This window comes from Eucalyptus grandis, chromosome 2, assembly GCF_016545825.1.
Source record: "Eucalyptus grandis isolate ANBG69807.140 chromosome 2, ASM1654582v1, whole genome shotgun sequence".
NCBI classification, from domain to species: Eukaryota; Viridiplantae; Streptophyta; class Magnoliopsida; order Myrtales; family Myrtaceae; genus Eucalyptus; species Eucalyptus grandis.
In genome coordinates, this window is record NC_052613.1 from 22,905,390 (window position 1) to 22,975,558 (window position 70,169).

A 70,169-nucleotide genomic window follows, 5' to 3' on the forward strand; every position below is an offset into this window, starting at 1 on the left:
GTTGATGGGCAATAGCCGAGCGATTGGCCAACGGTAGGCAACAATGGGGTGGTGGCCGACAAAGAGGAAGAAACTAAAAAAAAAGAGAAAATAACTTATTTCTAGAAATTGTTCTCAAAAAATAAAATATTACTTTTTTTAATTTATTGTTTCTATTTCAAATCTATTTTCTAACCACTTTTTTTTTTTTTTTTTTTTTAAATTCTGGAGAACAGAAAACTTAATTGATATTACCAAATTGATTTATGTTCTTTTTTTTATTTCGAAAAATAAAAAAATAGAAATTGGAAGAAACGTAAACGTTACCAACCGGAGTCTAATTCCCTGGGATATGTAGATCCCCCTCTATTATCATTACCATAAAGTGCTCAACACCCCGCATAAACTTCTTTGGCCACTCTCGTCGCTGCCAAGAAAGATATATAGGTAAAAGAACAATAATTTATTTAATTCTTTAATGCATTCTCCTTTTTACTTGCATTAGCTGGCGGCAAATAAATGGGGTTGCCCATGCAACATGGGTTTGGTCTAATTCTGGCAATAGAAACTTCCTGTCAGACAGGAGTTTCAACGATTAACTGCGGCCAATTTTAGAGGCCCCAAACCATCACCACTTACAACAAGCGCAACGAATCCATTGCCTAAATTAGCTCAAACTGCGTGGATTTGCAGGTAGATTTAACAGCGATTGAATCAGCTGGGCAACAAAATCTCAACTATATAGTAACAAGAAGACAAAGATTGCTTCTTCCTTCTCTTTATTGCCCCCATATACAAAAAAGGGGGCGTTCTTCCTCAAATTTAAGCACAACTCCATCAAAGGAAAAGCGAAGAAGCCCCTTCCGCTAGATCTTTCTTTTCTTGTTTAATTTCTTGAGATAGTGGCGATGACGGCCATTTCAAGAGGAGCGGCTCTAATTATTTCTCTAGCCGTGGTAATTAGTTCTTGCGAAGCCCGCGGCGGAGTCAACCCATTGGTGAGTCGAGCTCGTGGAGCTATCCGCGGCGTTGTTGATTCGAAAGAGAAAATCTTTAATGTCTTGCAATTTGGAGCCAAGCCAGATGGACGACATGAAAGCGCAATGGTGAAGCTCTTCCTCATGCCCCAACGAAAGATTATTTGATTTCCTTTTCTCTCTTTTTCTCATCAACCTTTCTAGACTCTTGTTTATTTCCTACGATATTGAACAATTCTCTGATAGGATAAGGATCCTGAGAAAAAGAAAGATTTGACGTTGGTGGAGCAACTAGGAAAGATGGATTTGGGTTTGCATGGGTCGAGAGACTCTTCGATTCCATTTCGATGTTTCGGATAACAAAGAATGCCCATTCACTTTATTCATTTACAAAAGCCATCAAAAAGCATCTGAACCTAGTCAAAGTTTCAGTCCTCTTTTATTCAAACTTTGTGTAGCAATGATGTGATATTCCTACTTGCATTATTGGATGCAGGAATCACTCCAATCCTCTTCGCCTTTCGCCTTTTTTTTTTTAATTTTTTTTATTTTATGGTGACACGAAATTCAGTTTCAGAAGTCGTTCGTCTTTGCCTCCAAAGGGTAGAGGCAACGGGAGCATATACTATGTTTGGATAAACTGCAATTACGAGCACTTTAAAAATAGACGATTTTGTTTTGCTATTTGTGACTTATGATTTACCGCGTTGACTTGGGTTGTTTTTGGGGGGTGGGCAGCAATTCCAGAGGACGTGGAAAGCGGTGTGCCAGTGGCCAGGGAAGGCGAAGATGGTGATCCCGCAGGGGAGATTCCTAGTGGGCCCACTCGTCTTCACAGGCCCATGTGTCAACAAGGAGCCCATAGTTGTCCAGATCCAGGGGACGCTGCTGTCCGCATCGCCGGACGAATTGGAGGACGCTCCCATGGACGTCGACACTTGGATCCAGTTCTACGAACTAAACGGGCTCATCGTGATCGGAGGAGGCACCCTCGACGGCCAAGGTGCTGCTTTCTGGTCGCACGATCTTGGTAGCCAAGGTCCAGGCCTCCCAGTTGTAAGTTTCCCCAGATTCTATCCGAAGCAAAGCCAACGAAGAACGCGGCAGGAAGGATTAGACATTGCCCGAAATTCCTAACGGCCTTGCCCCTTTTTTACCTCTCTCTTCTTGTAGAATTTGATGTTCCAGAAAGTCAACAACGCATTGGTTCGCAAGCTCTCTTCGGTCAACCCCAAAGGGTTTCATATCTCAGTCGTCCAGTGCAACAACATCAGGTTATACAACCTTCGCATCACGGCGCCTGCAGACAGCCCAAACACCGATGGGATCCATATCAGCAGGTCCAACCTGGTGAAGATAGCAAGGAGCGAGATTGCCACCGGTGACGATTGCATCGGCATGATTCAAGGTTCTACTGCCATTAGCATAAAGAATGTAAAATGTGGCCCAGGCCACGGTATAAGGTACGTGACCGGACTATAGTAGGTATGTTCAGTTCGAGTTCTTGAATCGGCATGAGAAAACTGCCACATGTCAAAATAAAAGTAATAACACATTGATTAGGAGAAATCTGTAGACCGCACAGCAGTTCCCGAATTACATGATTTTCGTGTCTTTCTGAAGGGCTGACGAAAGAGTTTATGTTTGCATTTTTCCAACAGCATTGGCAGCCTTGGCAAGTACGAGAATGAGGCAGATGTTAGAGGGGTCGTCGTGAAGAATTGCACGCTTTCAAACACGGATAATGGACTCAGAATCAAGACAATGCGAGGTCCAAAGGCAACAGCAAGCCGAGCTTCAAGCATAATTTTTCAGGACATTATCATGCGCGATGTGAAGAATCCTATCATCATAGACCAAGAGTACAATGCTCATGGCAAGAATCAGGTACTGTTGATTCGGATTTCTCAAAAGTCGAGCTGGTAATGATAACCTACATTGATTAATACCTGAGTTTTTACTATCGCATGGCCAGTGCCTAAATCGATGAGTCGGTCGAAATTCTATTCCTTTAACCTCTCTCGTTTTAAGTTTGTTCCTACCCTACTTGCTTCCTCAGATATCAGAAAATCTGACATTATCGTCATATCATTGTTTTCTTCTTCTCTTGAATTGTGTAGGCCAATCCATCGCCAGTTAAGATCAGTGATGTTCACTTCATCAACGTTAGGGGGACATCGACATCACCAGTTGCGGTTCAGGTGGCATGCAGCAGAATAGTGCCCTGTCAAAACCTCCAATTCTACAACATAAACTTGGACTACGTGGGAAAACCAAGGAAAGCTTTGCCTCCCACTTGCACTTCCACGTGTACTTTTGCAACTGGGCTGTCCTATGGAGGCATCCAAAAGCCCCCAGCTTGCCATTAGGGTTATCTTTGGATATCTCAAATTTCACTCCCATTCTTTTAATTTGTATAGATTGAGCAGGGAGACGGTGGCATTGTCTTGTGGGGTAAAGGAAACTTTTGATATTTGGGAGGATTGGTTGTTTAGAGCATTGAACTACTGTGTTTCACGCAAGGCCTTGAGAAAGATGTGGCGAAAAAAGAATGATTGTTGTGCTTCTGAGTAATTTAGTTCTCTCTACTGTGCGCAGAGCAACGGGTCTTTTGTTCAGATGAACGATGAACTATAGTCACGTGTGGTTAATATAATACTAAACTCATGTTTGATATGAAGAAGAATTGACATCCCAAAGGCCGGCTCAATGTCGTGGTCAAAGCCCTTGGTCGGTATGCAGTAGACGACAACAAGCTTGACTATTGGCAGCAACAAGAATTGCTGCTGATGGAGGATTTGCAGTCCTATCAAGAGGGCCTATAATATTTTCATCGACGATGATAATGTCGTGGCCGAGAATGGCTTTTTGAAAATTGCTGCTGATGGTTTTTAGTAGCAAGTTTTTGAATAATATTTGCTGCAAACACTATTAGCTGCAAAGAAAAGTTGCTGCATGAGAGACTATAATATTAGCAGACAAGAGATGCCGAGGAAAATAAATTACTTGATAACAGAAAAAATTAATTCTTCCCACAATCATAAGTATATATATTAATGGATTTTTATTTTTTTTTGCAATTTTTGAATAATTCCTGTAAGATATTATTTTGCTTGCATAATGTTTTTGGATTTTTTTGGAACACATATTCTTGTCCAGCAATTTCCATCGAATGATAAATGTGGGAAATTTGTTGCTCTATCCTCATTTTACACGCATTGTTATTTCTCCACTTATTTGTAGATAAAACCAGAAAGCATTAAGTAGCGAAAGAAAAATAACCACATATAAATTGATAAAAATGTGTGATAAATAAATAGAAAATGCTCCTTGGCTCCAGAGAGTTACTTAAATGGCTAGAAATTATGTCTAACAGGAAAATGCTACGAAATATTGTAGATGATTTTTCAAGAATCCTCTAAACTTTGTCACCGATGTATAATAGTCCCCAATTTGTGAGGGTTTAGAGATTACCCCCTTGAAATTTAGTTTTTACCGTAGCAGCTAGTTTTTCCTTCTGCATTGGACTAACTCATTTTCCTAGACCAAAATAACCTCAAAGTGTTAATTAGCCACGAGAGCGGGAGTGAGAGAGAGGGGAAGAGAGGGAGAGAGTAACAGTTAATTAGCCACAAGAGCTTTTATGTTTCAATTTAGAATAATACCATCGATGGTCAATGAACTTTTGATTCAATGGACAATATCATTCATGAACTTAAACTTTTAATTTGTTCAATGTAATCCATAAATTTTGATTTAATATACAATGTAATCCTTAAATTATATGAAAATATAAGGTTGAAAGATTACACATATTGAACATTAAACCAAACTTCGGGGTGCATTGTACAATTTAAAAATTCAGGTGACATTATATACTGAATCAAAGTTCAATGATAATTTATGATATTGTGATTTTTAACTTTTGAGTGAGGGTATATTATTTTTTTCAATACAAAAGGATTGGGACGTGGGCTGGCAAGGCCCACAGTAGCCTACTGCTCCATTTGGCATCATCAATTTAGCTATTTGATTTATTCACAAGAATGAGGTTGGAACGATGCTTTCTACATCATCAAAATTACCTTTTGATGTACAGATTACGAGATGTTTTGTCCAGTGATTGATAATTCTCCTTTAAAATAAATGCATTAAAAATTCTAAAATTTATCACAAAAATATAATTACATACTAAAACTTTCGAAAGATATAATTAAATTTCAAGACTTATTGCGAAAGTGCAATTAAATCATAAAATTTTCAAATAACTTGATTGCATCAATTTAACACGTTTTAAAATATAATTATACTTTTAAAAAAAATTAAAACTCAATTGCACTATCATGATAAGTTTTACAACTTGATTACATTCTTTTAAAAAAAATTATGATGCAACTATATTTTTGTCACAAATTTTAGAACTTTAAGTGAATTTCTCCATTTTCCTTTAACTGAAGTAGCTCCACGCACAAACTACACGTGCGAAATTGTTTTTAAGAAGTTTTGTAAAAATGTATTTTTTTAAATTAGATGTTTGCCTAAAACTACCGTAGGAAAATCGCACGTTGTATGTATCTACCGTGTAATTTGGAACGTGAAAGTTGTGGAGGGGAATAGTTTTTTTTCTGATGAAGTATGGGCACATTAAATAAGGAAAAGTTTAGACAGCGAGAGCAGTTGGGGAACGTGCTATTCGTGTCACCGCTTGTAGTGAGCTATTTTGTGGAGACGCTGTTACATCCCCCATGTAATTTTTACCATAAATCCCCTTTGATACTAATACCTTACGTCTTTGATATATTAGAGGATCATTATAGCCCTTTTGGTACTGGACACCAAATTTGAAAGTGGACCATTTCTAAAAAGAATAATATATATATATATATATATATATATATATATTTTTTACCATTTCTTTTTTTTTTCTTTAAGAGCGTATTTGGTAACGATTCTGCTCCCTGGAACAGATTCTGATCAAAAATGATTTTTTTTCTGTTATCGGAAACAATTTCTAAGCATTTTAAACCATTTGATAACCTGTCCAAAATTTCGATTTTGGAATAGAATGTGTTTGGTATCATACTTATTGATTACGTTCCAAATCAATTTATTTTAATTTTTAAATAATTTTTTTTACTTTTTTACCTTTTTATTTTATTATTATTCTTCTTCAAGTGGCCTGTCGCCGGTGACGAGAGCCGGCGACCTCACCGAAGCATCGCCAACCCTTGGCGAGGCTGACCTCGGCAGATTGTGAGGCAAGCTCGCTAGACCTCGCCCTAGCCTGGCGAGCTTGTCGGACTAGTTGTCGGCGATCAGCAAACGATAGCGACAAACGGCAATGGATGGTGGCAGGCGGCAACTGCGGGAAAGAGACTTGATATTTAAATTTGTTCCCGAAATAAGAATTAATCTTTTTATTGTTATTATTCTCGATTCTACTCCAAATCTATTTCCGAGAATAAAATTTTTACCAAACGCGATTCTCTTCCCAAACTACTTTCGAAAACAAAAAAATCAGAATCGGATATTATTTGGATGATTACCAATCACCCCCTAATTCTATCATCTTGAGATTTGCAGCACCAAAAAGAAAAAAAAAATGGAAAGAAAAAGGAATGAAAGAAGACTCTAGAAAACCAAATTGGAGGAGCACCATGAGCGCTGTCCAAAATTCCCATTTCAGCTCCAAAAACCAGACCCGCATCCATCCACCAGCCGAGACGAAGAAGAAGAAGAAGAGAACTAGAAAGCTGCGATCTCTCTCTCTCTCTCTCTCTCTCTCTCTCTCTCCTTGCTCCATCATCAGGTACGCCCGCGGGTTCACCTTAATTTCCTTCCGCAGATCTCATTTCCTGCTTCCGATCACGCGAATTCTCTCGATCGGATCCCGACGGTGTGATTGAGAAACTCCGGGAATTCGAATTCTTTGCGGATCTTGTCCGATCGGCCGATTCGATCTCTCGAGCCCCCCTCGAAGATGAATTCCAACTACGGCAAACCCAACAACCCGCAGCGCAGCTCCGGCTCTTTGGGCAGCTTCGATTTCGACATCGGGATCGGTTCGAACAAGCCTAGGTCCCTGAACGATCAGAAGAACAAGACGACCTCCTTCTCGTACGCCGCCGCCGCGCCGTCGCCCGCGCAGCCGTCGAGGCCCGCGTGGCAGCCCAACAAGCCCTCGTGGACCCACCAGCCTGCCGCCGGCGCCGGCGCCCCCGGCCCGGCGCAGTCGGCGGGGGCAGCGTCCCTGGGCGGGCCCACGTCGATGGTCGGGGACATCTTCGGCAAGAGCTGGTCGTCGTCATCGACGTCGACGGGTTCTTTGGGGTCGGGGTTGGGGATCGGGATCGCGAAGAAGGACACGAACTTGTTCGGGGATTTGGTTAGCTCGGCTTTAGGAGGAGGGCAGGGTAAGGGCGGCAGTGGCAATGTCCCGTTGAAGAACGCGACGCCGGCTGCATCGGCTAGCAAGACCGCATATTCGATGGGGAATTTAGCAGATTCGCTGCCGAAATCCGGTAATTCGATGCACAATAGTGGAAGTCGGGGATCTGGGGGTTATAGTACTGGTGGCGTTGGGGGTGTTAATTGGAATGGCGTTAACGCCGGCGGTAAGAGTGCGACTCTCGGAGGTCCTTCGATGCAAAATATGGCTGGTGGTGGTGGTGGTGGAGGTGGAATCAATACCAATAAGGATCCATTCAGTAATTTGGTTGGTTTTGGATCAAAACAGCAGTCGGGCAGTCTCAACTCAGCGAGCAAGGCCAGTGCTAAGACTGGCACCGGTAGTCATGAGTTTGGAGATTTTCAGAATGCTCCTTCATCCGGTACGACCACATTCTCGTCGAGCGGGTTTTCCGCAAATAAAACCAATTTTGCGGCATCAAACATGAGCTTTGGTTCGAAAATGGATGATTTCGGGGTGCCTGCCAAGAATTTCAGTCAGCAGAGTCAGACTCCTGTCCAGAGCTCAGGCGCAGACAGTTTCGATGTGTTGTTCTCTTCATCCTCTGGTTCGGCTTCTGCTGGTGTTGCCACAGGAGAACAGCAAGCTGTGGGAGTGGATGACTGGGGTTTGGATTCAGATTTTGGAGGAGGAAATGAGGGTGGCGGCACCACCACGGAACTTGAGGGGCTTCCACCGCCTCCTTCAGGCATATCAGCTTTAACTGCTAAGAACAAGGGCATGGATAATCAGAAGCAAGGGCAATATGCCGATGCCATTAAGTGGTTGTCGTGGGCTGTGATTCTCCTTGAAAAGGCTGGAGATAATTCTGCCACCACGGAAGTCTTGTCGTGCCGAGCCTCATGTTACAAAGAAGTCGGGGAGTATAAGAAGGCTGTGGCAGACTGTACAAAGGTAAAGTGCCAATAATTGCTCACAGATTGAAATCTTCTTTATTTTGATGAAGGCGGTGTATGGCAATTCCTTGGGGTTTATTAGTTGTATCCGTCAGATATTTTGGTACCTTAGGTAAGATTACTTCATTAATATGAGAATAATTCGTGTCATTTGGGCAGTGATGAGCTACATTTCAGAATACACAAACTTACAGATGTTTTTCTACTATTTCAAAGAAAGAAATATTGACCTCTGAAAACATTCTGCCCTGTCTGGGAGCTTAAGAATCAATCTTCTCACCGAGAGCTGCCTTATTTTTTAGGCATGTGAGGTTTGACTATGCTTAAGATTCCATATCTTGGAGATTAACAGTGACAGTTCCATGTCATGTGTCTACCTATGCTTAAAGAATTTAGGCAGTATCTTTTATTGTCTAGATTGGCAGCTATCAAAGATTGCTTATGAACTCTTGAACCAGGATTGATGAAATATCTCTTAAGACATTCTATTAATTATAATAGCAAGATTTTGTGATATTCCTCGTGAAAAGGATGAAATCAATAGAAGGCATGACAGGTTTTTGCTGAGCAGGTGCTAGAACATGACGATGCAAATGTAGCCGTTCTTGTACAGCGAGCTCTTTTGTATGAGAGTATGGAGAAGTACAGACTTGGCGCAGAAGACCTGAGGATGGTGCTGAAGATTGATCCTAGTAACAGAGTTGCTCGAAGCACTATTCATCGCTTGAACAAAATGGCAGACTAAGCAACCTTCTGAAACTTATTCATTTTTTCTCCTCAAGTGATGAGCCTTACTTCTTCCCCTTCTCCAATTTTGTTTGGGGAATAGTAAAAATCTTATCCTTTGTCCGAGATTGAGATTTACATTGGTTGTAAAACTTTTGAGTGTATAACGTATTGTATTTGCTTCAGTTTTCATCGGATGCTACCTGCAACTAATTCTTGATTGTCACTTCATAAAGGTATGAGATTTTTTAGGTTTTCTCCACTTTGTCCCATGCAATGTGCAGCAATTCACCTTAAGCTCAATAGGCGTAGCTCCTTTTGTTTCACTGTAATACACACATACTTTTGAATGATTTGGTTATGTGTAAGCTGATCCATTATCAGTTGTGAGGTAAATGAGATTGAAATTCCCTCTCTTTACCCTTCATTATCTTCTTGAGAAGGTTATACTATTGTCACTGTGAATACCTCGAGAAAGTAAATTAAATTCGGTTGGGAACTTCAGAGGATTTAGATTGCTGCATTGTGGATTGACTGCACTTCTTCATTAGTTGTGATCTTACAATGCCTTCCTAAAACAACTGCATGACTGTTTTACTGAAGTATTATCTTCCTGTCTGCAATATTGATGCCACAACTTGAATAGCTTCCTGAGCACTGGATTTTTCAGCTGGAAATGTACTTTGAAATCTGAATCACATTTCATCGTAGCAATGGTGGTTCTTTTTCTATCTAATCATACTGTATCAGTGCTTTCTCTGCCACAGAGGAAGAGATATCGTTCATTGAACTAAAAATCCGTATTTGGGAGATCAACATGTGAGCCAATTATGCAGCAAATTGGGTGGCCTCTGCTGTAAGCACGGGTTTAGCTCAAATCTCTGTTAAATTGTAGTTATACCGGTCCATTAGAATCGACTGGAATAATAATATCGTGCCTTGAATGTTAATGCAAGTAGATGGCTAGGCGGTCATTCGAGGAGTTTGGCAAGAATTGCATAGCCTACCAATTTTATCTGGGAATTTAAGTAAAAGCGCCTAGATCACAAGTTTACAACAGCTAATTTTTGACTTTCAAGCGGGGATTTCTCTCTTTATTTTTCAATGTGGAGGGGACTAGTGCCATCTTGCATCGTTTGCGGCGGTGAATCCCAAATGGGATGCTAAGAGATCTCCCTTTGTCCTTGCTCCAAGCGGAACCGAAGAGCAACGCCAATTGAGGGGATCTGAACTCGCGGCGCATGGTTGGAATCCGCGCTGCACTCTGTGGGGGCCTTTCAAGTGGGGTATTCATTCCGCACCCTCATGCATTGTTATGGGAAGATGTATTCTGGGATGTACAAGGAACGAGAAAAGATTACAGTAAGCAGTAAGATAAGATCTGCAATTAGCGAGACAGTCTTATATAAAAATATCCGCAGGAAATCGGACATTCTTCTTCGAGAAGCCTGCAACGCAGTTGCTTGAAGGTTTTCTTCAATGGTAGGGGTATCGTCCAAGGAAGTGTCTTGGTGGGGACTAGCTTTCAGCTTTCACCCCAACAATCCCTATCAATTGTTGTCGAATTCAGATTGTTGCACGGGCTGAGCCAGGACGTGTACATCATTGTTGTAGAACTCACCAAACAAGTTCCACGTCAATTGCACAGTGCAGGCCACGTTGATTCGGGATAATCAAATATGGTGGTGGTTGTTGTTGCCGTTTGTTGTTGTTGTTCTCAATTGCAATACTTAGAATGCAATTACATAATTATTATGAAATGAAAATAAATGAAATTGACAAATAATTTTAGAGAGCTAGAGTGATTGGAAGTGATATTTGAGCAAGAACAAAGAGATGTTGAAGAATGAGAGCAAGAGGGGACTGATAATAGAGGATCAAAAAAATTTCCCCTCGAGCACAAGCTCTTGTTGGGACGTTAATGTTCACTTATCACTATCTTTTCTTATGACCCAACGGCCAGGTGTTGCCCATTAGAGGTGATCGGTTCTCATATGGACAATTTCCACTCAGCTCATTAAGGGCCGATTCCATAAAATGGGAACCGTGAACTGCCCTTGGTTTTATAGGCACAATGGGGAATCGGTCTGGTTTAATTCGATTCGGTTCCTAAGTGGGCCATGGAACCCCACCTAGGAACTGGCCAAAACCCTTACCTTTGCAATCAATTTAAGGAGATAAATTAAATATGAAGTGGAACCACAAACTCTTCGGAAAAGGACAGAAGTTCGACATGTTATTTAGGAAGCCTTCAATTAGATTATTAGTTGCAACAGTAATAGGCACGAAAAATTTCTTAACCTCCATGCTTCAATTCTCGTAGTCCCACCGGGGGGAAGAACAGAGCTTGGAGCAGGAAAATGGAATGAGGCATTTAGCAATAGCTTCGATCGTTCCTTCCAAGATCCATCGGTTTCCTAGCTTTCAATAATGTCGAGTAACGAATAAGAAGCGGTGAATTTATCTCACAGCACACGAAATCCATCACAAGATGACATGTGGGGACTATCAGATAAAAATGCAGAGATACCAAATTCACATTCAAAGATGAGAGAGTCTAAGCAGATTCATCAACACCTGCTACATAAATCAAGCGATAACAACAAGAGAATGGCCATTACATTAAGGCCAAAGTGAGGGGAAAAGTACCAAAAAAATCATAAATCTATTGCATTGATATCAATTTAGTCATATTAATTTAGTTCTAAACCTTTTAATATTAGTAGCAATTCAGTCCATCCGACCAATTTTGGCTAGCCGGCACTGACATGAATGTCGATCGGTGGTTAGATGCTAATGTGGTAATTTTAAAGATTTTTTTAATTATTTTTTCAATTTTTTTATTAGGTTTTTTTTTTTTCCTTTTCTTTTCCAGCGGTGGCTGGCGAGGGCTTTGCGGCCACTGCTGGAAAAGAAAAGGAAAAAGAAAAAAAAAAAAAATTAATATTTTTTTTTTGAAAAATAATAAAAAAATCTTTAAAATTGTCACGTCAGCTCCGGTAGACCAAAATTGGCCGGATGAACTGAATTGGTACTAATATTAAAAGTTTTAGGACTAAATTGATCCAATTGAAAAGTTTAAAATTGAATTAGTACCAATGCAATGTGTTTAAGACTTTTTTGGTACTTTTCCTCCTCTAATGTGAAAAACTAGGAAATTGGATGCAGCTTCCCATTATTAAGATCAACTTTTGACCCTCCTTCGTTCCTTATCTGTCTCGACAGGTGAAATATCTCTAGCGCCCGATCTTTCCAACTTGTCTGTTTATATATCAACGTACTTATTTGTGTTGGTTGCGGTGAGTGACTCCCCACTAAAGTACACTATGGTTCTGATCGCTGCACTTAAGCTAAATCCAAGTTTTTGCTTGCAGAGAAATTCAAAATATGCTCCGGATTATAGGTGATCAACAGGCAGGCAGGTAGAGACTAAAGAAAAAAAAAAAAAAAAAAGGCGGGTCACACGAGATGCCAAATCCTGAGAGAATCAAAAGATAATTACACAAATTTGAGCAATGGCCTTACATGAAGAAAATGCGAGTCTAGGTAATTTTAACTTGGTCTGACCTCGAAAGTTTATATTTAGATTTTATGCATTCGACGGACTTAGGTGACACATTAGACCCGATCTTTGGGCACGACCACTAATCACCTCCATTCGCTAGTAATTACACATCCATGCGGGGCCACGCAAAGTAACCATTCGTGGGCTACAGTTGTTATGTGTCGATCTTCTAAACGATAATTTAATTATTGGTCGCACCAGTAATTTTGCATTCGACTCCAACATTCACCTATTTCTCGATTCTTCCATAAGCATTCATTTATGACGATTAATTAAAGTCGGCGTCCTCTTGGATGAGGGATAGCGGTTAGGGCACCAAGTAAAGGGATCTTTCACTTGTCAAGGTGATGCTTCGGCTTCCCCAATCATCATCATTTCATAGCAATGGGTCGTTGAAAAGATAAATAAGTAATTGTCTTTATGACCACGAAAGAGCTGGATAATTGATTCTCATGTTATTAATAGTCGAAATTCCCCCCTTTTTCATTCAAATTTTTGAGCGTTTTTTATATTACATTCGTATTTTTCAAGTACAGAAACACCATACCCAATATTTCAGGGTCGACCAAACTATTTATTGAACTTATTTCCTCGAAATTTTTAGTCAGCACCTGAAATATGTCTTTTGATTAATTTTGTTAGAACATACCCTGCAGGGAGGGCAAATCAATTAGTTCAAAAAGAATTATTGAAATAATTCCCCAACTCATTTTAGTTTATCGAGAATTCGGAAAAAAAAAATTGTATAAGCGAAATGTTTATCTTTTTTATAACTAGTAGCATCAATTAAGTTCCAATTCTTTTATTTCTTAAATCAATCAAAAGTATATTTTAAGTGATTTTATCTTCAATCTTTATTTCCGTAACTCAGTGCCAAGCATAAGTATGATAATGAGTTTAAAAGCATAGATGTCCTTCATAAATTTTCTAAAAGAAAATCTCATATATATTTTTTTGCCAAATAAATGGTCCCACATTTTTTTGTTAAATAGTGATCTTATGCAGCCTATCGAGTACTTTTTATTTTGGTCGAATGCTTATCAAGTATTCAAACATGGAAAATGAAGCAATCTTTTCAATACACTTTCACTGTATGATAAAATTTTTAAGTCTAAATAAATCCTTCTCAAAGCTTAGCCTTTATATAAAATTGAGTCGGGTCTGTACTTTGTAGAATTCATGACCAATTGGTTTTTCTACCTCAAAACCCGTATTATCTCAAACAAAAAAGTGGTAAATGAAAAATCACAATGTCACTATAATCAACATATTAACAAAAAAAAAAATAGTACAAATACCTTAATTTAAAAAATTCAGCAACACGAAATTCAAATAAAAAATTCTTCTAAAACCAACCAATAAAAAGAAAAGTATGCTTAGATATAAACAGGAAGTTGAAAAGACCGGGTACTGGAGACTCTGCTTAGCATTCAATAGATTATTACATTATTAAGTTCATAGTAAAAGAACAAGCCACAAAAATTAATTAGCTTCCTCTTTTCCCAAAAATGCTCTCTCTCTCTCTCTCTCTCTCTCTCTCTCTAGAACGAAGCCAAAACCCCAACTGCTATACAAGACTCGAGCAAAGCCAAAACCCCTCATCTCCCTCTCTCAACTCTCATGGCGCCGAAACGCAAACGCCCAACTCCTTCCCACGAATCGCCACCTACGGACGTTTCCTCCGGCGAGGAGTCGCGCACCGGCCCCCTGCCCCCGACAGCTGAAGAGCAACGGGAAGCGGACGAGGAAAGCGGAGAAGAGGAAAGCGGATCCTCCGGAGCACCATCCGGGTCCCAGTCCCGATCGGACGACGAAGCAGCGTATGAGCAGCAACCAGCAAGGCCCTCGCAACAGAAGAAGAAGAAGCCCTCTTTGGACTCGGACTCGGGCTCGAGTTATGAATCCGACCCCCGAAATGTGACCCGCGCTGTGGAGCCCGTTGCCGCGGCCAAGGAGGGCGCATCAAAGAAGCCGGCCAGACATCAACAGTCGGAAAGGCAGCCTGCGAAGAGGGACGGCAATGCCGAAGGAGGAGGAGAAGAATCGTCTGGACCGTCGGAATCCCATGATGAAGCAGCAAGGCACGAATTCCTAAAGCCCTCGCGTGCAAAGAAGCCCACTCCAGACTCGGAGTCTTCTGAATCGAAGTCTGAAGACGAGACCCGCGCTGTCAAGGCCGTCGCCGCCGGCAAGGAGGTCACGCCGGTAGAGGAGCCGGCCACGTCTCAAGAGTTAAAGAAGCGGCCCACAGAGAGGCGGAGGAAGGGCAGCGATGTTAACAATGGAGCCAGGGCTGGGGCCACGACGCAGCATGCCGGGGAGGGGTCGCCGTGGTTTCGACGCATCTGGAGTGAGAATGATGAGATCAAGCTCCTCAAGGGAATGATCAAATTCCACAAGAAGAAGAAGCTAGAGCCCTTGACCAACTTCAGCCTATTCAAACGTTTTCTCGACAAGAAATCAGTGAGGTTCGACTTCTCTCCCAATGAATCGCAAATCTTCAACAAGATTAGGTCAATGAAACGCAAGTTCAGTAACGGGTGTAAGGCAGGGCGTATTTGGAAGAAGCCCCATGATCAGAAGTTCTTTGAGCTTTCCCGTGTCCTCTGGGGTGGTGAGAATGGCGGCGAGAAAGTGCACTCGTCTTTAAAGAAGATTAAGACTTCTAAAAACGCCAGCAAGATTGTTGCTCCTCCGACAAAGTTGGAGGAGGAGGAGGAGTTCGAGGATGGCATTAGGGCCAGCGAACCTTCTCTATTGCGGCTGACCAGCATGGGGCTAGGAGAGGAAGTTGTGAAAATTGGAATAGGGATGATCGACTCATCAGAGATGGAGGAACTAAAAGAGAGGTGGCGGCAAATGCGCCTGTCCGAACTACAGGTTGCCAGTGATAGAGCGACGCTCATGAATCACCAGGCGAAGCTATTTATGGATGGCTATCGTCGAGCAAAGCAGCAGTTACAGGAAGCAGATTGTGATCCTTAGGTTTTTATAATTAGGCTTTCTTTTGTCTCGATCTTTTTACCTAGCAAGCCATTCGCATGTTGGTTTCTTGGCTGTTCAGTGCATGGGTTTTGATGCTCTTTGTGGGATGCTTTCATATGAATGTGAAAAATGGGAGTTCAATTTCTAAATGCGCAGAAAATCTTGGCTTTAGAGGGTGAATTAGCTCATCCTCGGGACTGATAATATAAAAATCTAAAATATACACACAATTGTCCGATTTGGTGTTTTGAAGTTCGAAGGCGATGGCGGAAGCTGCTTTGGCAAATGCTTTGACCGCTGCAATACGTTTGGAACTTACAAACAGCATTAAAATAACAAGACACACTCCTCAGGAGTTGCATGTCAAATCCTCGTGTGGTTTGGTTCCTTTTTTGCAAAAAAAATTAAAGCGAAGAACATATTTTTTGCTGAGGAAAAAACCAAAAAAAAATTGACCCTAAAGTTAGTAAATAATAATATAACCGCAAGTATATGTTCTCATTTGATAGAAATCATGACTAGGAGCTTCTTTTTAATTCAAGATTATCTTATCCTAAACAAATCGTGAAGCATTTTTCTATGTAATGCTACATATAAAGATGAAATTTAAAATCTTGTATAACATGGGCAATGAACATATAAACCAAAGGAAAAAAAGGTCACTTCACATAATCCAATACTTGCATCATACTGAGCTTTGTAAATATATATATATATATATATAAAGAACTGCTAAAAAACAACGATGATTACTGAATAAAATAAATACAAATAATAACAAAATATGGAGAGATCAACATAAGTCCACTCCACAATCTTTAGAACAGTGACAATTATGCAGTTATACACTTTAAATAACCTCTTTGATTCGAAACATTTTAATACAAGACTCTCAATTCTATTTTTATGATAAATTGTCGTAGTTTTTCTTAGTACTTAATTACATGAATCGACACTTGAGAACTGCTTTTGGGCTGATCATCTTTGAACTTCTTTAATAACATGTTATTGGTCATTCAATCCTATGAAGGTAAACTTTTGACGCTCTTTGGTCCCTTTTTGTGTCTTAACAGATGACCAAGGGAATGCAATTTGGTTTTTTTGAATTCCTTTGGACTTGCTTATGCTTACGCGTGTGCATATCTTTCATCGACATTGGTTTTAGACATATTTCGAATTTCATACCACTGAATTCTCAATATTAAGGTTTTTGCACGAAAATTTTTATTTAAGGATTATAACCCTTAAAACGCAGTGATTTTTGCAATCTCCCTTTAGTTCGTTTAAGATAAAATAGATTTTTTTGGTAAATAGATTAAATATATTTTGAGGTAAAAGGAGTATGCTGGTCATGGTTTTCGCAAAATATAGACCCCATCTCGTTTTATATAAAGAGCGAGTTTTGAGGGTGATTTATTTTCTTAAAAAATTAATCATACTGTGTAGAGTGAATTGAAAAAAAAAAAAAAAGCAATAATTTTCATGTTTTGTTTACTTGATAAGGGGCGAAAAGACGCTTTTCGACAACAAAAAATGGGTGGCAATGTTCTACGGAAAAGGAAAAGGAATTATGGAAAGAAAAATTACTATTTTCATTAAGTTCGTTGAGGGTAGTTCTAGATCTGGACCAAGACGAACTATTGTAGGGGATTTCTTGAAACCATTGAATTCAGAATATGGTAAAGTAGCTCCTGGATGGGGAACTACTCCTTTGATGGGTGTCGCAATGGCTCTATTTGCAGTATTCCTATCTATTATTTTAGAAATTTATAATTCTTCTGTTTTATTGGACGGAATTTCAATGAATTAGATTCACAAGAAACGTGAATTCTTAGCTTTTCAATACAAAACAAAGCATTTAGGTTTCAGACACATTTGGCATGGTGTTAGAATCTTGTTCAGAGACGTTTTTGCTGGTATTGACCCCGATTTGGATGCTCAAGTGGAATTTGGAGCACTCCAAAAACTTGGAGATCCAACTACAAGAAGACAAGTAGTCTGATACAAGATTTCTCTCTTAATAAAGAAAAAAGTGAAGGACAAGGAAAAGGAAATATGTAAAAATGACAAATTATGTAAAAAAGGCAAGACAAGGCGAAGAGGTTAGAAGAATAGTCGCGGGGGGAAGAAGGAGCATCATTGTCGTAGCCGTTGCGGATGTTCCATTTCCCCATACCTCGTATACACCGTAATGGGTAAGCATGACCCCCCTCACCCCTCTTTCTCTCTCTCTCCTTTATTATATTTAAAATTATGTCCAAATTATGCCCATTCAAGCTAAGAGAGAGAACCACTGGGATTCGCCCCAGTGGCCACCTTTCCAACATGGAAGGGGGAGGTGAGGAGTTCAAATCCCCATATTCTCAAGGGGATGAGGTGGGGACGAGTAAGTTTCAGGAGTGGGTTTCGACTCCCACACCCTGCAAGAGGCAGGGCAAAAGTCTGAGAGTGAGTGTAGAGTAGGCATAAGTAGGACTGACCAAAAAAAAAAAAAAAAAAAACTAAGAGAGAGGGTGGCCTCTCTTGCACAGGTGATTTTTTCATTCTTTCATTGTACATGTGACTCCCCATCCATCCACGTGTATATGTTCATGCAAGAAAAAGCAATTTATAATGCGCTGTATTTTTTCACAACCCTAATTAAATAATATTTCCTTCAATCATCCTTTAATATTTTTTATGAGTATTAATAATAACCATTATTGAATCTCTTATATTTATATTTAGTTCATTTTACACGTGAGCAATCTCCGCAATTCGCCAATCAGGAAGTGATTGGAAGATAATATGTTGCATTACAGTAATTAAGCAACAGTTTCAAAAATTGCATTCTATTTCAATGTTCATGTGCACGTTTCTGTTAAATTTTGAGGATCAATTTTCCAATATCTATTTAGTAACATGCCAAAACAATGTATAATTTATTTCTTTTTATTTCCTAGAACAAAAAAAAAAGAACAGAAATTCATGTAATAATATTTTTAATTTTGAGAATAAATTTGAAACATAATTAATAAGTAAAAAGTGTTGCTTCTTAGTTCCCGATAACAATTTTGGAATCAAGCTCAAACCATTTTTCTCTTTTCTTTTCTTCTTTTTCTCTTCATCTTCTTCTTCCCCATGTCAATCACCAGTGACCTTGCCATTAGTTGGGTGAGGCTTGCCGAGCCTCTCCTTAGCAAGGCTCGACCTTGCTAAGCCTTGCCGGTGATTGGCCGGGACTCCCTCGAGGCCAATGACCAGTTAGAAAAAGAAGAAAAAGAAAAAAAGAAAAAAAAAGAAAATTGTAATAAAACTATTAAAAGATTAAAAGAAATTCTAAGTAAGAAAAATTTAAGTATTGTATCATATGCTTTTCTATTTTTGGAATAAAAATTTTGAACAGTTATCAAACAACTCAAAAATTTGTCTAGGGAAAAAAAAAACTATTTCGAAGCACAAATTATTCTCGGGAATAAAATGGTTACCAAATGGATTCCTAGTGAACTTTTAAAACAGATAGTGAGGCTATAAACAAAAGAAAAAAATTAAAGAGCCTTCCATAGATTTATTGTCTCGTAACACAATCGCCTCTTGGATTTTCCCAAAAATGGCTGAAGAATATATTATACTAATCCTTGATCAGGATCGATTAAGTTTAGTAATTAAGGAACCTATTCGCCTTAGGCAATCTAGTTTATATACGCTAAATTTGCTGAGATACATCAAAGTAATGCGGTTTCCTAAAGTGCCACTTTTGTCACTTGCCCCATTAGACGAAAGCAAGGTAATTCGCAAGCATATGTAATAAAATTTTATTTTTTTATTGTTAGTGAAAAAAAAAAAGTCTCTTCACAAATGTTATCCCTCTAAACAGTACTACGAACCCAGAACATCCTTCAACCTCAAACTTTTAGGAAAAAAAAAGGAAGCAAAAATCTAACGTGTTCGTTAAGGTATTACATAATCGACGGCAACATTGAAAATGGACAAAAATGATAAATACATTTCCTAAAATAACTCAAGCCACTCTTTTTTTTGTTTTCTCCAATTCTTCAACTCACACGTAAATGCGTGCTTTTTTAGCTAGTACACTGGAATAAGAGCGCAATGAGATGTATTTCGATCAACTATTACTTTTTACTTAATGTAAATTTTGCGGTGTACGCACTTAATCCAAAATATTTGAAACTTTCAAGGTACATATATATAGATATATTTCTTCAAAAATATTTTAATTTTGGCGGAAAATTAAAGAAGTTCTTTTCACTTATGTTAAATAATAAATAAACAGCGCCTAAATTAGTTAGTAATAGTAAAACTGTAAAAATTTGTTCTTGTTTGGAACTATCAATTTCAATTTTTGTAAATTTGGAAAGATGGGATATTCCTGCGACACTTGATAATTGAAGTTGTTAAAAACTTGAATAATATCAGATGGTTTCAAGTGGAGAATATTAACACAACCCTCCCGGAGGTGGATTACTTGGGGCAAAGCTTATGGATTACAAAATAGGAACAAATGTTCCTCAAACGAGACCATCTTTCACGTCTCGCACGGATTCTTCTAAGTCTTACCAATGGCGACTTGGTACTCATTCAACATGTGATTAAACTTACGTATCGGAGCTGCCACTAATCGATTATGGGCTAATTAGACACCCAAATAAAATGCGGGAATACAATTTACTTCTACGAACCAGAGAGATTCATAAATACAGGGATTTGGTTATGCTAGATTAATTTAATGCCATTTCAGTACCTTTTCTGTTTGTTTTGAAAATGTTTTGCATGCAATTCTCATCTTTTTTACCCTATGTTGCTAACATATAAGGGGTGATCATATGAGTGTGCAATTAGTAAATGTAACACCCAATAATCAAAACAGTAAATAGACTACAGAAAATTTTAAGAACCTGGATGCATTAAGTAAAGCAAAGCGTATCGCCATCCGTCACCATGAGATATCTACAAACTATTACTTCAGAAAAATATACAAACCGAATACATGTATGAATAACCAATATGCGATCTATATGAGACTTTATAATTCTAATTTTTTATATTCTAAAGTTCTGCAAATTAAATGATTCCTAAACCCGCATCTACATGATTAGTGAAAATGCAATCTAAATGCTAGATAAGAGATGATATAGTTTTATTTCTAAAATTGTGCAAGCATGTAATTCTAGCTTATTTAACTTATGTATGACCTAAGGGAAACCGCGAATTTATTCTATAATGCGCTATATATGTTTTTTTTTATTTCTTATTTCATAAAAAGAGGAAGATTAAAACCTAAGACTCAAGTGTGGCTTAGTCAACTATAAACTATTTTTGAACTATTTGTAATGCGAATGATGCATGTGATGTAATAATTAAAACTATCTACATGATACAACTTTTGAAACTTAGTTCTAAATGACATGCACTATACGACATGAGTCTAATTAACCCTAAGTCTACATGCAATCTAATGAAAACTAAATAACATTTTTTATGTGATTTTATTTTATGAAAGTTATGCACTAACCTGAATCTACATGGATTCTAAAGCTAACATGTCCTAAACCTATATATGTTATGAGACTAAACATTTATGGCCCTAAAAATGAAAACCTTAAATTATAAATGTGCTCTAAACTCTAAACATGCAATGACAACGTACAAATTTTGATAGCGTACTCAACCAATCGACGCAACACAATATTGGGGTTAAACCTTAGCGTCTAAAGGTCCAAAAGCTGCATATGTCTATGTAGGGTAACAAACGGGACACCCAAAGGTTTTATCACTAAATATCACGCATTTGAAAAAAAAAAAAACAATCGCATGAATTTAGCCAAACCTTTACTACCAATGTAGGATTTCCTCAAGATGGGCTTCACGAGTCTCGAACATCAGCAATAGTGGGCTTGAGGAGACACCAGTAACAGGTCGTGGGCAAGATGGTCAGGATGGTGAGGAACCGCAATGATGACAAGAACAAGCGACGCTTCGCGGATGAACTGAAATGGAGCATCGAAATTTAAAAACTGCAGGGAAAGATCAAGGCCTGGCGTAGTCGTTAAATGGCTATGCAAGACCCGAGTATGGCAACGCCGGTATAGCTGACGGTGGGACTGAGAAACGCCAAATCCGCTGGGTATAGAATGGTGAAGAAACCGAGAACCGATGCGGGATGCCTGCGCTTAGTTGGAAGTGACGCCGGACTAGCTAATTCTGTTTTTCGATAATATAGGATTGGATTTGAGGTATCCGCCTTATTGGGTAGAATGTCTTCTGCTGTGGGTTATCAACCCTCCCTTAATACCGAAATGGATACTTTACAAGAAATGGACACTCTATGGATGATTTAACCGACCCTGCTCCTCCTGTCACGACATTTGCACAATCAGCTAGGTTGCAGGAGCAACAACGGTGGTGGCGGCTTGCATGATAACCCTGCCGGGGGGATACCAGAATCCGACTCAAGGAAGTCGTTGTGATGGCCACCTAGGAACGGCTTGCTAGCTAGTGGATGCGGAGAGTTAGACGTCCACAAATGGAAGCAGGATGGTGGTGACAGCGAGCAGTTTCCTTGGCTTCTTCGAGTGTTGCATGTCGAGCGTGGAGTCCCTCAAGGTGGACGTTCTTCTCTCTCCCTGTGGCGTCCCAAGTCTGGACTTTGTGTATGAATTCCCACAGAAAGAAAGAACATGACAGTGGGATGCTGATGAAGAATAGGCGTGAAAGTCCACAGTGACTGAGAAATTGATTTCTTTTTCTCTGCAGGGGCTTAACTTGGACAAGAAACGAAAATACAATCGCAGATAGATTGAATAGCAAAATGGAATCGCATGCGATCAAACTAAAGAAAAAGATGCTCGACGTAGCTGAACGATTTTAATGTTCGTGAAGCAAGATGAACGCAGGATGTCAGGACCAGGATGACTGCTGAGATTGCCGGCGTTCCTACAGCAATCTCTGGTTGTGAGACTAGACGGCGAATTACGGCAGCAGGGAAATGGACAACAATGAGGAGGTTGTCTGGAGTTCGTTGACGGTCGCTCAGAGAGGGCACGGCTATTTCTACTCTGTATTCCCTGTTTCTCGAAAGATGATATGAATGCTACCAAGAAAATATTGAGAACGTAAAAAGAGCATCGTCACTGCAGTAGCCGTTCGCGGTGGTTCCATTTCCCGTAGAGAGGGCGGTCTCTCTTTTTATTTTCTTTTTTCAAATCAAGGGTGGTCTCTCTTGCACAGCTGATTTTTTTCTTGCTTTCACTCGCTATCCACACATATACGTCAATGCAAGAAAAGTAATTTACGATGTAGTGTATTTTTCCTCAACCCCATTTAGATAAAATTTCCTTCTAAATTGATGGTTTTTAACCATAAACATCTCATATTTATATTTTGTTTCTTTTGCAAGTGAGCAATCTTTACAATTCATAATTAATCAATCCAAAAAAAAAAATGATAGGAAAATAGCATGGTCCGTTACGAAATAATAAATAATATTTTCAAGAATTGCAAGCTGTTCAGATGAACATCTTTCGAGAACCAATTTTTTCTTCTTATTAATGTATATGCTAAATATAAAGAAGGAATTCAAATGAAAATGTAAAACCAAAGAAAGCTCCACTTTACAATAGTCAATTCTTTCATCGTAAGGGCTCTCTTAAAAAATAAAAAACGTTGGAAGACTAGCTGCGATTGCTGGATAAAAGGAATTATAACGATGGGCTATTTTCTCAACGTCCTGTCCCTTATCTTCAGAAAAAGGTTTTTAACTAATAAATTTGGATCTATTTTGATGATTTTCCCTCTTTTTGTTCATTTTTTCGAAAGAGGATTTTTGGATTGGAAGTTGCAGAGACGGAGGCCGAGTTACCAGTTTTTGATTATCACTCTTAACGAGGAGCATACCCTAAGTCTAGTCTAGTCCAGCCTAGGTTCACCACCCCCTGCACTGCCAAAAGTGAAATGGCAAAAGCTGCGTTTTTTTTTTTGTTTTTTTTTTATTTTGTCCTCTGGGTTACGTCAACAAAACGCTTTTCCATGATCCCTAGTAAGTCTAGGGACTGAAGACCATATTAAAGAAACAAAGCCAGAAAGCCCTAAACCCTTACTCCGTCACTCCCTCCTTCTCTCTTGCATGCAACCCTTCCTCTTCCTCGTCTCTCTCCCTCACGCTCTCTCACCTCTCTCATGGCCTCGTCTGGAGAGTACGGGTCCGCGTCCGGGTCCGGGTCCGACTCCGACTCCAACTCCGATCTCGAAGTAGCAACGAGAAGGCCCTCTTCCGCCGCGAAAGCTGGGACCGGCACTGTGCGGCCCGTCGCCGTGCCGGGCAGTTCTCAACCCTCCTCCTCTAAGAGGGCAAGGAAGGGCGGTGATGCTGGGCACGGGGCCGGGCCGTCCATGGTTATGGATATTGCGGAGCGACTTATTAACAGGAGTGAATCGGAAGTGCGGGATAAGATGAGGGAGCTGAAGCGTAAGTTCGAGAAGGCGACTAGAACCGGGCGTATCGGGAAGACGCCTCATGATCGTAAGATCTTTGAGCTTTCCCGAGTCCTCTGGGGCAGCGGCGGCAGCGGAGTGCCCACCTCCCCAAAGAAGAAGGGCAGGCACGCTGCTGCCCCGTTGAAATTGCCAGAGGAAGAGTCGTCTGAGGAGAGAGACTTGGCTGGCGTGTCTTCGCTGTTGGAGCTAAATGGAGTCGGGCTTGACGAGGATATCTTGAGAGTTGGGATGAGGATGGTCGACCGCTCAAGAGTGGAGGAAATCAAGGAGAGGTTGCGGGAGCTCCGAATGGCGGAGGTGCAGATGGCGGGGGAGAGAGCGATCCTGCTGAATGACCTGGCCAAATTGCTAATGGACGGGTACCGCACGGCAAGAAAATAGTCAGCGATGATCAGGCCAAACTTAGTGTTTTGGTTTTTTGGGGCAAAATCTGAGATTAGAACGGTTTTGTGGGTTCTGCTCTTGTCTTTAACTTTTGCGTTCCATTTGCCAATGGATACTCTTCATCTCTCAGATGAGACATTTTCGTGGGTTTTTTTGGCTCCTAGTTTCGCCTGTAATGTGCTCTGACATCGCCGTCTGGATGTCTTTTTTGCCGATAGATAACCTTTGTGTTCCATTTGCCAAACTTATTTCGTCTTTTTTCCGCTCCTGGTTTCGACTGTGGACGCGTCTTATAAGGCGGCCACCAATCTTGCTGATTTCAAAACCAAGGCCAGTTCTCGCTACGTTTGTTCAAAAGGTGAGGAAAGGTTAAACCTTGATTTTGTTCCAAATTTATTTTCGGGAACAAAAATATAAAAATTTGTTCTCAAAAATAAAAATTTTACCAAATAAATTTCTATTTTAAATTTACTTTTGAGAATAAAAAAATAAAAATTATTATTATTTGACAAGTTACCAAATGTATTAGTAGAGAAAACCTTTTTCATACTTTTCCTGTAAGAAAAACTCTGAAACATCCCATCATCACTATCAACTCATCATTAATAAGCTCAAACCCCAGGTCCCCCATCCTCACCATCGTCCGTGTCTACAAAAGAACTCAACAAAACCAAAGCCAAATCGAATTATTCTTTTAGTCATCTGTTAAAACAGAAAAAGAGGGACAAGACAGCATCAAGAGTCGATCCTCAAGAAATTTAAATAAGAGTTTTTTTTGGGTAAAAAGTAAAAATAAATTTAAATAAGAGTTGATATCACAAAAGATCTTAAATATAAATTTATTATAAATATATTGAAATTTATTTTTTGATTATCAAAATCTCAAATTAATATATTTATAACAAATTTACTCTAAATAATCATAAAAAAAATTCTAAATTGGTACACTTTTAAAAATGTACTCAAAAACTAATTTTTTTACCAATAAAAATCTCAAATCAATACATTTATAACAAATATACATTCCATTAAATTAGATTAATACTAAAAAAACACAAAATCGGTATGACTATGACAATAGGAGAATAAAATCTCAAACTAATACACCAATCAATTATCGCATGTCATTCAACTTAGTAATTTAATTATAAAATTTAATGAAAAATAATAAGAGTAAATTTATTACAAGTGTACCAATCTTGAGTAAATTTATTAAAACTATATTAATTTGAGATTTTATCATAGGTGTATCAGTTTGAAGTTTTTCGTCATAGTAATCCTAAAATAATTCTCATTTTTTAGTTTATAAGTTGACTATTTTGTCTTTATCCTTTTTATTTGCGTTTATGGCGCCTTAGCAAAAAGTTGCCCGTCCGCAAGAACACAAGAACCTACGTCCGCTAATATGTAATTATATATAAATGCAACTGAGAGTCTCGTTCTCAAGGTTAAGAGAACAGTGGTCTTCATCAAAGACCAAAATTAAATCAACCAAATTGGACTTATTTGGAGCAGTAAATGTTCTCTAAACTTTTTCTCGCTATTAGTTTTCTTTAAGGTTTAAAGGGGTCTAAGCTTTGGCTCACTTATTTTTTGTTAAATCATTTTCAAATGGGGTTACCTTCGTTGGTGCATTGAAAGGGGAAGATTTATTATACATTTTTTTTAGTGATTTGGTGATTTAAAAATACTTTTTTTTTTAATGAGTTGATAGCAAAAATTGGGACAATTGGGCTGCTTTTCCGCGGTTCTTTCCAGAGGAAGTGAGAAAGGTGCTCTAGCAAATGGGTCTCTATATGCGCGTCCTAATCATCCATAAATAAAGAGTTAATACTATAAAAAAAATGCCAAATTTTATTAATTATCACTTGAATACACCGATTTTACGATGCTAAGAACCCTAAACTTGCCAATTATAATATAAATACCCAAAAAAAATTTGTCAAAGAAAATCCTTAACTTATACACAAATACACCAAAAATGGAACTGAAATATAGAATATATGCATCACATATATATTTGCGGGTGTTTCTGTCAAATTTTTGGTGACATAAAAAAGTTGGAAGTATTTGTTCAAAGTAAAAGTTTTTGAAATTTTTTGTGATATTTGCTAAATTTCAAGTCTCTTTTCATGGGAAGTTGAAAAGCCAGAGGCACATTTTGGTCTGCGTCGATTTTCATCACTCTTAACAATTACGCAAACTTCATTTATTTTCATCAGTCCGGTTTGCGTGTGTATGGTAAATGGAATCTACTTTTATATATGTGATTTCTTCGCAGTACGACATTGATAGTCAACGACTTGCTAACTTTCACTTCTAGTTCTAACCTATGCCCAATTTAATTAACAACATAACTTAAGGGTAATTTAGTGCAAAGCTGGAATTTAATCAACAGTAATTCCCCTAGATAAGAACACAACGCCGGAATTTAATCAATAACGCTGAGCTCATGGTTTAACACAAGAAATTAATCAATGACGTTGAACCAAAATGTAGACACTCGTTGGAATCTAATAAAAAACGGGAATTTGGAAGCTATAACTATGAAACTAAAATGTGATAAAGTAAAAATAAAGTAAAGGCATTTGATATGTTGTTGGGGGGTTCTTTGTTAGATGACTTGCGGTATTTATAGAGCAATTTGGCAACAATTGAACAATTATCTCTTTTTTGGTAATTGTCCCTGATCTCTTCACACGTTCCTTTGTCTTCCTAGTTCCTACTATCTTTCACAATTGACTTGATCATGCCATACTACTATTGATTAGTCGATAGCGGTTGTATGACTTGGTCATTGGGTAATAACTGCTCCTTGACTTTGCACAGTCCTTTGCACATTTGATGATTCACACTCAAATTTCAATGCCAATATTGCTTGAATTTGGTACTCATGACATTATTATGACATCTAGACACGTGGAAATTCCTTCCCTTATTGTCGAACCATATGCTTCCATTCATGGGCTCATCGACACTTGGTCAAACTTCCCCTGCGTGTCTTGACCCTTCCTTCGTCCTCATGACCAACGCGTGCCTTGATACTATTTTTATCTTCGTGAGCGGTATGTAATGGTACGAGCAATTTTGGGTGTCAATAGAAAGGTAGTGGGTTCTTTTAAGAAGCAGTATTCTATTTCATATAAAGGAGACCACGTAGTGAGGAGAAGGACAGTTATTTAAAGGATGCACATCATGTAAGCCTTAGTTCTCAAGTCATTTTATCCAAATAAACCCAGCCAAACACTTTTGCTGTGGAAACTGTTCCAACATATGAATCACGAAAAGATCTAACCAGCAATAGCAAATGACAACTTTCCTTGTGGATATTTGCTTGCGATAAATAACAAGTTCTTTAATTTGAGGTTCTCAATTAATAGCAATGCAGCGCATTAAAATACTTTAATAGAGCAGTAAAAGGAGAAATCTGAAAATCAAAATAGTCACCTTCTCGTTGTGCGTGAGAGGTTTATTTCACCAAATTATTCAATTGATCGGCGAAAAAGTAGGAGATAAATGTCAAATCTCAACGGGCTTTCACAATTGTCACGTGTATATATAAAAGATGAGTGAAGTGGCAGTTAAATGTGATGCGAAGGCTGTTGCGGTTTTTTTTTTGGTCTGTCATACTTTATTCCTATTCTAACTTTCACTCTCAGACTTTTGCCTTACTCTAATGGTTAAGGCTGTTGCAGTTCAGTGGTAGCTCTAGCGGGGGAGATGATTGCGCTCTTTACAGCGACGGCCCATTTGGTGAGGGGTTTGGATTCTACGGTGCCGGACCGGTGGTGGGGGTCAGGCTTGGATTTCGACGGTTTTGGGGGCCTAAGCTAGGACGACATCGCCGGGGCCGCACGAGGTTTCTGGTTTTGCATTCAATTTCGACTGTGAGTTATATTCATTGGATTGCTCTCTCAAATTGCATGCACTTGGCGCTCAAGAGGGCACCAGCAAACTGTGCTGCCAACTCAAGGGCCAGTCCATATAAGGGGTCGTCCTGTTCTTTATTAGTTTTAGAACTTATTTTAGAATTCAAAACCTTTGCCGACGTTTTCGAAAGTATTCAAATTTAGGAACATCAAATCGGGTACAGCTCCACAATTTTATGGATGTTTTTGTTTTGCTCCGTGTGTATATATATGAAAATTTCTTACGGGTCTGCACAAAATATATGTTTAAACTTCAATAAAATCTTGACCTCTTCTATTCTATTCTCCGTGACAATATCATGCACGCATACATTTGGGACAAATTGAGTAATTGGGTCTTCTATCATGGAATGGAGGACTCTTATACCACGAGAAAGCGATCTCATGTCCATAGTTTCGAGATTGACGATGATCTTGAGGACATGGCGATTGAAACTAAGAGGTCAATATATACTTTAGCTCTTTCTACGGCAAAAAAATAAAAGGACAAAGATCGTGCTTGCGAATATGAGAGATGAAGAGCGTTGTCTATTGGCAAATGGACTACATGAATGGCTTGCAAGGTATAAAGATTCACGACTAAAGTAGGAGGCCACAAAAAACAGTGAACTAACCAGAGCCACTCCGATTTTAGATTTTGCCCAAAAAATGGGTGTGACCGAAAAAAAGAGCAATGCCCAAAAACCTGAACAGACAACAATCACAATGAAATTCTGCAAAACCTAACAATCATGAGCAAAAATTTCGGTCGTTGCCTATTTTTGTGCTGCTTTGGCTTTGGCCCGATAACCATCCATTAACAATTTCGCCTGTTCATATAGTTTAACTCGGCCAAATACACACATGTATAGAAAGGAAATAGTTACAATCTATTCTAATTTAATCTACATAAAAGTTGTGAATGCAATAATTGGGTTCACATATCAATATCTATAGCTTTAAGCCAAAACTACAAAGTTGTCCCCCTTAGGATTTGACAATGGAAGGGATGATAATTTTCCTAGAAAATGAATTATAAATCAGACTTCATGAAAACAAAGGGGACGGATGGGAAAAATTATGATATGCCACGGCACTTGGGTATAAGTAGAGAAACAATACAAAATATAGGTGAACCCCAAAATGGTAGCTCCGCATACATGATATTGGGGAGTGTTTTAGCGTGACCCGATACAAGTCATGCCTTAGTGAAAGTAGGAAGTCGAGAAAATATAGTGCTCACGTTTTTTTTTCCTTTCATTTATGCATTTATCCACATCGTGACATTAAAAACATTTAGTTGTAGGCATCAAGCCACCATGCAAAGTATTTTTGCATCGAGTGAAACGGAGGACTTGATCACAAATTTGATCTAAATCAGCCCAATGGTTGGCCCGGTATGCGAGAGATGGGCTAGAACTCACAACTCCAAAATTGTGGGACTTAGCTTAACTGCAACATAGTAGGATTGGACATATAATTTGTGAGATTTAGATTTCATTCGTTTCGTAAAAATATACCGTAAGAAGCCATTTTCTAGGAAGAAAATCATATTTTTTTAATGTTTGGCTAAAATTTGAAAATAAACTAGAAAATATTTTCCACTCTCCAATAAGAAAAATCTTTTGCTGCATGTACCAATTTTCAATTTTTTTTTAAAATGGATTTTTCAATTTTTTATTTATTTCCTTTCCTTTATTTTTTTTTTTTCCTTAGCCTTTTCTTTTTTTTTTCTTCTTCTTCTTTGGCCTCGGCCAATCGTTGGCCATGGCAACGACCAGCAACTTGCCATTTCTGAGTTTCTTTGTAGGCTAATGAGGCTCGAGATCGCGATTCCGCAAGATCGAGCCTTGTTGGCCTATGGCAAGGCTAGAGCTCACCTAGACCTCTAGCAACCTTGGGTGAGGTTGGAGCTCACCAGATTTGGCGAGGCTCAAGCTCACCGGCCTTAGGTGAGCTCAAGTCTCATTGGCTTGAGTGAGGTTGGAGCTCACCAATGGCTGATTGCCAACCATCGCTGTAGCCGGCAACTAACCAAGGCCAAGGAAGAAGAAGAAAAAAAGAAAGAAAATAAGCAAAGAAAAAAAATAAAAAACTCGATTTAAGAAAAGTAAAAAGAAAAAAGTATTTGGTAAAAAAAAGTGAGGTAAAAGAAGTTATAGGGAATGTTTTTCACTTTTTGAAAAGTGGAAAACATTTTCCCCATTTTTGAAGGTCTTTTTTTCAATAGTAGAAAACGTTTTCCTCAACCAATTCATTTTCTGTGTAACAAATACTGGAAAATCTAAAAAACATTTTTCGAAAATTATTTTTCGTGAAATGAATGGAGTCTCCTAGTGGTCTTTAACTCTAAGATGATGGGATCCAATGTTCTGGGGCTTGGTCCTAACCCCAAGGATGTTGGAGTTGAAATGATTTGGATAAAATGGATCATGTTTCCAAGTATAGTGAAAGGTTTAGCTGAAATTTTGATATGCTGTGCGTGTGCCGTGCAATTGCGTGCATGTGCCGCGTTTGTATAGTGCATGTGGCATGCACTTTTTAAAAGGGTTGCTGGGTAAAGTTTAACGAGAATTTTCAACTAAATTTTCACTTTGGACTTCGATTAGAATTGGAATTTTCAAGACTTATATTTTACGGGAAACTTAAAGGCCTAGACAAGATATTTACGAGGGCGATTCGGCTAAGGGCTCAAGTACACTTACAAACACTCATATTCAGCCAAAGCGGGGTTTCAACGTGGAGCTTCACGAAGTCAACAACATCTTATGATTTATCATTGGATCATGCTAAAATTTTGTGGAGAGTATAGTAAGACGCCATTCTTAAGTTTGTCTGGTGGATATGGTGAGAAAAGTATCTAAAAGTAAGTCCCTTGAAAGCAAAATTGAACCCATCGGATTGCTCCATTTGAATAGGGGAGCCGAACATATAGTCATGCGAAAACGGTGAGAATACATTTGTTCTGGTTAGAATATACCGAAATTTTGATGAAATATCCGCTACACTTGGCTCTTATGCCTTGTCCCTCTTGATAGACACAATTCCATGCCATCCAAATTGAAGATAATCGATCACACTGGCTAATATTTTTTCATTTTGCAATTATTTTCTTGATTAGTAAGTGGAAGTAATGTACGTGTCATGCACATCGTGTCATGCACATGGGAAGCGAGATTGTTATATACGAGAAGATATTTATAATTACTAAAGAAAATGGATGGAGTTTGTGGTTTAATATGAAAATGAGATCATTTTTTTTTCTAATCTAATTGTTTCAAGGAAGTGGCTGAAATTGGATAGAGTTGTTAGTTACAATATGTAATGGATGAAGTTGTTTCACTTCTTATAATTTGTTAGTTCTAGAATCAGATTAAACTAGATTAACAGAGCACGTGCTAAGAAAAACAGTACACCTGAAGGTGCATGAACCAAGCATGGTCCCCCGAAAGACATACGAATCCACCTGAAGTTGTAAGTTTTATTACGGGTCAATCTATTAAAAAATTAGGGACTCAACTAACATATGGATGAGTGTAATCACTAGCCTTATTAAACATATTTAATAAACAAGTAATTTAATTTCCAAAATACGTACAATACATAATATGGGACAAACGATCTATAAGCTTTCTTTATTTAATTGTTTAACAAACACGAGGTTTTTTTTTTTTTTAACAAAAGAGTCAATACCAGGAAAAATCTTAAATTGGTACATACCACCAAATACCTTAAATTGGTACATTTGAGATAAATTTACCATCCTCTACTTTCTTTTAAATTTTAATCAAATTGTTGAGTTGGATAATACGACCAGTTTGGGGTTTTACCTTCCATTTATTATATGTGTACTAGTCTGTGATTTTTAATGATATTAATATAATTTAACGGAAGCTAATTGAAGGTAAATTTATCATAAATATATAAGTTTATAATTTTTATTGAGCAAAAAATTAATTATGATAAATTTATCATGGAATATGCTAATTTGAAATTTTTTGTGGTAAAAAAATTAATTTAAAGTAAATTTGTCGAAAATATACTAGTTTGAGATTTTTCATGAATTTTTTGATTTCACGTTAGTAGCTTTTCTTCTACGATGGAACCATAATACTTCTAAATTGGCCGGGTTAATCCCTTCTTAAAGAACATCTTCCAGCGGCGACATATTACCTTTCGGAATGCTTTTTCTTTTTGATTTTTCAAATTTTACACCGCCGTTTTCGTTCCTCCATTTTCTCCCACTTCTCAAACATAGCCTTGAAGAATGAATGACTTCTTAGCAGCAACATAATACCACCTGAAGTGTTATCTATTTTCATTATATTGAATTTTACATCACTCGCAAGATTGAAATATAATACGGTTTGGAATATGAATTACACCAATCAACATGTGAAGAGAACATGAGCCCGAATTTTAGCACTGGCATAAAACAAGAAAAATCCCAGTCCTAAAAGCAATTAAGTCTTCAAACCAATGTTCTCAGCATCGTAATTTTGGTCACCATCATCATCTATTCCATGATCCAGCAACGAGAGAGAAAGAAAGAAAAAGAGAGAAAAGAAAATTTAATTTGGCTGAAGTCGAGGCAAGAAAAATAAAATCAGCAATGCCTGTTTAATTTGGTCTGAAGTTGAGGCACCATCACTACCTTGTTTTACTACAGACCCTCTAGGGCTACAAAGTGAGTGAACATTCACTCTGCGCTCTTCCAACCAAAGTGCATCATGGTTTCCCTCAATTAGGAACCACCACAACGCGATACAAGTTTATATAAATTCTACTGTTCCCTCCATTGAACCCCGAGCAAATTCTTGTACTTTTGATTCAACACATAAAGAGTCTAGAATGGCAGGAAAACCACAAATAGGACACCCTATCCTTACTTGGTGCAAGCTTTGCAGGCAAGGCATCTAACGGAAAAACCATGTACATTGCAAGCATGCCTAATGCTTGAGCAATTCTTGTCCAGTCGAGGCATGTGCTCATCCATAGCCAAAAAAGACAATTTCCAAAAGTCTAGACACAATCACAAAGCAAACGTGTGGAAACTCCAAAAGGTCCAGCATATGGCCAATCACCAAGAAAAGACCTTTCATGCTTGTTTTCATATGACATCTAAAACTGGAGGCTGAATATCGAAAAGAATAGATGCAAAAGTTTTTCTCAAAAGAGCAAATGAGCACCATGGAACAGTCCAAACAAGCTAACTAAGCACGGTACTCCCCAAATAAAGCTAATCTAGCAACAAAACACAACACAAACGAGAATCTGTCAATTGACCAACCCCATAGACCGTTGGCTTCCAACGATAGCCCTGGCACAATAAGTGCACGCACCCTACCAATCAGAAACAAGAACTGGTTCTATACCATCATCAAACATCAATGTTGCCCTCCAAACTTAGACAAAAACATGCACCACAACAAGATTAACCAGATTTGAAGCCTGGATATTCTATGTTAAACCCTCCAAAGATCTCATGAACATCCATTTAATTTACCAAACCAGGTACTAAACTTCTCTTGTGATCGAGAATCATGACTGTTAACTTCTTCAGCATCAACAAAGTTAACCTGGATATCTGCAAAACTCAGAGAGAAGAATTTGCAAAATTTGCACAGTTTCCATGCCACAAAGTCACTTTATACCTCATAATTTCCGACCCATTATTGGGCACACACATAAACAAGCTGAACCTTCCAGTATACATCCGGTACAAATTGGGCAAATATCTTAAAACAAGAAGCTTTCCATTCTTTTAACCTATTTCCACTGAAGTCAATTCAAGCCATCATACTCAAGCTTCCAGAAACATGGTCCTAAGCTAGGAACAATCTTCTCAACATAAGAAGACCAAACATACGTATCAACAATCATGCATCTCCCACTAAAATATGGATTTTTCCCAGACCATGAACTGCAGCCACGAGTATCCGCTCACATCATCAACGCCAGTCGGAAAAGAATTTATGGTATACCTCGAATCAGAAAGAATTGACCTTCAATTGCTGTCTAATTGGATGTACTCCATATAAATTCAATTGCTGTCTACTATGTACACTATTTACAGAGGAATGGTGAAGAAAACGCCAGAACAATCAACTAGTCTTCCGCCAATTAGAACGAAGAACATTGTGTACTGCCGAGGTAGTGAATATTATCATCAATTCAGCACATGGCCGTCGTCAATCTCACCGGAACCTTCTCTGGCCGCACGTTGCCAATCATCGTCTCCGCCACGATCCTCGCCACCCTCTTGAACGCGAAGTGCGTGCACTTCGAGAGCGCGATCCAATAAATCACCTCATAGATGAAATCGAACGCAAAGCCGGAACCCCAGCACGGCCACCGCGACGAGTCGTCCCAGCTTTGCCCCCCGAACCCGTCGAAATTCCACCCCTGACCACCACCACCTCCGCCCCCGCCGCCGCCGAACGAACGGCCGTCCCCGACGCCGTCACCGTAAAGCGCGCCGTCATCTCCCTCTCCGGGGCCGCCGGCGGACCGCAGCAACCTCCGCTTCGTGCGGCGGCGGCTCCTGCGGAGGAGGGCGCGGGTGAGGGTCCTGTAACGATCGGACTTCACGGGCGGAGGCGCGACGGCGTCGACGGGGTTCATCGAGGCGGAGGAGCACGGGATGGACCCGCGCCGGCGGATCGGCGGCGGAGGAGGAGCTTCGCGAACCCTAGGGCGTCGGCGACGGCGACGGCCGAGACGTCCATGGCGGAGGCGAATTTGCGATCGAAGTGGCGAGGAATTCGAATTTGGGGTTGAATCGAAGCGAAGCAGAGAGTTACGTGTCGGTTTTGCTTTCCATCGCCATCGTCAAACCTGGTTTTAGGGATTTGTTGACCGACACGTAGGACTCCCGATCGATCCACATTGACGGCGTTATTGGAAGTTTCTCAGTTAGAATTCCTCGGGCATAGTTATCGACATAATTTCCCCCAAAAAGGCAAAGTTGCCTTTAATAATTTAATTGCGATTTAAATTGGTGCCCAAACTTATTCACTTTCCTTCTTTCTGTTTCATTTTTATTCTTATGTTAAATTTAATTACCATAATTAAGATTTCACATGGTTGGTCCTAGTTTATTTACCGTATATATCCCATATATATAAAGATACAATATTTTCATCATGTAGAAATTAGTGTTTTCAAAAAGAATATTTTCCAATAAATCTAATTCTTTTTTAATGTTGTCTAACAAATTTGTAGATTAATTGACAAGTAGAATCTAGAAAAATTTTAACATAGAAACTTTTTTAATGCAATCGCTTGTTTATAAAACTCTAACATTTGTTGTGCATATCACTTTCAAATGGTTTCTTATCAATCGTCTTTTATATTCATATCCATATAATGGGGTGTTCTATGAAACAAAAAGGAAAAAAGAACTTATGTAAATAATTTTCAAAATAAAATCATAGTTACATTCTCCAATGTGAAACTTCAAAGGATGAACACAAATCACAACATTCATAAAATAAGAAATGTCATTTTTAAAATGTCAATGAGGTCTCATCATTTTGGATTGATAAAAAATTAACATCTTCCATGAAGTGTTTTTGAAAAACTATCAAGATAAGAAAGGGTTTGATGATGATATGGACAATAAAAGTATGAATATGAGATTCTTTTGAAAATTTGCCTATGTTAATCTCTAGATTTTACTTGACAATGAATCCATAAATTTGCTCAATGACATAAAAAGGGTTAGGATTCTTGGAATTTTTCTTTTTGACATAACTTATTATGCAAAAGTAAAATCTAATAATAAAAAAGAAAACATAATGTCTTTAATATACATGAGATGACCACATTAATTAAATGAATTTAACATATTGAAAGGTTTAACTATGGTAACTAGATTATATATAAAAAAAATAGAAAAAAGAATAAAAAAGAAGCAAAGTGAATAAATTTGTGGCAATCACTTTAAATTGCAACTGAATGATTAAGGGTTGCCTTTTTAGTGAAAAATAGGATGGATTTAATTATGTAATGAGTGGAAATAACATGGTCATTTTCTTTTGCTAAAATTAAAAAGAACTGCCATAATTACATGGGGCATCGGCCCACATACACTGAGCATACCTAGAGATTACATTGCCCGAGCAAATTAGGATTCGGTAGAATTTACAAGACCGAATAAAGGATATGAAACTTGTACTTCACTACGGACCATAGAATATGCTAAAGAACATATTAGAATATCGAACCACCCATAGTGACAAACACACTTTTACATGGTCAAGTGAACGATTGAGACACTCAAGTGGTTGACATGGTTGATGAGGGACATTGTGCCGTTAGTAGATGTCAAGTCGACTAGGATAGACACAATCAATCCCAACAATTTGACTAACTTGTTAGCATGAGCGCCGATTAATCATTAGATTCAAAAGTAAGAGGAAGACGAGGTTAAGCTTGCATAGGATTTCACTTAAATGGTTGTAAAATGAGGTGTTAAGGGGACTGGCAACTGAATGGGGTCGTGGACGCACAAGTTTGCTGGATGTTGGACAATGGCTAGGGTGTTTGTGGGAGGAGACTAAGGTAGTGCGGGCCTCTAAGACCTTAGGCTCATCTCGAACCGGGTCAAATCATCCTATAATCGCACTCATTGGCATCAACTTGGTAGAGGCAAATGTCCGCCTTGATGAAACTAGTCGCTAAGAGGCTATATCCAAAAGATATCCCTTATGCTCTTTTACCTTCATGTTCGGTGAAGAAGACGATCAAAGATTGAAATATAGGATTCATGTTCGAATTTGGGAGCTTCGACAGTTATGGAAAGCTTATGAGTAGAGTATGAAAGGTTTAGGGTTTAAGGAAGAAGACAAAAGTGCCAAAGAGACGATAGGGCGTATGCTTCTATGGAGCAGGAGACGACGATTTAAAAATTAAGAATATCTACTAAAGGCCAAAGGGATGTGTCAAGATTGTAATGGAAGCCATTGATTCATATTAGCTATGTATATGTTAGAGAATAGAAAGGCATAATGATTATCTAAAGCAGACTGCACACAAAATAAGGTATTTCCTTTAAAAAATAATTTCTTATTTTTTTTTAAAATGGGGCATATGTTGACGCCTAAAAATACCCTTGCAAGCACCTCCTGGTCACGAGGGACAGAAAATTCTAAAATTGCTGTTGTGACCGTATATGGGCCATAATCTATATTAGCCCAACCCATAAGTGGTTATAAAAAGAAAGGATAATCAAGAACTTTGAGAAACTTTGGGCTGAATTTCGATAGACATACAAGTAAAGACATATAATTCCATGATGAAGTAGTTGGTTGCCATGTGTTGAAGCTAAGGGTCATTGATGAAGATACAATGTTGATGGTGGAAATAGGTGGGAATAGCTAAAAGGATGCCAAACTCAAGAGGAATAGTTAATATTTGCTAGACAAGTCGTGAGAATGTTGTCGAACAGGTTAGAAACCAAATATGAATAAGGCGGTTCAATATAGAACGTGGGCGACTCTTGAGGAGGAAGTAACCGACCATTTTGACGGTTACCAAATTGGCCTATTAATTTTGCAGGCAATCCAACAAATACTCTCTCGAACAACAAACAAAATTACTTTATCTTACTTTTATCCTTAGTTTAGCCTAGATGTAGCTCAAGATTCCCATTATAGATTCAATTTCGGCGAATGTATATATTTTGGGTAGTGCTGTTGATTAGATTCCAATGCTAACCCATTATCCAACATCATCAATTAGATTCCGACATTGCATTCTCATACGTATCTAGGAGTAGAGTGTACTAGGTATTGTTATCATTGTCCAGCATCATCGATCATATTCCGACGTTGTGTCCTCATACGTATCTAGGAGCAGTGTGTACTAAGTGTTATTATTAGTGTTTCCAACGTTATGTCCTCATATCCATCTAGAGCAATGTCTACTAGGTGTTGTCCTGATTGTCTAATGTTGTTGATTATATTTTGATATTGTATCCTCGAACTTAGTAAAAAGCAATCCTTTCTAGGTGTTATGTTAACATTTAGAGTTGTCAAAGTATCTTCAATATTATATAAACCACTTTAATTTTCACTATTTTGTTAGAATGAGTTGAACTGACAATATTGATTAAGCTCATGTTAAGACAATGACTTCTTTGAATTCAAAACTATAAAATGTATAAGTTTCATTCGCATTTGAGTCTCTTTGTTCAAAACTGAAACAGAACCTAAGTCCTTTTAATAAAAACCAAAATATAATACTTAGTATTAGATATTTCATTGCGATATTCAAAACCAACGAAATAGTTCCTGAAGGTATAAAATTACTGACTGCTCCATCGAGAGATTTTTAAAGAATGTGATAAGAAAATTCAGTAGAATTTCTTTTTCTATGAAAAATTAGATTTAAGAAGTATAATTGAAAAAGGAAATTATTTACGAGTCATTAATATTCAAAACATACTTTTTGTATATTCATAAAAAGACAAACAAATAAAATAAAAAAATCGAAACATCAATAAGGAAGGTAATTAAATATGGTCGGACCGGCTCGTGATCACGTGACATCTAAAATCGATGACCATTGACCTGTATTGCAACATGTTTGAACCACTCTTTTTGAGCCTTTTTTCTTTTTCTTCAAAAATTGGGGAGTTTAGTCAACAAAATTAGACTCAAATCTCAAGCCATTTTAAGATTGATTCTCCTTCAAGGTTGTAAAATGAGAAAAGTCAGCTTGTATGGAGCAAAATCAAATTTTAAAAATTTAAATTTTTAGACGTTAAAGAATTCACGCTTTCGACATTTATATTTTTTTGGTGAAAGGCTTTCGACATTTATTTAAGGTCAAATATTACAAAAATCCTAAATTATTATCATTGTGAGATAAATACCTTAAATTTTTGTTTATCTTACAAAACCCTAAATTAATCCATTGTGATACAAATATCCTCATTTTTTTTTGTGTCATTAAAAAATCCAAACTTATACACGTGTTACATATGTATACACGTTTAGATATATACCCACTGGTATAAATTTGTGATTTTTCATGATATTGAAAAAAAGATTTAGGATATTTGTGTCATAATGGGCACTTAGAGTTTTTAGTGACGTAAAAAAAGATTTTGGGTATATGGATAGTAATTGACATAGTTTTGTTTTTATTTTTTATGGCTTAACCTTTTATCTAGTTAGAAACATTTCAAAATATAACTATTAGCACATAAAATTGAATATAATTTTTGTAATTCTTTACAATCGTAATAACTTTTCTAGCTTTTGAAATTTTAAATGAAAGGTTCGAAATAAACCTATAAATGCTAGGGGTGATTGGCTATCGGTTTGGTTTGGTTCCAAAGTGGAATCAAGAATCGAACCAAGAGGATCGGATCCCAAAGAACAAGAATGGGGACTAGATCGATTGTTGCTAAGATTAGGAACTGGACCAAACCATCGATTCGGTCTGGCTCTGATTCAAGTCTAATCGAACTAGTCACTTATTTTTTTCATTACTTTTTTTTTCTCATTACTTTTTTTTTTTTCACACCACTTGAAACGGGACAAAGATATTATTCAGTTCACATTTTATTAATTTTCAAAGAAATAATAAAAAAAAAAGTTATATTTAGTCGGTTCGATTTGGGGAACAGAACCAGTCGAGGTGATTTTCGGTTGTAGGCAAAATTGGGAATAATGAAAAGGATCTTAAGAGGAAGGGCATAAATGTAATTTCACCGGGAATGAATGAAAAACGAAAAGCAGAGCATCAATCAAAACGACGTCGAAGAGCCATTTCCCCGGTCCTCCCGACGCACGGCTTTCCCCCATCCGTCCATCATCCCGAAAACACAAACCGCCTTTGCCCTGCCTCCGTTTCTCTCCGCAGCGGCGAAGCTCCGAGAGCAGAACCCTAAATCCATCTCTCTATCTATCTCTCTTACCTCTGCAGAATCCGCCTTCGATACTGCTCGTCGCCCGTCGTTCGCGCGTGCTCAGCGGCAGCTCGCGGGGAAAACCCTAGGCGCGCCGATCTCGTCGTCCGGGAAGAAGAGGGAGGGAGGGAGGGACAAGCAGAGGGAGGCAAGATGAGGATTATGATCAAGGGAGGTGTTTGGAAGAACACCGAGGATGAGATCCTTAAGGCCGCGGTCATGAAGTATGGCAAGAATCAGTGGGCCCGCATCTCTTCCCTCCTCGTCCGTAAGTCCGCCAAGCAGTGCAAAGCCCGGTGGTACGAGTGGCTCGATCCCTCCATCAAGAAGGTAAACGCGTGGAATTATCGGGTCTAGTCGGTTTGATAGTGCACCTTCAAGATTTGACATTTTTCCGTGTTATTGTCTGTAAAACAAGTGTGAGGAAAGGGTTTTGAGCGCTCTAGTTTTGATGGAACGGAATTATCTGCTCTAGGCTTTGGCAAGTATATGGGTCTACTTTGTGGGCTGTGTGGATGAGGATGCTGAATTTTTTTTTTATTTTCTCACTTTTAATTCCTTTAGACGGAATGGACACGAGAGGAGGACGAGAAGTTGCTGCATCTTGCCAAGCTCATGCCTACTCAGTGGAGGACCATTGCACCTATTGTTGGCCGTACGCCCTCCCAGTGCCTCGAGCGGTATGAGAAACTGCTTGATGCAGCCTGTGCTAAGGATGAAAATTACGAACCTGGAGATGACCCGAGGAAATTGCGGCCTGGGGAGATCGATCCGAACCCAGAGTCGAAGCCTGCGCGTCCGGATCCTGTTGATATGGATGAGGACGAAAAGGAAATGCTTTCGGAAGCAAGGGCTCGATTGGCCAACACTAGGGGCAAGAAGGCTAAGAGGAAAGCTAGGGAGAAGCAACTGGAAGAGGCCAGGAGGCTAGCTTCTTTGCAGAAAAGGAGAGAGCTGAAGGCTGCTGGTATTGATAATAGGCACAGGAAAAGGAAAAGAAAGGGGATAGACTACAATGCGGAAATTCCCTTCGAGAAAAGGCCTCCTCCAGGTTTTTTCGATGTTGCTGATGAAGATAGACCAGTTGAGCAGCCCAAGTTTCCGACCACGATAGAGGAACTTGAAGGAAAAAGAAGGGTGGATGTGGAAGCACAACTAAGGAAGCAAGACATGGCTAAGAATAAAATCGCGCAGCGGCAGGATGCACCTTCTGCTATACTTCAAGCCAACAGGCTAAATGACCCTGAAACTGTTAGGAAGAGGTCAAAATTGATGCTTCCAGCTCCCCAAATATCCGACCATGAACTTGAAGAGATTGCCAAGATGGGTTATGCTAGTGACCTGGTGGGTAATGAGGAACTGATGGGAGGGACCTCTGCAACTCATGCTCTTCTTGCAAATCATGCTCAAACACCACATCAGGGAATGACACCTTTACGGACACCACAAAGGACTCCTGCTGGTAAAGGTGATGCTATCATGATGGAAGCTGAAAATCTTGCACGTTTGAGAGAGTCACAAACGCCATTATTAGGTGGTGAAAATCCTGATTTGCATCCTTCGGATTTTTCGGGGGTCACGCCTAGGAAAAAGGAAATACAAACGCCAAATCCTATGATGACACCTTCAATGACTCCAGGAGGGGGCTCGACTCCAGGAGGGGGCTCGACTCCAGGAGGGGGCTCAACTCCCAGACTTGGCATGACTCCATCAAGGGAGAATCTTTCTTTTGGTATGACGCCAAAAGGAACTCCCATCAGGGATGAGCTCCATATAAATGAAGAGATGGATATGAATGAGGGTGCAAAGCAGGAGCTAAGGCGACAGGCTGATCTGAGAAAGAATTTGCGCTCAGGTTTAAGCAATCTTCCTCAACCAAAGAATGAGTATCAAATAGTTATGCAACCAGTTCCAGAAGATAATGAGGAACCTGAGGAGAAGATTGAGGAAGACATGTCTGATAGGATAGCTAGAGAAAAAGCTGAGGAAGAGGCACGGCAGCTGGCACTGCTTAGGAAGAGATCAAAAGTATTGCAAAGGGAGCTCCCTCGGCCTCCTGCTGCCTCTCTGCAATTGATAAAGGATTCCTTGTTGCGGACAGAGGGAGATAAGAGTTCATTTGTCCCACCAACCCTGATTGAATTGGCTGATGAAATGATAAGGAAGGAGCTTCTCTCGTTATTGGAGCACGATAATGCAAAGTATCCTCTCCAGGATAATACGACTAAGGGAAAAAAGAAAGCTAAGAACTCTGCAAATGGTAGTACTGTTCCTGTGATTGAAGATATTGAGGAGGATGATATGAAAGAGGTATTTCTCACTTTCGAAGCCCCTCCCTCTGTGAATATACAGCATGATGTTCTTTGCCATCTTTCTTTGTCTTTTATCTCCTTTAGACTGTTAACTAGACTCATTAGCATGTGCACGGGAGAAATGCCAAGTTTTCAATAAAGGTGCACATAACAAATATTAAATCATATAATCCAGTCAAAATGGAATTGTGAAATTATCTTTTATATCGTCATAGTTATCACCTTTTTCCCTCATATATTAGCTTCTAAAGAGCATAGATTGTAATTTAAGATACTCAAAAGGCACTATGGTTATCTTATTTCCCTCTTTTTTACATGTGTATGGGATACTATAATGGTATCAATGTGAGAGACTTAATAGCTATACTTATTTCTCAATAGTGCAACAAAAGATTAAGGACCGGTACTTTTTGCTTCATTTTTTATTTCTCTGTGATTGGTTTTTCCATACGATCAATATTTGAGTTTTGAGTAATGAGAGATTTGACAGTAATGATCAAAAAACCTTAAGACTAGGAAAGGAGGGTGATTGGCCCATGATTATAATTGGGGTAAATAAAATAAAATAGAAAAAAAGTTGGAGCTAGGAGATGTGCCACCAAAAGAGAGGACCACATGTTAGCTCCTCATCGACCTCTCATAAGTGCATCAAATAGATATATTTTATTAGGTTTTGATCTGAACCATCTGCACACTACAATTATGCTTTGGTAATGGTGTTTTTGGTTAGAGACTTACAAGTTGTAACTTCTTAGTCACTATTGAATCTCCTTTCTAAATAAAAGTAACAGTTTAGTTCGCAAAACATTGAGGAAATATATGGGGTGATTGTCCTTCTAAAGATTCTGGGAGTTTAATGCAAGAAAAGATAAAAAGAAACTTGTACATCCAACATTAATATTCTTGTCCTTCTAAAGATTCTGGGAGTTTGTATTCTTTTAACTCTTGCACTTCTTTGGCCGCCCTTCATGCCAGTTTCTTTTGTCCTGGATTACAAGGCAGTTTTTCATTTTATATTAGTTGTAACTTGTCTTCTACTTTGGTCTTTAGTGACAATACTGTTAATATATGACATTGAATACTTCTGACTGGCTTTTCACCTTTTATATATATCACTATATCTGTTATTGTACTCCCTCTGTTCTTTTCATTAAGTGATGGAGAACAATGGCAACAACCTTTGAAGACTTTCAAAAGGCATGCCAAATGAAGCTTTGCTGATTATTTTCTTTGATTGATTAAGACTCTTCTTAAGTGATTGGAGTCTATTAGGATGTTAATAAGTTTCCTTTTGCTAGTTGGAATTGGATTAAATGTTTTCTTTTCCTTGTTGGTAGTGGATATGTGTCTCCTAGTTTTATTAGGATATTTTGGGTTTCCTATTTTGACTTGGAGTAGTACCGTAGAGAGTCTGTATATATGATTGTAATTCTTTCTTCTGAATAGAGTCGATGATTAATTGAATTTGGCAAATCTTTGCTCTGGAACTGTGTGATACATTTCCTCTTAGGTGCGTGCTTAAGAAACCCTAGGCGTGAACCCTAGTTGTGAAACTTAGGAAGCTTTGGAGCCTAAAGATTTATCCTTTGTCATGGGACTTGTCGTCCTATGCCATTAATTCTGGAGCAGCTTATGAAACTTAGGATGTAATGATAAGATGGTCTACCTTGGCTTTCAGTCCATGGATAAGAGATATTAAGAAGTTTCTTTGGGTTGTTGGGAGAAGGCCAAATACATTTGACTCTCTTGGACACTCCATTGTGAGGCTCTGGCTCTGGCTGCAGCCTCAAAATATATTCTATACTCTTGAAAGATGAGTGCTTCTGACCAATCAAGTACCATTTATGGAAGTGGAGACAAAAAATGCACGTGAACTTGGTTCCATTTGGTGTAGTTTGGGGGAACCAATTTGTTCTCTATAAATTTGCACTATTATGGTTCAAGAAAGGTTTGGGTATCTCAGCAATCCCATCTATGTGCTAACATGTTTATGTGTCTCGCCTCCCTTAGTAACTAGTAGTTTGGAAATTTTTAAAGTTTTTGGAAGGCAAGAAGGGTAGTTTCAAAGCTATTCATGTGTGGGTTTCTATGTCCCATGTAAAGGACTTGTGACAAGTTGCTCGCAAGTTAAAATTTATCTGCAATTGGTATATAATTGGATAGAATCTTTGAAATGATGGATATATCTCCAATTTCACTAAAACTTATAGTTCAGCATTGTACATATTCGACAATTTAAAACTTTTGGTCAAAAGCATTAAGGAAGTGCAAAATGAATTCTCAAACGAGAATGCTATCCTAGGACTATTTGACCAGCAGATTCAAACGATTCTCTCAATTTGTCGGTTTTCAGCTTCTTCTTTATTTTAATTTTCCTTTTGATTTGCTAACTTAGTTTAATATTTATCCTTTATCTCTTTGGTGTTTGTCTACTATCTATAAGTCAAATGAGAACTAAAAAAAGACGAGCTAACACATTTATAATAGAGTGCCATTTCTCTTGGAATGATGAACGATGCCTCTTATGCAAAATGGTTTCAGAAGGGAAGCCTTTGTTATTTTATATACAACATCAACCACAAAAGACTTTGTAATTCTTGCGGCAAAGTAACATTTGAAAGTGAACATGCTAATATAATATTCCAAAAGTGAAGAGTGTATAGACAATTATTCGAAGAGGGTTTAACTCCCTGAAATGCCCTTTTACTTGTTTCTGTCCACATGAGCTAACAAGCAAGACATGGTTTGTCTCGTGTCTGCAGTTAGACTTGATTATCTTCACTTTGGTTGCAATGGCCAAAATATAAAAGGTATTTGGCTACAATAGGATAGAGGGAGAACAAATGTTGTCTTGCTTGATTTAGTAAATTGAATATTCATTAATTTGACTGGGTCTTGAAAAACTAATAATGAGGGAATAGAGTTAGAATATCCAATTTGTCCTATTGTCTCTATTTCTTCTCCTGCTGCCCTCTTGCAATATGGAGGGAACTAAGTGTGCATTTTTGTTAAGGAGGAAAAAGGGGTGAACCTGTTCTGATGATTTCTAGCTATGTTTATTTGTGTCAATGTATTATACCTTTGACCTAAAAAGGGGACTGTGCATTTTGATCATAAGTTATTTGAGTTGTTTTAAATGATCTTTCTGCCGAACATTCTATTGGTATTGTCAGTTGTGATTTTTTGAGGCTTATTGGGTTAACTTTAACTATAGAGATGAGGATGAACATTCATACTGCTTCAACAGAATGTGAAGTATCTTTTTGTCTTAGTTTAAGGGTACTCGCAATATTCCATGATTGTGCAGTGATGATGCTGAATTAGGATTGTGGCTGTTTGTCTAGTCCTGTATATGCTTTGTTGTCTTCTCACGATATTTTTTGGTCAAAAGTCTATTCATGATTTAATTTGTTATATTATTGGCAAATTGTTAACTTAATCATGTTTTCCAAGCAGGCTGATTCCATGATTAAGGAAGAGGCTCAGTACCTTCGTGTAGCCATGGGGCATGAAAGTGAAGCATTTGAAGAGTTTGTTGATGCGCACAAAACTTGCTTGAATGATCTCATGTTCTTCCCTACTCGTAATGCCTATGGACTCTCAAGTGTTGCTGCAAATGCAGAAAAGCTTGCTGCCTTGCAGAACGAATATCATTTTGCTAAAGCAAGGATTGATGAAGATCATGAGAAGGCGCAGCGACTGGAGAAGAAGGTCAAAACTCTCACATTCGGCTATCAGGTATGCCTAAGATGTCTTTTAAACTTTGGTTGCTCATTGCTTTCTCTTCCTTGAATCAAACTGTCCCAGGAATTTGAATCAAACTTTGATTGCTTGTTGCTTTCTCTTCATTCATAATAATGCAAGTAACTATCATTGTTCTCTTCAATATCGTCAAGATGTATCATGAAGAATATTCTTTCTTAGTACATTTCCCTTCCACCTTCGTAACCAATCTATCTCATTGTTGTAGTATTTACTGGTCGACTCTGGTCCTTATTTCTTTTGATTGTGTGGAGTTCATAGTTTATACTAGTATAAATAGTGAACTCATGATTTATCAATATGTTAAGGTTTACAAAAAGGAGCCTGAAACGAGTTCATCTGAATTGTTGTGCTTTGGTTTGTTCCTCCTGTCTTCGGAGTTTCTTCTTCCTTCCTTCCTCATTTATGCTGTAAAACTTGTATGTTAATTGTGATATTTGGAAACTGTTTATTTTGTTTCCCTACACATGATAGAGAAACTTGCTTTGTTAATACTTGAATGTTTTGTTGGTCATCTTGAGTGATTGATGGTGTGATTGAGCTGCTGTGAAATTGCCATGCATCTGTCCTATGATTCTAAAATATACTGCATTCATGTAATGAGGTCTACTAATTGCCTGGCGAACTGTTTTCTTGATCAGATGCGGGAGAAGACTCTTCGAGACCAAATTGAGTCAACCTTCAAGCAGCTGGACACTGCAGGGACAGAACTCGAGTGTTTCCGAGCTCTGCAGAAGCAAGAGCAATTAGCAGCTTCACACAGAATAAATAGTTTGTGGGAGGAAGTTCAGAAACAAAAGGAGCTTGAGCGAACTCTACAGATGCGCTATGGTGCCCTTGTTGCTGAGCTGGAGAGAGGAAGGCATCTCTTTGATTGTTACAGAGCAGAGGAACAAAAGCAAGAGGAAATCGCGGCAAGTAATCAAGCTTTAGAAGTAGACAATGCTGCAACAGATGAAGCAGTTTCGTCAAATCAAACAGAAGAAATTGAGCATCCTATGGACTCCCATCAATTGTTTGATGGAAATGTGGGCCAGGAAAGTCATGCTGCAGAGAATGCTCATGCAGACGACATAAATGTTTCGACTGCAGCTTCCTCTGTAGGTGCTGTCGATATGGAAGATGAAAAACCTCATGAAGTATCGGTGGGAACAGAACTGATTTTTGAATCTACTGAGCAGGTGGTTGTGGATAGCACAAAGAGCAGGGAGAAATTGGATGTTGAGGATCGAGATCCTGCTATGGAAATGAGAAACTCTGATGGACCATCAACTGAGCAGATTGAACATGGGAGTGCAACCCCTCCCCAGATTGAACATGGGAGTGCAACCCCTCCCCATGCTAGCGAATGAGAATTCAGTTCCTATTTGTAGCGACTCGGAGAGGTCAGTGGAGGAATGAGGTGTCCCAAGTCAATGGAAGATGGGGAGAATCTACCCTCAGCAGAAGCAGAACTTTGTTAGAAGTGACTTCAATCTGTATTCAAGCAGAGTTGTGTATTAGTTTGTGGCCAAGCTTATATATATTTGGGGGACTGAGTGGATTTGCATCCCGGGATTTAATTCCCACTATACTCAAAAGGAGCATGGAACTGTTACTGATGAGGAGTGCAATCACTCGGATGAAGATCCATCTTTGAGGTGGCTTCCAATGTTTTTGAGATTTGTGACAGTGGCCATCAGCAAGGCTGCGGAGGATAATCAAAATTCAATTGAAAAAGCGGTCGTGTTCTTTTTTTTTTACAAGGTTTGGCAGCTACTCCTGTCCCTTTATGTTGTCCGTGATGCCAAATGCGTTGCATTCTTGTTCATGCAATGTACCGTGGAGACGTTACCGAACTTTGATATTGCTTTTTGGACCGAATAAAATCTACAGAACTCTCCTTTTCTTGGGTTTCCGTTTTTTTTCCCCAATGCTGGGCTGAGTGTTGTGTGTTCTATTATTCCCATCTGTACTAGGATGCAGAAGTTGTGATGATAAACTCTGTAAGGAAAATGGCATTTTAGGTTAGTCTCAAGTCTCAAGCTGATCATTAGGTTCCCTAATATGGCGAATACAACTGGTACTTTACGACAAATGAGCTGAAAAAGCTAGGAAATGATCAAGATACTAGACCATCTCCAATCCCATCCCCTCTTCAACTGCATTTGATCTCTGAGAACCGTGTCGTTTATTTCTTGTGGACGGTGACTCGTTCTCATAGGCGGAAGAAGAGCATGACTCTTTGACTTGTGGTTTTGATGGCCTCGATGACGATCTCGTGGACGTGCCGGAGTCCTTAGGCTTCGTCCTCCTTGATTTCTTGGGCAGATCAGGCGGTTGCGGCGGGACAGCATCGGCAGGGGCAGGATCCACAGACCGTTGTTCGGTAGGCCTGCTCGCGTCTGATACCTCCCGTTCTTGGTGAGAGCCCTTGGAAGATTTTCTCGGCAGCCGGTGTTTCTCCGACTTGGCCTTGGTCGGTGATTCAGCATCGCCGGATGATAATGAACGGTTATGGCGTCTGGACGACTTCGCTATTTCTGACGATTCGGGCGCCGGAGAGCTTTTGTAACTCTGGGTCTCGGCAATTCCTCCGCTTGACTCTGAAGTTGGAGAATGAACAGAGGAGTTTGGTCATTTATTAACTTGGGCAAAATTAATTTACTAAACAATAATGTCAAGCGCTGTACACCTCAATTGCGCTTCCCAATCTTGGCGTCCTAATATATTGAATTCCATTGTATGTAATTTCGTTAGTTCCCGTAATTTGCAAATGTTCAGTTTCATTTTCGTATATTTGGAGTCAGTGTGATTCCAAGATTCAATGTATCTTGGTTAATCCTTTCTAAAAATGCAAACGGAGACACTAATGTGGATGACCACATAGGCCCTGATCGGATAAACCTAAAACGAGACAAGAATTTTGTACCAACTAAGATTAGATATTTTAATTGAAAAGAAAAAAACAAATCTCAAACCCTAAGAGAGAGAAGAACGAGCGGGCGAGGGGTGGCAAATGCTCCCCGGTCTCTGGCCGACCATGTTCGAGGTTGCTTTACCGGTAGACAGTGGTGGTTGGCCCTTGCAAGGGTTGAGTATTCTTTCTTAATTACAATTTTTTTTATTTTTAATTTCGTAATTTTTTAATATATTAGGTTTGTTTAATATATTTATAACTAAATTATAAGCGATGTAGATTGTGCCGGCACTACGTGGTGTAACTGCCACTTCATCATTTTCGTTTGTACTTTAAATAGGACTAATTTAATAGAAAAACACAGTTTAAGGACCAAATTAGCAACACAAAAAAAAAAAAAATCACAGGGAGCGAAATTGAATAATTACTGTCCCCTTCTATGTACACGAGCCCCCCAAAGATGAACATCGTTTGCACTAAATTGGGTAATTTTTCCAGCAAAGAGTCCGACATGATTTTAAATCAAGAGGAAACGGAGAGTAGACAACATGGTGATCGTACCTTTGCCAACCCCGTCAGAAGAACCGTCCTTCTCATCATCTCCGGTGGCCGAAGGGGCGGATGACGACCGCCTCGGCGATGATGGTTTGAAATCATTCATCTGCACATTTTTTCGATCTTCGCGGGCTTAAAATCGATCCGAGGTCGACCAGAAATTGGACGAGAGACTAGCAAGAATGGTTCGACATACCCAGCTCGGTGAATTCTTCTTCACGGAGGCACCATCGCAACCGATGTGAGCAACGTGCTTTACATCGGTGGGAAAACCGATCTTCATTTCCGGTTCCTTCCCATCATCGTCTGCATCTACACGTACGAGTTCATCAGCCAGAGTTGATACGCCAATATCACATCAAAGAAACGTAGGACGTACCGAATATCTGAGAAATGTATCTGAGGCCCTTGAGGAGGCCCTTCACCTTGGTCGTCATCCTTGTCCGTCCCCCCTAAATTCTCATACCAAGTCCCGTCACCGCCGGCGCGCGAATGGTAGCATGCGACGGCATTGATGCCCGAGAAGACGTCGTGAAAATCAGGCTATCGATGCTTTCGATTTCGAGATCACTAGGCACGGGCGACCCTCGGGGGATTCGGACGCAGACGCTATTGAATTAGATGGGGATGGAAAGAAGAAAAGAAGGGCAGCTGACAAAGTTGAGAAATTGAGAAGAATGCCTGTGGAAATCGAATTAATTTGCAGTGAGAAAGAGGGGAAAAAAGAAAGAAGGATAAAAACTAGAAGGGGGTCGCAATTTTAGGAAGATGCTAAAATTAGCAAACGATTCTCTTAACTGATTCTTCACAACAACGGTCGGAGTTCAAAAGGCTTACTTCCCTTTAGTTTGTTATTGTTACTCAACAGGATTTTCACAAGGTAAATTATTCTCTGTACAATAATTCTGGATTCTCTCTCTCTCTCTCTTCTTTTAATGTTCCAAAAGCCATCAACACAGTATAATTCACTGCGGAACTGGAGTTGTAGTGAAGACGGGGCGATAATTTGAAGGCTTAATTAGCATTTGTCTTTGTTATGTGGACAAAAAAATGTTACGGAATTGATCCATATGAGAAGTGATATAACTGGTATATTTCTACTACTTTATTGTGATAAAAGTAATAATAGTTGCATTTTATCGAAGCTCGTGAATCCTTTTCAAGAGACTTTTGTGTTATTAGAACTTTTGACCGTCTTTTTAAAGATTATGTTAAAAATTGACTCAAAGGGTACTTGTTAAGAAGCCAATTAATGCAATTGTCTATATTATTTTCGAGGTTTTGATATCTAATGCTTTGAAAATCAAAACGTTTCTCATCAGATATGCTTAAAACACTAAGTGCCCTAAGGGCACAAAGCTTAGCCTCTATGTAGGTGATATGCACGCACATGATTTATTTTCTACCACAATGTCGGATTTAATTCAATGCTTAGAACATTATCACGAAATTGAAGAGAGACATCTCAAAGATCTATAGATCTTAAATCTTGTCCAATGTAAGAGTGAAAAATCTTGCAAATTAAACATTTAAACTAAAATGGCTTTATACTACTTAAACATTATCTACCATAAAAAAATCCAAATTGAAGGCTTGGTGGAATCATTAAAAATCACAATCAGAATTAAAGACTTGATATAGTCAATAAAAAGTGAGTAAATCTTGCCAACATTCATAATGACTTTAGCTTAATTTGAAGTGATGTAGAAGCGAAATTGAGGACTTCAAGTAATTTATAGAGAAATATGTATATAAATATATAGAAAAGACACAGAAACGAACCTGCACTTATGAAGGAGGACAAACAAAAGAATCTTCATCACATTATAACCTGAATTACTAAACATTGTACTTGTGGCCCTACATATTAAATAATATTAATCTTGATCAAATATCATGTAGGACAATAGGTATACGATTTATTTTGCTATTGCAAATAGCAAAAACATAGCTGAAAAAGGTAAGATGACTCGTTTTATTTTATATTTTCCCATAACATGTGTAAATATGAATTTTTGCAAGAGGATGGAATAATCCATAAATGCAAAAAAGCGAAAAAAAAAAAAAAGAAAAAGCGCAACAACTCTTTTTATAAGCATCTGAATTGTAGTCCTAACATATCATAATGTCTGCACACACTATGCTTGAGCTATGAGGTATGGAACTTTCGAGTTTTATAATTTCTTTTAGCAACTTTTACTATAAAATTAGGGGTCAATTGCAAATGTAGTCCTGGCACCAAAATCTTTCCTTTCTCCATGGAAATCTTCTCAGTTTTCACCTTTCCGACTTCCAGAACCATGATCGAATTTGCTCCACCCTTGGAGGATTTAGGAAGTGACGTGACAGATTACTCAAGTGAAATACGAAAACTTTAATCTAATTAAAAAGAGAACTTTTCATTTCAAAGGAAGCGGGATTTCGATGAAGATCACGGACAGTTAAAAGTTGTCAAAAATTACCAATATTTGTGAAATGTGAGTGGCGTAGCCCAATCAACATTAAAGTAATAACAATAAACATAACATACGTCAGTATTTTGAAAATTGAAAAATAATATATTTGAAAAAAAGTCTCATACTTCAAATAGAAATGTTTATGTTTGCAAAGCACAATTAACGGCCCTTAACAAGCACCTTAGGGGCACAGTCAATATTTTCCATTTGCTTTTATGATTTACATTGTGATCACATTTTGGTGCATCTGCATAATCATTTGTCAATTCCCTTTTCGTCCTCTGTGTTTTTGGTAACTAAGCTGCAACACACCAATGTACAGAATACATTTTACTTCTTCATCCCTCTTTCCATTAATACTGCTACCATGGACCTGTGACATAAAGGCCTAGAGAGCCAGAAACACAACTCGTAGCTTTAGCTTGAGCGTTACTCTCAGTTTCTGCAGGCAAGAACATTGCGTACCAAGCAGATGCATCTTGCAAGGGCAATAATTCTATTCCGATGTGATTCCAACTCCAAATCCTCCTCAGTGACCAGGACCAGAAATGGCAAGAACATTGCTGTATCGTTCCGCAAGAGTTAATGCTCGGGATCTACCTTGGGCAACGCCACAACATATTTGGGGAAATGACTTGAATTACTGATACTTTGACTATGATTGCTTTGTCTGCAAGATAAAAGCAAATCCTTATATTCAACAGTGCTCTATGCATTCGGTTACGTGAGTGTGAGAGAGGATGACTACCTTAGTCAGGTACTTCTTTTGAATCTTTAATGCTGCTTTGCAGGCCTTTTTGGCATCTAATTTTCCAGTTGTCTCACCCAAAATCTACACAAGATCATAACAGATGATGAATAATAACCCATTTAGAGAGAGAGAGAGAGAGAGAGAGAGAGAGAGAGAGAGAGAGAGAGAGAGAGACCTTGACAACATCCTCTAGTCCCTTGGCCTCCTTCAGAAGGGTCTTATTCTTGGTCTCTAGCACGCTTGCAACAAGAAAAACAGCAAGAGCACTCTCATGGTCTACATGTCCAGTCTTTACCTTTTCCTTCTCAAATTTACCACATTGCTTGATTAGTAGCTTCTCATCCACCTTAAGTGCTGTCTCAGCTACAGCTGTATCCTCGTACATTGAATATATATTTGGGTTGTACTCCATGGCCCATATCAGCTGAAAATCGATTTCCAATCAAATTCTCAATGCGAAGACAAAAAGCATATATACTAATACAATCTCATTAAAACCCAAACTTTCATAAACTGTTTTAATAAAGTGTAATCTATTTATTTGAAAAGCCGACGAAGTTCAAATTTCAAGTAGCCTCCTCACCTCCCAAAGGTATAAAGCATCAATAAATGAGAATTCCCTTCTAAAAAGAACCATTAGCATACGAATCGCAAATAAATACTCCCCACCATCCAGATCCTCTGCAAAAAATATAGGAACATGTTAACTAACAATGTGGATCTTTTTTAATCTTTTCCCTCACCCTGTAACCTGGAGACCAAAGAAAGGGACATCAACGAAGGTAGCCGATATGTTGATAATAACACTGTCTTCCTTCTGAGACTTTCCTGGCTGCTCTAAAAGCTTTCAAACTCAAAATCTCCAAGAATGTAAAAGTTCACAAAGGAGATCTGAAAGCAACATATGTATCTGTATATGATTCTTAAATAAGAGACCTTAATTCAAACATTTTCAGCACTTAGAGGCTCATTTAAGAGTTTCACGTCATGTCTTCAATTGAGCATGATCTTTATAGTCACTTCTGTTCCTGTTACAGAGAGGAACTAGAGCTGCCAATAAGTGAATCAACTTGTTAACAAACACTCCTTGTTTACGACTCAAAGCTTGACTTGCTGACTGCTTAGCTGCCTGTGTATAACAAAACTCATTTTGAGTTAAAGCATTTAATATTGACTAGCTCAAGTGCCAAATCTATTTGAGCTTAAATTTGATAATGCTTGACTCTAGCAGTTTTGAGCCTAATTGAGTTGGTATACTTTGCTAATTCCATGTATGGTAAGAAACTATTAATATTAAGTATTCAATTTTCAGTTGCTATAAAATAATTTTTCATTTCCATCTATAGCTAACAAAGTTGATGTTGTTACAATTAAACTCTAGAATTTTAGTTTCCAGAAGAGTCAAGCTGAAACAATTTACAAGCAAATTAATGCTAAAAAGTTCATATATCTTATTGACTAATATATAGAAAGATTGTTATGATACTAATTGCAAAGTATTGGACTTGGATCCTATATCGATGGTACGGGACCTTGATTGTGGCTTATATGACCTTGGGTTCTCCCACTTTTGGGTGGGGTTCCCCTAAGCTTCATATCAAATTGGTATCAAGGCTGTCTACCATCTCAAACAGTTGCAATCTAGTGACATGGGTGGCGAAAATGATATTGCAGCGTTTGCTTGGGATTAGCAAATGGCTGCTGTAAAGCTAACCAGACATGGGCATTGGGACTGCAGAGTGTGGTAAATTGCTATATGATCCTAATTGCAAGGCATGGAGATCCCACAATGACTGTGGAATCTTGATGTGTGGTTAAAATGGCCTTGGGTCTCTCCCACCTCAATAGCTTTTAGGATCCTGAGATTCATATCAAAGACATAGGCCCGTTTCTTCTTATGATAATACATTCAGACACATCCTATTTAGCATGCATAAGGACAAGATGTACAAGTTTATATAGAAAGAGATGCATAAAAACAAAGATGAACAAGTTTAGCATCACATTTACCAAAAAAAAAAAAAAAAAAAAACAAGTTTGGCATCACTGGCTTATGGAATCTTGCAGCTACATTAGTACAAGCATTGAGGTCAATACACTTCATTCTATCATTCAGTTGCAGATGCAGGATCCAGCTTTTCCTGGAACTTAATTGGTACATATATAGAAAAGCTCACATCCATTTTACTTCAATAACGTCTCTTATGATGCCATCTTCTAGTAAAGCCCAAATAACAAATACTAATGTCCTCATGAAGAAATAAAAGAAAAGCTAATATACCGAGATGTTGATGCAGTTGAGGGTCTATAGTTTTGATAATTGTGGAGAGTGTACGAAGTTGAGATTGTACTCCTATTGAACTTGTAGTGCACCTAAAGTTTTCCCTCTTCCCAAGGAGAAAGAGAAGGAATTAGATGTACTCAAATTCCAAAGAAAAGATGCCACTTAATACTGAAAGAAAATGAGGCATAAACGACGAACATCATTCACACATCCACTATCCTTGAGACTCAATAGTACTTTAAGAATATAAACAAGCTAGAAACCACAGATGTATAAATCAACCTGTCAATCGTCTATGATTTTTTAAAAAAGTTGTACCAACTCTACATTCACAGCATGCATTTGCAGAAAAAGAGCTAGTAAACTAATAGCAAAATCTACATTTCATCATGTGTTCTCTTTCTCAATCTAGAATGAGGCATTTCCGAAAATATGTTCAGTAGATTTAATAGCAAAAGTGACTCAGCATATTAAATGCTTTGTTCAGAAAAGTGTTTGTTGTACTGGCAGGCGAGCTATTTTCATCTTTATAACTTGACAAATGATATTACATGCGCAACATACTTGGGACATCAAGACACCAAACGGAGATTGTCAAACTCACAAAGATGGAATGCTAAAAGCCAAATATTCGATCTACAACAAAGTCAACCAGCTTAGAGCGCATTAGTAAACTGACAATAGAAATTTCAAGCTAAAAATGCATACCAGTTTTCGCATTGCTCGCTCAAAGCACCAAAAAGCATCAGCTTCGTGTTCCAAAAGTATTACCATTGGAGAACATATGTCATTCATTCCTGCTCAGAAATCATTAAAGTAAAATGATGAAGTAAATTTGACTTCATAGCATAAAAATAAAGGAGCGTGTTTACCCACCTTGAACATATCCAATATCACTGTCGACCCAAGCATAAACAGCAAGAACATTCCAAAGTTTTGCCCGATTGATTTCACTTTCATAAAATGCAAGAGCTCGATCAGTTCGAACAACATCCAAACCTATCTCCAAATTTAATAGCATATGTCAAGTGCCATGGAAAGAAGAATGCCATTGGAATAATAAACATTATGTACTCACAATACTTTCTGGGAACAGCTTAGAAAAAGACAATTAGGACCTCTAAAAGTGTGAAAAAAAATGCCAACACTTCCAGCTTTAATTAAAGCAGCCTATCTTCTATGGTAATGCAAGGTTGAGCCCACATAACCACCAACATGAGAATACTTTATGTGAACAATTCTGAAGCTATTGCATTGATGCCCACAAAACCACAGCAATTGAGTACTCTACTGGGAATTCTCTGGGGCAGCAGATTCTGCTTTTAAAAAGTTGCAGTAGATCCAATGAAGCATGTGAAAAGTTTTAAGATGTGGAAGAATGAGGAAGAAGAAATATTTAAAAGCTAATTTGGAAGCAGCAGGTCAGAGGTGCATTTTTAGTCGTTCCAAATATTGAATTTGAAGTTTCCTTTATATTTCAATAGATTTCAATATCTATATTGTTCGTTCTGAATCTATTAATGACTATAGCATATTGGAATATCATTTAACAAACACTTTCTATAGCCATAGTTAGAACATAGCACGAGAAAATTAAAGCCAACATTACAGCACCAAAAGCTACAGAAACAACAGGAGGCAAACAGAGTAATATACCAAGGATGGACACCATGACAGTGGAACAACCGTAGCTCCCAAGGATCCTTAGTTTCTAATCCACTAATTGACACTAATAGATGACATCATGGAAGCACATACCAATTTGGTGCAAAATGAGTTTCCAGTTTGTCACTTTCTTTTCGTTTGTATTATGAACAAGCCCTCCATGACCGGTGGAGGGATCTAGAGATGATGATGACACAGCTCCATTGCAATCCTTATCAGCATTCAATTGTTGGCCATTATCATTTTTGATAGGTGAGGTGATGACCCTCCCGCAGCCAATCAGTGGAACCATTTTCTGACATTCTGCTTTCCATATCCCATACTGCTCTCTGAGATTGACATAAGGTGCATAACTCAACAAGCTAAATGAGATTAAATTATGAGTAAAGAAAGAATATAAGAACCAAGTCAAAGGGTGAATACCATCCTAGATTAGGGAAAAAATCTAAAAGAATGCACAAAAGCAAGAACTCTACTCCATATGCCAAAAAAAGAAAAAAAAGAAAAAAATAAAAGAAAAAAGAAAAAAGAAAAACACACACGTGTTAAATTAATGGACGAGATTTCACTAACCATGTGCAATTACACTGAGCCTTAGATAGATAAGTGAGCATGCGCTAGGTTATTATCCTTCATGTTAATATTAAGAATATAAGTCTAGTAGTTAAATGCATATGTTTTTCAAGCCAACTTAGGACCCACTTGTGAGAGGTTTCCTTGCCTGATTATAATGCAACGTCAGTCTAAAGTAATGACCATACAGGTATTGATTGTAAATGAAAGAGTATCAAAAGCTAATGGAAAATATTCTCCCCAGAAATAAGAGAGTTCAATACCAGAAGATATTTTGTTACTAAAAACCATAACCCACAACAACTTAAACATCACAACTTCCAAAAAAATTAAGCTACTTCAATCTCCCACATTATTATTGCTTCCAATCCTGACTTCCTAAATTTTACTTCTATTACCTTCCTGCATATGGAGGCCACAATGACAGACTCTTCTACCAAAAACTGACAATGAGAAGTGCCATGACATATCCTTAGGTTGGTTAGCTGCTGACATGGGGAGCCAATTAATGTCCAATAAGCTAACTAATAATACAGATTCACCCGCTTATCCATGGACATGATTCAAATAGAGCAACTTCTCTTATTAGGTTGATATGAACAAACAGAGGCTCTTTCATGAACACTGAATTTTAACTAATTCATGACTACTGCAGCACTTTGTGCCAGTGATAGCGAAAAATATATATCAAAAGAAATGGTCAGAAATTGTCAGCCGAACAATATTAACTTTGAGACTACCCAAAGTATCAGTTTACATATCTTGTGAAGCCACAGTTAGGACTAGAAGCAGAACATTACCTCCTTTGTTGCCTCAACTGATTTCTCTCATCAAAGGTGCTGTTGGGATCAAAGCATCCCAATAGGAACTCCCACACAACTCCTCTAATTGATGGATGGACCCCCTAACAAGGTTAAAGGATGAAAATAAATCTTTACTTGATTAGGCACAGAACAAGAACGAAGCTTGCTGACTCTAGGGCATGCACCTATATATACTTAAGTAGCGCCCTTACTAGCATTACAAGTATTCTTTTAAAATAATGCCAATCAAATTAAGAGAATTCCCTTAAAGGGATGGAAGGCAAAAGATAAGTAACAAAAGGTAAATTCTAGGATATACAAATATATACATATGCAAGACAGTTCATGATGACAGGCGCCGATTTGAATCTTATTCCATTTTTTCTCCACCTTTTACCGTCTTCTTGCATAATATCGGATGACAACCCCCAAAAGAAGGCTGAAGAATTGTCATTTCAGACTATTGATTACCATCAGAACCATAATGGAGCTCATTTCCTTTGAAACCAAATCTCTGAGAAAGTGGGATATACTTAAAGCTGCACTCCAATCATTATGATGGAACATTTTTAACTTGGCTCTGAACAGATCCAGCATCAAATGGTTTGGTTAACAGGGTAAGAAATGTCTAAGTCCTTCACTGAAAATCCTAGGTCCATTCTTGATGGACCTTGTCATTTAGTTGCATTAGCTTTGCTCGAATATAGATATACATAAATATACGTACACCATACTTAGATTGGTGATTCCAATTAACTGACTCTCTCCCGGACAAAGTTTGGCTGATCTCAATTTCCCTTTAGGTCATCCAATAGCTGCAAAGGCCATGACGGAAAGGAAGAAAGAAGACGAGAGGAAGAATTACCCCCCGTTGGATGCGATGGAGCACTTTGGCAACATCCAATTGACCATCCTCAGAAAACGCGGCATGCCACTTCCTCGCGCTCAGCGTCTTCCCAGGCTGCCAAAAACAAGAATTAGAATCAAGTACAGATCATAATCCCTCCTCAAAACAATTCACAGTCACAGTCTTCCATATGGAGAAACCCAAATCATGAAGAGCAAATAGATAGTCAAAATCTACCTTAACCTTAAAACGGGTCTTGCGAGAATCATCACTGCACTCCGGCCTGACCGGGTAGAATGCGTTCAAATCAACCCCATCAGATTTCTTCAGAATCATCCCGCAACCAAACATTGGAACCCCTCAATCCAACAACCCAATACCATCCGTCACCACCTGCGAATGCGCATCAACGAGAAGGGATAATAACAAAGGAAAAATACAAGAAATCAGACTGAATAAAATCTATCGACGCGTTCAACGAGCGAATCTAACCTGGGGAGTAAAGAATGGAATGATGCACGATGCGTTCAGCAATTCAAGAGCATTTGGAATTTCGTGATTTGCAGGGAACTTCACGCAGATGAAGGAATGAAGCATTCCTTACGTGAATACACGATTCATGTAGCTTTCGACGGAACAGAGGTCGCTGTCTAAAATTAATATACCATGCACATATTTATATTCGAGATTTGAGTGTTCTCCGACCTCTTGAGAGACAAAAAAAGGGGGATAAAAGTCCGACAGGATAGACATAAAGTTGGATAAGATATCACAGTTTTATTTGGCAATATAACTGGAAAATGAGGTAGATACTGCAATATTTGTCTAAACTGGGTTGGAATTGATAGGATCTAAAATCCTTTGGATATGAAGCTAGCCAAGATTACCTTAGGTAAAGTTAATATTTTGTACGGTAAAGGACTAATCTTATGACATAAACTTGACATTGATGGCAATAACGCACATGTTGGATTCAATTGACCTCTAGGGTTAGCCAATAACAACCCAACCTTAAGATTTTTCTAGCCATAATGTGTCCATTCATGTAAGGGTCATACTCTCCTTCATGTATCTCCTTTATCAATTGATTGGCTTCTTTAGCGTTTACATACTCCAGAAAAGATTGAATCAAAGGATCTTTTATAAAGAGTATCTTCACTAATAAATAACTTTGATTCTAATTGCATCAAATATTTTCTTCCTATTATAATTTGTTGATATGTTCATAATGGGGTGCGATTAAGATACCGGTTCATTTTGATGTGATGTGATTAATAATGCATTTTTTGAATGGGTATGATTGGTAGAAAGAATGCTCTTCCTTTCTATCTCTCTCACTTCATCAAAGATGAACAAACAAAAGGCTTCCATTTCTACTTTGAGAAGACAATCGGCGTTAATGTTATGGAATGTGAATACTTTTTTTGTGATTGTATTTGTATCGTCCGTTGTTTGCTCGTGATTTAACGTACGTTCCTAAGTAATTAATTTATTGTGCATTGAAAAGGTTAATCGTTTCTTTCACCGACTTTCTTCTTACATTGGTATTAGAGCATGTGTTATGATCTTTACCTTATTATTTTGTCGAATTTTGTTGCTTGCTATTTGATATAGAGATCGAGGATGAATTTCATATCGTTTGGATATTCATTGCTCGGAAATTGTAACATAAATTGTCGAAAAGAATTGAAGTGAAGAATGGGTTTGAAGGTCGTGGAAGACCGTATTGTTTTGGCCATTTTTTTGGAATATTTTTTGATCCAAAATCAATTTTCGAATATATAGGGTAAAAGTACTTGTTTAGATGATCAAGATGACAGGTGGCATGCTGTTGGATGACGCTAGATGCGCCCACACGCGTTGGGATGTTGGGATAGCCTAGCGTGTGAGTGCCATGCACATTTCGACGAATCAACGTGTGTTGACATCATTGATGATGTCAGCCAACGGTCGGTAACCGACCCACTGACGTCATCGATGATGTCACTCATTGGTCGTCTACTAGTCAGCAACTTGACTTGACCGATGACCTGACCCAGCCGAAGACCCATCCCGAAGACTCGACCCGGTTGATCAATCAACAGTTGGACCGGTCAAAGTGGTCGGACCAATTTGACCATTGGATTGATCGGACTGCCTAGGAGCTTTATTGGCTCGTTGGCATCGCATACTTAGGCAGCACATGTGGGCGTGTGCGGGCTCTGATGGGTGCGTAGTTGGTGGCATTTGGTTTACATTGTGGCATGCTTATTTTACACGTTTGAGACTTTTAAAGGTATACAAATGCGTATGAAACCCTAATTATACATATTGTTTTGGGTATAAATGTATTGTTTATTCCTTTTCACTTGTGAAGTTAACATACATGTAAATGACCACCTATATGTTGCGTAGAGCTTATTTTCATGATATCATGCATATGGTTTAACATGCTTGTAATTTCCTAGTTTCGAGCAAACTCGAACAATGGCCGGAGATCTTTGAATTTTGCTTTTAGTTATAGTTGCTGCATGATTTTTTGTATATTGATTCACATCATGCTATGCCTTTTAATATTAATAGAAAATGGTAGAGATTACATAAGGTCATGTAATTGTTTTTTTCTAGTGAGAGTTTGTAGGTTGGTAGAATTCGAATAAGTTCTTGTTGAGAACTTAAAATTTGCATAAATTAAACTAGTTAATGATAGTAGAACAATAATACATAAAAGCCGATTAGAAACATATTGAACTTTCGTTTCTATGTTTTTCATTGAATTATCATTAATTTAGTTTATTTTTATTGCAAATTAAATATATATGTTACTTTGCAAAATGTGTTAATATTCATTCCATGTTTATTATGTCAATATGCCGAAACCATAATCAATTGCTATGACACATTGACTAATAAATGTGGAATCAATATTAGTACGTTTTACAAAGTAACACACATTTAATTTGTAGTAAAAATAAACTAAATTAATGATAATTTAATGAAAGACACATAAATGAAAATTCAATATGTTCCCAATAAGCTTTTGTGTAATATTGTTCTACTATCATTAACTAGTTTAATTTGTGCAAATTTTAAGTTTCATGTAAGAATTGTTTCGAATTCTACCAATCTATGAATCCCACTAGAAAAAATAATTACATGATCTCATATAATCTCCACATTTTTCTATTTATATTAAAAAGCATAGCATGATGTAAACCAACGTACAAAATAATCATGTAGTAACTATAATCGAAAGTGGAATTCAAGACGTAATGAAAAGATCAAGGATTTCCAATCATTGTTCAAGTTTGCTCGGAACTAGGAAATTGCAAGCATGTTAAACTATATACATGCTATCTTTGAAACAAGCTCTATACAACACATATACGGTTAATTACATGTATGCTAGCTTTGTATTTTCAAAACCATAGTGAAATATAGGTTAGAGGGAATATATAATGCACTTATACCCCAAAAGATGTATATTTAAGGTTTCATATGTATTTTTATACATTTAAAAGCCTAATAACTACACCATAATGTAGAACACATCCATACGAACAAAACACCACCAACCATATGCCCATTGGAGCTCGCATGTGTCCATATGTGTCACCTGAGTACACAGCTGTGTGGCACACGCACCAGTAAGCCAATAAGGCTCTTGGCCAATTCAACCGGTTTGATCAATCAGACCGCTTTGACAGTTGATACAATTCAAAGGAGTTTCCACTGAAACTTAAAATTTGCACAAATTAAACTAGTTAATGATAGTACAATAATAGTGCATAGAAGCTAATTGGGAACATAGTAAACTTTTGTTTCTGTGTCGTTTGTTGAATTATAATTAATTTAGTTTGTTTTTGCTGCAAATTAAATATGTGTGTTACTTTGGAGAATGTGTTAATATTGATTCTACGTTTATTATGTTAATGTGCAATAGCAATTGATTATGATTTCGGTATCTAAAACTATTGTGGCCAATCTCAATAAGGGTGGGAAGCTTAACGGTGACAGTTATGATATTTGGCATCGAAAGGTTTAATATATATTTGAGGAGCAAGAGGTTTTATAAACCCTTCGATAAGACGAGATCCTGCCTCGGGCATGAATGAACGAGCCACGCTCTATATCGATCCACGACCTCAACAAGACATTGGTGTTCTCGCATCTAGCGGTGTGGATGCGACCTCGTTTGATGACTCCGTGTGTTCCTTGAGTTCTTGTGCTTGAGGAGTTATGGATGAGTCGGCTTGGTTTGTTTCTAGTGTATGTGATGGTGTGTGAGAGACGATAAGAATGTGTGCGTAGGCAGGCTTCGTGCTGGTGCATCAAACTGCTTCCTCATTTTCGATCAGTTGTTGCCCCACGAGCTAAATGTTGGATGCAAGACGTGGGTTCTCGTGTTGCACACCTATTGCGACAGAAATGTGTGCCTTCGATCGTCCCTTCCATCACGGCGTTCTCTCGGATGCTTGGTTGGACCGGATAGTGGGGCTCGTGTTCCATGAATGGCGTTTCGTTCGAATGGACTAGGAGTGCCTACTTGTTCTCTCATATGCGGAACTCTCATAATGGGTGTGGGATCATTGGCCCTTGTTCCCTAATCGTTAACATTTATCGCTTCATCGGAATGACGATCTTGCCTTGTCCTTGATCACATGAAGCCCTCGGGCATCACGATGGATCATGCTTGACGGATGTCGTGAATGAATGCTACCTGGTTGATCTTGCCAATAGTCATATGCTTGTCTCAAAGATTAAGCCATGCACGTGTAAGTATAAATTAATTCAGACCGTGAAACTGCGAATGGCTCATTAAATTAGTTATAGTTTGTTTGATGGTATTTGCTACTTGGATAACCGTAGTAATTTTAGAGCTAATATGTGCAACAAACCCCGACTTTTGGAAGGGATGCATTTATTAGATAAAAGGTCGACGCAGGCTTTGCCCATTACTTTGATGATTCATGATAATTTGACAGATCGCATGGCCATCGTGCCGACGACACATCATTCAAATTTCTGCCCTATCAACTTTCGATGGTAGGATAGTGACCTACTATGTTGGTGACGGGTGGCGGAGAATTAGGATTCGATTATGAAGAGGGAGCCTAAGAAACGGCTACCACATCCAAGAAAGGTAGTGGGCGCGCAAATTACCCAATCCTAGCATGGGGAGGTAGTGACAATAAATAACAATATTGGGCTCTTTGAGTTTGGTAATTGAAATGAGTACAATCTAAATCTTTTAACAATGATCCATTGGAGGGCAAGTTTGGTGCCAGCAACCGTGGTAATTCCAGCTCCAATAGCATATATTTAAGTTGTTGCAGTTAAAAAGCTTGTAATTAGACCTTGGATTGGGTTGATTGGTCCGCCTCACGATGTGCACCAATTGGCTCGTCCCTTCTACTGGCAATACGCTCCTAGCCTTAACTGGCCAGGTCATGCCTCCGGTGCTGTTACTTTGAAGAAATTAGAGTGCTCAAAGCAAGCCTATGCTCTGTATACATTAGCATGGGATAACATCATAGGATTCTGATCCTATTGTGTTGGCCTTCGGGATCGGAGTAATGATTAATAGAGACAGTTGGGGGCATTCGTATTTCATAATCAGAGGTGAAATTTTTGGATTTATGAAAGACGAACAACTGCGAAAGTGTACCCTGAAGAATATCGTGGATAACCCTAGGAATAGAAGACTCAGCGTAGCCGGGGCTTGAGTCCGTCTATTTTTCAGTAATAGAGGGTCGCTAGTTCTAGTTTAGTCTTTTGTTTCTTTGTCTTTGTGCTTTGTTTTAGCCGGTTTTTTTGGCGCCTGGCACCCATTCACTCTCCCGCGACTCCTGTCCTCCTGAGTGTTTGTTTTGTTGGTGCCAAGCTTCTTGTGTATTTTGTGCAAAATCAATACTAATCTTACCTTTACCAAAAAAAAAAAACAACTGCGAAAGTGTATGATTTTGCCATTTTCGGATTCGCGGGGTACTGTTCATGCACGCTCTCTACCGGGCGATTGCTTCACTGTAGCTCCGATTCTGTGTTGTGAGCTGCTGCGATCCATCCGGCCATCCGTTAGGCGCGATTTTCGGTGGGAAGACTCGCCTCTACCCTCCTCAAATCCTCACCGAAGCAATTCGTCTGGTTTGGCTCGAATCTGTGGATCTCATCGTTCGCGAGTAGGGTTCTGGTGCGAACCAGTTCTGCTTCTGGTGTACGAGCTGTTTTGATCCATCTGGCCATCGGTTAGCTGTGATTTTTGGAGGGAAGGCGCGCCTTTATCCTCCTCAAAGACTGACCGGAGCGATTCAGCTGGTATACTCTGGATCATTGAATCTCTTGTTCATGGGTAGGGTTCTGGTGCGATTTTGCTCTGGTTTGTGGGTAGGGTTCTAGTGCGATTCTACTTTGGTTCTGATGTTTGAGTTGAGTCGAATTCCTCGACCGTCGGGTAGTAGCGATTTCTGGAGGTAAGTGCTGTACATACCTCCTTCAATTAGCTAATCCTGTTATGGCCTGTTTGTGGTATAATCGGTGATCTGTATTCTGGTGCCTGTGCGAGTTATCTGTTTCGTATTGTCTTGAATTGATGGCATCATCCTCTGATCCAATGGGGTCGGGAAAGGGCAGGCCGCAGACTACCAATGGGCGTAGTCGTAGTCGTGCTAGGAATGCCTCTCGAGGCCGTGAAGGAAAGCGTCCTGATATGTTGAACAGAGGTTGATCTAAAGCCCCTCAGACCCGGTCATGGGCTAATGTTGCAAGTTTGTCTGCGAAGGGCTATGAACTAGACTTTGCGCCTCCTGTATCTGTTGGAAAGAAGTCTGTTGTGCAGCTATCGGATAATGCTAGGTGTGCAGGGGACCCAAAATGGAATAATTGTCTGGTTGGGTACTATGTAGGAAAGAATGTGCCGTTTAGAATCACGGAATCGGCTTTGAAACAGACTTGGGGCTCCCATTTATCAGAAGTCCTGGCTAATGATGATGGATTCTATTTCTTTATTATCCCGGACAATGAATTTAGGAGGAAGGTGTTAGATGAAGGTCACATAACGGTGGCTAGAGTTCCTCTAGTCCTGAAACAATGGCATAAGGATATGGAGTTGAAAAAAGAGCTCCAATCGACGGTCCCTGTTTGGATTCGTCTGAAAAATATACCATTCGCGTATTGGTTAGCCCCTGGCATTAGTGAGATTGCTAGTGCAGTAGGGAAGCTTCTGTATGTTGATCCTCTAACTGAGAAAATGAAGCGTCTATCATTTGCTCGAGTGTGTGTAGAAATCTCGGCAAAACTGGAAAGGTGTGAGGAGGTTGAGGTATGGGTGGATGAGAAGGTTTTCTCTGTTCAGGTCTTGTATGAACGGAGACCAAATTCGTGTATGAAGTGTTGTGCATTTGGCCATAATTGCTTGGCTAAAGAGATCCCCAAACAAACCCCTGTATCTGTGGAGCCCCCTTCTGGTGCTGCAAAATCGGCTGTTCCCCCCGGGAATGAGGAGCTGGATCAACTCATGGGTTGGAAGCAAGTATTGAATAGGAAGAAGAATCATCAACAGGGACAAAAGGTGGATTCCACTCCGCCTATCTCAGCATTGAAAGCTAATTTTGCTGCGGATCTAGTCCCGTCCTCTTCGGTAGTTGATGTTCGGAATGAGCAAATCATGATGGAAGCGGCAAATGCAGGTCCGTCAATGGCCCTAGTGGTGCAGAATACTGATTCCACTTTGATTCCATCCTCAGAGGAGGAGTCAGAGGAAGATGTGAGTGCGGTCAGTAGTAGCAAAGAAGAGGAAGAAGACCTAGTTTTACGCGGTGCAGAGCTGGACCTCATGATACTCCCTCTAGTCAACAAGAAGCTCATATATTTGCTGTGGCCACCCCCCGAAGGTTGGCCAAAAAGATAGCTCTATGGACACCCCTTCTATCGCCTCTCACAAAGGGACGAATAGGAGGAAGCCCCCTAGACGTCGGTAACTCTCCCGCTTGTCCCCTGTTTTTTGTTATGATTATCGGTATATGGAATATTAGGGGCCTTGGGGACCCCATTAGACAGGCTGAAATCAGGACTTTTGTTAGGACTAACAATCTTTGTTGTGTGGGAATTGTCGAGACGAAGATCTCCTACGCCGTTTTTAAAGCGGTTACCTCTGTTTTACTTCCGGGTTGGAGTTGGTCTAATAATTATAATCACTCTCATAAGGGGATAATTTGGGTGGGTTGGAACCCCCGGGAGGTTGCTTTTTTGGTTAATGCCTCCTCGGTGCAAGCTATTCATGGTAGCCTTATCTGGCTCGCTTCTGGTAGATCGCTATTTCTCTCGGTTATTTATGCGGAACACAGCTTTGTTTTGAGACGGCTGCTGTGGGAGGATCTCACTCAAACTAGTGGATTGCTTTCTTCTTCGCCGTGGATCATTGCTGGTGACTTTAATGCTATCCGTGATCCCTCCGATAGGATCGGTAGTTCTAATGCTTGGATCCCCGCTTTTGATGAGTTGAGAGATTGCCTTGTTCAGCCTGGTTTGGATGATCTTCGGTAATCGGCTATAGATATACTTGGGCTACTTCTTCTGGGTCCAATTGTAAGCAAAGGAAAATTGACAGGGTCCTTGTTAATGCCCAGTGGAACTCTGAGTTTTCCTTCTCGGAAGCCTCTTTTTTAGCTCTTGGCATATCGGACCACACTCCGATGGTGGTTAAGATCATGCCTGTCTCCAGGTCTTCCAAACCGTTTAAATTCTTCAACTACTGGATGTCTCACCCAGACTTTACCAGTCTGGTTTCGGAAGTGTGGGCTTCCTCCATTTATGGTTCGCCTATGTTTATTTTATGTGCCAAGCTTCGCCTCCTCAAATGCAGACTCAAACAGCTTAATAAGGATTCATTCTCGGAATTATCGGTCAGAACTGCGGAAGCTAGACGGGTCCTTCGGGTTACTCAAGATGCTATTCAAGCTGATCCTATGAATCCTTCCCTTGCTGAGACTGAAAAGCTGCAGATTCAAGCCTTTTCAGTGTTAAGGCTTCAAGAGGAATCATTCTATCGTCAAAAGTCTAGAGTTCGGTGGTTGAAAGATGGGGACCTAAATACTAAGTTCTTTCACCAAGTAGTGAACAGAGGCAGCTTCAAAATAGAATTATCTCATTGACTAATGGAGATGTCACGACCTCCGTGCCGACGTAAGTTCAAAAGTTATTTGTCGATCACTTCTGCGATCTTTTGGCTGCTTCCCGTCCCACGGCTTGTCCAACGAGGGAAGAGATTCGGGCGGTCCTTAAGCATTCGCTCAATGCAGAACATGTATGTTATTTATCTACACCTATTTTGGATATAGAAATCAAGGATACTGCTCTCTCTCTTGCGGTAGGCAAAGCCCCAGGCCGATGGATTTAACGTTGAATTTTTCAAGCATTCTTGGGATATTGTTGGTGCTTCGGTATTGTTGGCAGTGCGAGATTTCTTTGAAACGGGCGAGTTATTGAAACAGATTAATGCCACCATTCTTGCTTTAGTGCCCAAAATCCCTAATGCTTCTACTGTCCATGATTTTTGGCAAATTGCTTGCTGCAACACCATATATAAATGCATTACTAAACTCATTGCAAACCGGATGTCTCATGTGCTGCCTAGTATCATTAGTCCTCCCCAAAGTGCTTTTGTCAAAGGGAGGCATATCAGTGACAATATTTTGCTCGCCCAAGAGCTTTTTAGTGGTTTCCATCATGACCCATACCGGGCCAAATGTGCTATCAAAGTGGACTTTCGGAAGGCATATGACACGGTGTGTTGGGAATTCATTGAAATGTGTATGCAAGCGTTCGGATTCCCCCAGATTTTCATAGATCGAACTATGATATGCATTAAATCTCCGAAATTTTCCATATCCTTGAATGGTGAGCTCCATGGATTTTTCGGAAGTGGGAGAGGTATACGTCAAGGAGATCCAATGTCACCCTATATTTTCACCTTAGTAATGGAAGTATTTACCGGTTTGCTGGATATCCAAACAAGCCATCCCTTGTTTCGGTTCTTTTGGAGATGTAAATCCACCAAGCTTTCCCACTTATTCTTTGCCGATGATGTGCTATTATTTTTCTGAAGCAAGCATTGCCTCGGTAGACCTATTGAAAGCTAGCATTAACTCCTTCTCTAGTTGGAGCGGTTTGGAGCCGAATCTGACTAAAAGTGAGGTATATCTATCCGGTGGATCGCCTACTTTGCGCAATGACATTGTCAACAAGCTGGGATTCCAGGTTGGTACTCTCCCCTTTCGGTATCTTGGAGTCCCTGTGATTTCCTCAAGATTAGCAAAGGCGGATTGTGTGGCTTTGGTAAATGCAATTACAGCGCGTGTCCAATCTTGGACGCACAGATTTTTGTCGTTTGCCGGTAGAATCTAGCTTATAAAGTCGGTTCTCCACTCTATTCAAGTGTATTGGGCAAGTGTATTTTTCTTGCCTTGTGCTGTGCTAGATCGTATTGAAAGAATTTTTCGTCAATTTCTGTGGAAAGGACCTATGATGGGTACCGGGGGAGCTAGAGTCTCTTGGAGTGATGTATGCTTACCGAGGGAGGAAGGTGGGCTTGGGATCAGGTCTTTAAAGGAGAATAACATTGCCTCGATGCTCAAACATATTTGGATTCTCTTCTCGGATAAAGAATCCTTGTGGTGCAAGTGGATTCACTCCACTTTTTTAAATCGCAAGAACTTCTGGTGGTCCCTAGTCCGACTTTTTGTTCCTGGGCCTGGAAAAAACTTCTCCGGCTTCGGGACTTCTATCAGCCGCATTTTAGATGGGATATCGGTAATGGTCAAATTGTTTCTTTTTGGTTTGATCCGTGGCATTCTAATGGTCCGCTCTATAAGGTTTTTTCTAACCCGGAGACATATATCGTTACGGTATTTCCTGACTTCTTTCTATAGCCGAAGCCTTCGTCTCTCGTTGGGCTGGTATGTCATTAATATTACCGCTAGTTGGT

At 39.0% G+C, this 70,169-nt stretch overlaps 8 protein-coding genes across 10 annotated transcripts; 5 read left to right on the top strand and 3 right to left on the bottom strand.

The window, feature by feature from the left end:
- The first annotated feature begins 1,855 nt into the window (after positions 1 to 1,855).
- On the top strand, positions 1,856 to 3,493 carry LOC104434846 (exopolygalacturonase). Its single transcript, XM_010047704.3, has 4 exons — positions 1,856 to 2,012; positions 2,130 to 2,419; positions 2,618 to 2,843; positions 3,077 to 3,493. The coding sequence occupies exons 1-4, from the start codon at positions 1,881 to 1,883 to the stop codon at positions 3,323 to 3,325; spliced, it is 897 nt and encodes a 298-aa protein (XP_010046006.2). The 5' UTR covers positions 1,856 to 1,880; the 3' UTR covers positions 3,326 to 3,493.
- Positions 3,494 to 6,605: 3,112 nt separating this feature from the next.
- Positions 6,606 to 9,469, top strand: LOC104428242 (uncharacterized transmembrane protein DDB_G0289901). Its single transcript, XM_010041239.3, has 2 exons — positions 6,606 to 8,319; positions 8,893 to 9,469. The coding sequence occupies exons 1-2, from the start codon at positions 6,937 to 6,939 to the stop codon at positions 9,064 to 9,066; spliced, it is 1,557 nt and encodes a 518-aa protein (XP_010039541.2). The 5' UTR covers positions 6,606 to 6,936; the 3' UTR covers positions 9,067 to 9,469.
- Positions 9,470 to 14,232: 4,763 nt separating this feature from the next.
- Positions 14,233 to 15,597, top strand: LOC104434845 (probable transcription factor At1g11510). The gene has a single exon (XM_010047703.2). It carries the CDS (start codon positions 14,233 to 14,235, stop codon positions 15,595 to 15,597), a length of 1,365 nt encoding a protein of 454 aa, XP_010046005.2.
- An 8,175-nt stretch (positions 15,598 to 23,772) lies between these two features.
- On the top strand, positions 23,773 to 24,471 carry LOC104430786 (probable transcription factor At4g00390). Its single transcript, XM_010043516.2, has one exon. The coding sequence runs from the start codon at positions 23,773 to 23,775 to the stop codon at positions 24,469 to 24,471; it is 699 nt and encodes a 232-aa protein (XP_010041818.2).
- A 10,085-nt stretch (positions 24,472 to 34,556) lies between these two features.
- Positions 34,557 to 35,006, bottom strand: LOC104428230 (heterogeneous nuclear ribonucleoprotein L). Its single transcript, XM_018863087.2, has one exon. The coding sequence runs from the start codon at positions 35,004 to 35,006 to the stop codon at positions 34,557 to 34,559; it is 450 nt and encodes a 149-aa protein (XP_018718632.2).
- Positions 35,007 to 40,176: 5,170 nt separating this feature from the next.
- LOC104428216 (cell division cycle 5-like protein) lies at positions 40,177 to 48,273 on the top strand. Of its 2 annotated transcripts, XM_010041218.3 has the most exons (5): positions 40,177 to 40,632; positions 40,867 to 42,612; positions 46,071 to 46,352; positions 47,018 to 47,663; positions 47,694 to 48,273. In XM_010041218.3, exons 1-5 carry the CDS (start codon positions 40,456 to 40,458, stop codon positions 47,726 to 47,728), a joined length of 2,886 nt encoding a protein of 961 aa, XP_010039520.1. In that variant the 5' UTR covers positions 40,177 to 40,455; the 3' UTR covers positions 47,729 to 48,273. The 2 variants fall into 2 exon arrangements, with proteins under 2 accessions (XP_010039520.1, XP_010039513.1); XM_010041211.3 differs by having other exon boundaries at positions 47,018 to 48,273.
- A 130-nt stretch (positions 48,274 to 48,403) lies between these two features.
- Positions 48,404 to 50,426, bottom strand: LOC104434842 (CRIB domain-containing protein RIC7). Its single transcript, XM_039307444.1, has 4 exons — positions 50,210 to 50,426; positions 50,027 to 50,136; positions 49,837 to 49,936; positions 48,404 to 48,961 (listed from the first exon to the last, which is right to left on the bottom strand). Exons 1-4 carry the CDS (start codon positions 50,265 to 50,267, stop codon positions 48,486 to 48,488), a joined length of 744 nt encoding a protein of 247 aa, XP_039163378.1. The 5' UTR covers positions 50,268 to 50,426; the 3' UTR covers positions 48,404 to 48,485.
- Positions 50,427 to 52,389: 1,963 nt separating this feature from the next.
- Positions 52,390 to 59,914, bottom strand: LOC104428195 (TBC1 domain family member 15). 2 transcript variants are annotated; one of them, XM_039307443.1, is made up of 12 exons: positions 59,702 to 59,914; positions 59,453 to 59,602; positions 59,228 to 59,323; positions 58,360 to 58,463; positions 57,080 to 57,315; positions 56,198 to 56,320; positions 56,030 to 56,118; positions 55,319 to 55,424; positions 53,621 to 53,718; positions 53,213 to 53,461; positions 53,035 to 53,118; positions 52,390 to 52,956 (listed from the first exon to the last, which is right to left on the bottom strand). In XM_039307443.1, exons 2-12 carry the CDS (start codon positions 59,558 to 59,560, stop codon positions 52,942 to 52,944), a joined length of 1,308 nt encoding a protein of 435 aa, XP_039163377.1. In that variant the 5' UTR covers positions 59,561 to 59,602; positions 59,702 to 59,914; the 3' UTR covers positions 52,390 to 52,941. The 2 variants fall into 2 exon arrangements, with proteins under 2 accessions (XP_039163377.1, XP_010039504.2); XM_010041202.3 differs by having other exon boundaries at positions 52,409 to 52,956; positions 59,447 to 59,602; positions 59,702 to 59,911.
- Between the last annotated feature and the right edge of the window lie 10,255 nt (positions 59,915 to 70,169).

Bases quoted from the DNA above. Each gene is read 5' to 3' on its own strand.
- LOC104434846 (XM_010047704.3), top strand. From the start codon at position 1,881: ATGGACGTCGACACTTGGATCCAGTTCTACGAACTAAACGGGCTCATC. The intron at 2,013-2,129 runs GTAAGTTTCCCC...CTCTTCTTGTAG, and splicing joins AAGGTCCAGGCCTCCCAGTT to AATTTGATGTTCCAGAAAGT. The intron at 2,420-2,617 runs GTACGTGACCGG...TTTTTCCAACAG, and splicing joins GGCCCAGGCCACGGTATAAG to CATTGGCAGCCTTGGCAAGT.
- LOC104428242 (XM_010041239.3), top strand. From the start codon at position 6,937: ATGAATTCCAACTACGGCAAACCCAACAACCCGCAGCGCAGCTCCGGC. The intron at 8,320-8,892 runs GTAAAGTGCCAA...TTTGCTGAGCAG, and splicing joins CTGTGGCAGACTGTACAAAG to GTGCTAGAACATGACGATGC.
- LOC104434845 (XM_010047703.2), top strand. From the start codon at position 14,233: ATGGCGCCGAAACGCAAACGCCCAACTCCTTCCCACGAATCGCCACCT.
- LOC104430786 (XM_010043516.2), top strand. From the start codon at position 23,773: ATGGCCTCGTCTGGAGAGTACGGGTCCGCGTCCGGGTCCGGGTCCGAC.
- LOC104428230 (XM_018863087.2), bottom strand. From the start codon at position 35,006: ATGAACCCCGTCGACGCCGTCGCGCCTCCGCCCGTGAAGTCCGATCGT.
- LOC104428216 (XM_010041211.3), top strand. From the start codon at position 40,456: ATGAGGATTATGATCAAGGGAGGTGTTTGGAAGAACACCGAGGATGAG. The intron at 42,613-46,070 runs GTATTTCTCACT...TTTTCCAAGCAG, and splicing joins AGGAGGATGATATGAAAGAG to GCTGATTCCATGATTAAGGA. The intron at 46,353-47,017 runs GTATGCCTAAGA...TTTCTTGATCAG, and splicing joins CTCTCACATTCGGCTATCAG to ATGCGGGAGAAGACTCTTCG.
- LOC104434842 (XM_039307444.1), bottom strand. From the start codon at position 50,267: ATGACGACCAAGGTGAAGGGCCTCCTCAAGGGCCTCAGATACATTTCT. The intron at 50,137-50,209 runs GTACGTCCTACG...GTGTAGATGCAG, and splicing joins ATACATTTCTCAGATATTCG to ACGATGATGGGAAGGAACCG. The intron at 48,962-49,836 runs GTACGATCACCA...CTCCAACTTCAG, and splicing joins TTCTGACGGGGTTGGCAAAG to AGTCAAGCGGAGGAATTGCC.
- LOC104428195 (XM_010041202.3), bottom strand. From the start codon at position 59,560: ATGTTTGGTTGCGGGATGATTCTGAAGAAATCTGATGGGGTTGATTTG. The intron at 58,464-59,227 runs GTAATTCTTCCT...TAACCTTGTTAG, and splicing joins TCCATCGCATCCAACGGGGG to GGGGTCCATCCATCAATTAG. The intron at 55,425-56,029 runs GTATGCATTTTT...CTCCTTGGGAAG, and splicing joins AGCGAGCAATGCGAAAACTG to AGGGAAAACTTTAGGTGCAC.